The sequence below is a fragment of the Panicum hallii genome, chromosome 2 (assembly GCF_002211085.1).
Source record: "Panicum hallii strain FIL2 chromosome 2, PHallii_v3.1, whole genome shotgun sequence".
In the NCBI taxonomy this organism is placed as follows: Eukaryota; Viridiplantae; Streptophyta; class Magnoliopsida; order Poales; family Poaceae; genus Panicum; species Panicum hallii.
The window spans coordinates 20,249,442-20,321,530 of record NC_038043.1 but is presented as its reverse complement, the minus strand read 5'-3'; the positions used below and the strand labels follow the sequence as shown (position 1 = coordinate 20,321,530).

The following is a 72,089-nucleotide window of genomic DNA, read 5'->3' as shown; positions in this document are numbered from 1 at the left end:
GACTGTGAGCTGGGACGTGAGATTGCTTGCCAAAGAATTGGCAGTTTTGGCATCTCTGCATGAGGTCCTTAGCATCGGACACTGCGGTGGGCCACCAAAAACCAGCTCTGTATGTTTTCCCCACCAGCGTTCTTGAAGCTATCTGGTTGCCGCAAACGCCCTCATGTATCTCCCGCAGAATGTCGTAGCCGTCTTCTCTCATGACGCACTTCATGAGCACACCTGATCGTGCGCCACGCCAGTAGAGTTTATTGTCAACTAGGATGAAACCCTTACTTCTGCGCATGACATGAGCTGCCTCTGCGCTTCTTGCGTCCATCCCCGCTGGTAGTCTTTGATCCCGAATGAAGTCGATATAAGCCTCTCTCCAGTCCTTTCCAAGCATCATAACCTCCCGATCAGGCTGTTGAAGGCCAGCATCAGTGGTTACCTGAGGTGAGGATTTGATGGATGGCTGTTTCAGCTCCTGGATGAAAACTCCTGCTTGAACCTGTGCGCGGGTGGATCCTAGCATGGATAGTATATCTGCGCCAACATTATGCTCCCGTACCACATGATGAACCTCCAGGCCGGAAAATTTATTTTCCAGCTTGCGCACTTCTTGTACATAAGTGTCCATGGTCTCCTTGTTGCAGTCCCACTCTTTGTTGACTTGCTGAATGACAAGAAGTGAATCGCCATATACAAGTAGTCGTTTGATGCCTAGTGATATCGCCAAACATAGCCCGTGAAGCAAGGCTTCATACTCGACTTCATTATTGGACACCTCCCAAAGGATCTGGAAGACATACTTCAGTTGCTCACCTCGTGGAGAAATAAATAGGACTCCAGCGCCACCGCCATCGAGCTTAAGAGACCCATCGAAGTACATGGTCCAGTGCTCTGGCTTGCCGACTGGAGTTGGGACTTGGTTCTCTCGCCACTCGGCCATAAAGTCGACTAGAGCTTGAGACTTGATTGCAGTGCGTGGCCAGAAGTCGATTGACACAGCCCCCAGCTCCACTGCCCACTTTGATGTACGCCCCATGGCATCTTGATTATGAAGAATATCCGCCAACGGAAAATCCGTAATCACAGTGATCTTGTACTCGTCGAAGTAATGGCGCAACTTTCTCGATGTAATCAGTATAGCATACAAAAGTTTTTGAACTGTCGGGTAGCGTACCTTGGATTCGGAGAGTACCTCGCTGACGAAGTACACTGGCCTCTGCACTTAGCCTTCCTCGCCACGCTTGACTACAATGGCACTGCTGACAACATGAGTTGTTGCCGCAATATAGAGTAGTAGATCTTCACCCGGCAGCGGTGCTGTAAGGACCAGAGGAGACTGAAGGTGATGTTTCAGATCTTGCAGGGCCTGCTCGGCCTCCTCTGTCCACTGGAACTTGTCTTGACATTTCAGGAGCTTGAAGAAGGGTAGTCCTCTCTCCCCGAGTCGGGAGATGAACCTGTTCAGGGCTGCCATACATCCTGTTAGCTTCTGCACATCCTTGATTGTGGTCGAAGCCCCCATATCAGTGATGGCTGTAATGTTCACAAGATTAGCTTCAATTCCTTGGTTGCTGACGATGAACCCGAGCAATTTCCCTAATGGTACTCCAAAAATGCATTTAGTTGGGTTGAGCTTCCACCGAAACCTGCGTAGGCTGCTGAATGTCTCTTCCAAGTCTGCAATCAGGTCGTCGGGATTCCTGGTCTTGATGACCACATCATCCATGTAGGCTTCAACGTTTCGATGTAGCTGATCAGCAAAACACATCTGAATCGCGCGCTGATAGGTTGCTCCTGCGTTTTTCAATCCGAAAGACATAGTTGTGTAAGCGTACGTCCCGAACGGGGTGATGAACGCGGTTTTGATTTGATCTTCCTCCTTGAGCGCCATCTAGTGATATCCTGAATAGCAATCAAGGAAGTAGAGGAGTACACAACCTGCCGTCAAGTCGACAACTTGGTCAATGCGCGGTAGCCCGAAGTGATCCTTCGGGCAATGCTTGTTGAGATCGGTGTAATCAACGCACATTCTCCATTCATTATTCTTTTTCCTTACAAGGACGGGATTAACTACCCTCTCTGGATGGATTACTTCTTTAATGAAGCCAGCCGCGAGGAGTTTAGCTATTTCCCGTTTAATTGCATCACGCTTGTCGTGAGCAAACCTTCGAAGGCGTTGCTTTTTGGGCACAGCCTGTGGGTGTACATTCAGACTATGCTCGATCAGTTCCCTGGGCACCCCTGGCATATCCGTTGGTTTCCATGCGAATATGTCTCGGTTAGACCAAAGGAAACTGACGAGCGCGAGTTCCTATTTCTCATCTAAGCCTGCGCCGATGACGGCGGTCTTGGATGAGTCACCTTCCTGGAGCTGGATCGACTTGGGAGAGCTGCTGCGTAGCTGCGAGTACTTCCCCTGAAGCATCTGGCACATGCGTAGTCGAAGCATACTGGATCGCCTCCTGGTTGCAATCATATTACTTCTTCAAGTCACCTCGAAGAGTGAGTACTCCACTTCGTCCTGGCATCTTGAAAAGCAAATAAACATAATGCGGCACTGCCATGAATTTGGCGAGTGCCGGTCGGCCCAGTATGGCATGATAAGAAGATTCGAAGTTGGCAACTTCGAATTTAATGAACTCGATGCGGTAGTTCTCCCTCGTGCCGAAGGTGACTGGAAGAACCACCGTGCCAAGTGGATGCGCCGCATTACCTAGGACAATGCTGTAGAAAGGAGACTTGCTTGGAACAAGCATGTCCGTTAAGTCCAGACCCATCTTTCTCAAAGTGCTGGCGAAGATGAGGTTGAGACCACTCCCGCCGTTGATGAGCACTTTGGTGAGCCTGACTTCTGCAACCACCGGATCCAGGACCAGGGGGAACTTACCGGGCTCCAAGAAACTTATCCACTGATCATCGCGTGAGAATGAGATGGGGACCTTCGACCAACGGAGTGATCGTGATACCGCTAGCTCGACAGATATGATCTCCCCGAGAAGCAGTTTCTGTTCCCGAATGGAACCCAAGTCTCTATCTCCCCTGAAGAAGACGTTGACGGTCTTTGAGGCATCCTGGAACTTCGCATCGTGCAATTTGTCCCCTTGGTCATCCTCTTCGGGTTCTTTGTCCACTAGCTTGTTCTTCTTGCCGCCACCGGGATTGCTAAATGTCCTCCGGAGGTGGTAGCAATCAATTGCCGCATGATTGGCACCTGGGTGCCATGGGCATTTCTTCTGCAGGAGCTTTTCGAACTCCTCTTGCGTCATTGTCTTCTTGCCTCACGAGGGATGATCCACTTTTCATTTGAGCTATGGTCCTCCTTCATCTACCTCCAGTCCCCCTCTCTCTATTTTTCTCTCTGCCCGATCCCGCCGCCCTCGCCGGCCATGTGCCGAGCTCCTGCTGCCCCGCGTTGCCTTCCTTCACGCCACGTGCCACCTCAGCACCCCGCCCGACGATTCCCGGCCCGCGCTGGCCCTCTCCGCGCTCCTCCACGTCGCGCCGCCGTCGCCCCGAGCTGCCACGCCCGCCGCCAGCTTGACAGCAGCAGCTCTCGCTCGCTGTGCCCTCTCCTCGACTTGAAGTACATCCTTGAGCTCCCAGTGCACTCTCTCTTGTGTTCACGCACCCAAATTTGCAATGTCCTTCTTCTTCTCGAGCACGCCGCCCTGCTGGAGCTCCGCCTTAGCTCCTACTCGTCGTCGACAGCCGCCTCCGCCGCTTCCCACCCTCGATCCAGTGCTCTACAAGCACCCCTGCCACCCACTGATGCTCCCCAGCCTGCCCAATTTCACTCTCTTGCACCAGAACGACTGGACCACTATGCCAGTGAGCTCAAGCTAGCGCCGCCGCTCGGCCTCGCCGTCGTCCCGCCGCTCCGTCGCCTCTCAGCCCCGGACAAGCACACCATCAGCACCACATCATCACATGGAAGCTGTCTAGCCATTTTCCCGCTGCTCTCCAGCCTCCGGCCATCGGAACGCCGCGGCCGTTCCTCGGAGCACCACTACCCGCCCCTATTCGTCGTTGATACGCCACCACAGCCCCTCTCTTCCCCAACACTGGCCACCCCCGTGACCACCGTGAGCTCCTGAACCTTTCCCCTCACTTCCCCCTCGCCGCCGGTGAGCCCCCTCGCCAGAATTTGGACGCTATCGATAGGCATCCCTGTGTAGCCCAGCCAAGGACCCAGTTGCAAGGATTTGAATCTTTCCAGGGGCCTTTCTGTAGGAAATCAGTACCCCCCTCTAATTGAAATCAGCCAACTTGTAAAATTCATAAGAATTTGTAGAAAAATACAAAAATTACCAAACCAGTTTTGTTGTGTTCCAGAAGTCTAGCTCTACAACTTTTGTTAATAAGTGAAGTATGAAACAAATTATTTTTAGAGTTATTTTAAAGATTAGCAAAAGGGTATCTTGAGTATAACTTATGCATATTAGCTCTATTGTTTGTGAATTTTGGTGAGTAGCCTGTTTAGAGTATCAGTGAGCTTGTGTAAAACTTTCACCTATAGTAATGAATCCTAGCTTGAATTAATTTAAACTTATGCAAATCAAGCTTGAAATGGTTTAAATTTATTCAAGCATGTTACTAAGGTTTTCATACTTCGATCTTTTTACCATGTGATGTTCTGCAATAAAGTAGTTCATAGTAAATCTTTCAAAAATTTATAACACTATTTTGCATAAGATTTGAATTTAAACTTGACATTTGAATTAAATTCAAATGCTTTAGTGTTTATTATCAGAAAATTATGAACAATTCATAGTAAGCTCCTCTGCTAGAAGAAAACTTATCCACAAAAATTCAAGGCTATAGCCTTTGTGGATTTGAAAATAAAAATCAAACTTGTTAACCTAATTAAATTAATTCAATCAATTGAATTAAGATATCAATAGTAGATTTATATTTAAATCTCTTGCTTTATGAAATTGTATGTATAAATTTGTTAGATTGCAACTTTATCGTGAAGTAAAATTCTTAACTCAAGAACCATCTAATTCGAATCATTGCATATCATATAGAGTCAGCGACACTTGACGACGGAGACTACGAACTAGTCCCGAAAAACGAGCAAGGGTTTTCTGAAGACCCGGTGAACGTCGTCCAGAATTTAACTGAAGCCCCGAACCAAAGTTCGGAAATCTTAGACATCACTGACCCCAGCCCCACTCAAGAAGGCAAGCCCCGATGCATAACCCAGTACTTTAAATTACTACACTTATACAGTTTTATACTTATATATCTATATTATGCATTAAGTTTAGGAGTTGAAATGGAACCCTAGATGCATGAATCCTAGTAACCTATGTATTGAGCCTGAGTCCATATTGAATAGATGCTCTGCTAATAGGACCGGCAAAAGTCGAGTGATTTCCTGTCACTCGCGCGATGTAGGAGTTGAATGTTTACGATTCTGCAATCACTATAAGGATGATGGATGGGGTCTTGTGCTATATCATGACTTGGAAGGTTACCCCATCTGTGTTGATAAAAGTTGATAAGGTCGCAGTGTGTGGTAGCTGTGGTTAAGCGTTTGAAAGTACTAGCCACATGCCGTGAAATATGGAAAGCGGTAAGTCTAGTAACCAATCGGCCCGAGGAGTGGACATACCTCCCACCACTCGTATTTTGGTTTTTCACGACGTGCGGGAGTACGTTCCGCGCAGCGGACAGGAGTACGGTCATGTAGTCACGCTACAGACATATGTCCTGCACATTGGATGTGCGTATGGTCCTACAGTCGCTTGTGGTGGCCCTGATCCACGAGTCGGAATGAAAGGCAAATGGTTGCTTCAAAATTGTCTTTGGATGTTCCAAGCGTGTGAGTTAGGTTTACCCTTGCAAGGTTATGAAACTCGATTCGGAATTGTCCGTTTCTCGCAAAGATTGAGACTGCTTATTCCTTCTGCCACATAGAGTAAGAACAGTAACTCTTATTGGAATAATCTTGATGGATGCTAATCTCTACCTTGCTTATCTAGAATAGGTGCTTACCTAGAATGGTTAATGCAACTAGAAGCTGAAAACTAAAACATGAAAGTTAGATCATACTCTTTGTTGCTTTTCAGCTGAAATTAAATCCAGAACCATTACAAGCCATCATAAGTCTAGTTACATGGCTAAGTATACCATGACATGGGTAAGTCTTGCTGAGTATTAGCATACTTAGTCTTGCTAGTCTATTTTTCAGGTATGACCGGTGTGAACCCAATGGATAGTCCAGTCTGCCCATTTTCTGTTCCGTTTGGCTGGTCCGCAGAGTGGGATCCGTCCCCGACCGGCAATGACCCTCCGGAATGACACCAGGTTCGGGTTGAATGTGGTGTCAACTCTCACGATGTGTGTAGTCGCTCGTAAATTTTCTTCCGCTGTTACTCTGGCACAAGCTTGTATAGCTTGTTGTTTTAAAACAATGTCTGTATAAGTTACTTTAAGTTTTGAAACAGTTTGTAATAATGTTTAATTATCCTGTGGACCAAAAGTTTATGATCTATTGTATGATTGTAAACCTACTTCGATCCTGTTGAACCATGGTTGTATCGGGAGGTGACCCGACAGACCAATGAGTTGTTCCGTTTGAAGTGCGTTGAGTTAGTATCAACTGTATAGCGATGACCAGTGCACTTGAGCCGGAATAATTCAGGCAGTTTTGCCACACACAGGTCCTCCAAATATCGGTTCCAGGTGATTTTAGCTATTTTGCCGGCCAAGAGCTCCTGTGACAAGGCTATAAATATAAGGGGAGGGGGCTCAAATGAAGACGCACCTCAAGTTGCTCATTCACTCATTCCCCTATTGCTTAGTCCATAGGCTAGTGGAGTTTAGGATTAAATAGCTCTTCTTCGGGTTCTCGAGGTTGCCTAGGAGTATTCGGAATGGGTCTAGCTCTTACTTTCCTTTGTAATTCTCGGATATCTTTAATAGAGTTATCTTCTAGATTTCTATACTTCATAGTTTATCTTCTGCGATGTCAGACATATACTATATGATTAGTTTGTATTCATACCTTATACCTTGCATGATTAGAAGAGTAAATCTAGTGTCACGGCAATGGTTCCGGTATTCGTATGTTTGCTCTAGTATGATGTTTATCCATCTGTAGGGTGAGGGCTCCACGTGGGTAGGCGACAGGTGGTGACAGCTCTGTCCGTCCAGCGTAATCCTCCTCGTTCGGGTAGTGGCAGTAAGAGGTCCATAAAGTAGCCGAGTTGGCTGGTGGATTCTCTGCCAGTCATTTGCGGTTCTCCCGGTAGTGCCTAGGAGCCGAGAGCTAAGGATAATGATGTGTATGTGTATGAGTGCATAATATAAACTGTATATCTAGATATAAGTACATAAGTTTCGAGTTGCTTTCTTCTTCCTTTCTCCCTGCCTAAGCCTTTTCATGAGTTTGAGCTTTAGTAACTTGTGTGTCACACTACCTCATTATCCATATATTATCTTACCCCTATTTATGCAATCGAATATTCAACCAAGAATTAATCATTAACTTACCTATCAATAACCGCCACTTTCCCTGCGGAGATATAAATACAACACCTGAGATTACTCACGGGTAAAATGCTACAACAGTATTCCATACATTTGCGACTTTATCTATGACGCAAGAAATACCAACGAGTATTTTTGGTGTTGTTGCCGAGGACTAACAATCCTAGTGTGACACTAAGAAATGTCAACAGTGCCGTTCTTGGCATAACGGTGGTGAACATTACCATTGAGTTATCCAAGGGATCTTCGATGATCACCCCTACCTGGCGCACCATCTATCAGTGTTTACTGGCAAGCCTACCTAGGTATACCCTAAGGTACTAGACTTGTAGGCAGTGATGAGGACATCACTCCTTCGGATGCACACAACACTCCGCTGGACATTCAAGGTCCAATCACTCGAGCTTGCGCGTGATAATTGAATTTAGAGGTAAGCTCGTTCCTAAGCACTTCCTTTTATGATTTTGAGAATAGATTACTATTTAATGATTATATTATGATTAGGAATGAAGGAGAGAACCAGACGATGCATGGAGAGGAGCTTGGAGTCAGACAAGGCCAGCAAGGGACATCCAAGACATTTGGAGGCCAAATACAAATCAGCTTCGAATCCACCTCGGAGTCTAGGAGCAGTCTGCCTTAGATTGGACGCACAGGCTACATAAGGAGTCCGATTTTGACGTTCCACATATGGTTAGAAAGATATTTTCATAGAGCTTCCAATGGCATCAGTCCCATGATCAAATGATGCATGAGACAACGGGAATCATCGAATTAAGTGGACGTCCAGAATCTGTCTCGGTGCTACGTCGCTGTATTTTGGCCTTTGGGCCGTGTATCATAGTGGAGCCCATTAGGGGCGTGTTAAAATAGGGGTCTTCCCACGACCCTAGACTCTATAACTAATTAGCCATCATCCCAGTTAGGGTTTTTGGTTTTGCTTAGATTATTCTGTCAAGAACAGTTTCATTCATCGGTTTGTGAGACCCTAACTTCATGAGTTAATCATACATTTACAATTTTGGTTGCATTCTTTCTTGTTCTTGCTTGTGTTCTTTGATTCGCAGGCAAGGATTACTTCTTGGCAAGGTCGGCCGTGCAACACCGGTCGATAACCTGAGGAGACGTGGTGCTACGATTGTGGGGTTCGAAACGTGTTGTTCATAAGCCAGATCAAATTTTTTCGTGACTCCACCAAATCAAGAGTTAACAGAACCTTTCAAAAGATCAGGAACCCTAGTTCACATCAGGTAGGGTGTCGCTGAGATCGGGAACTCCAAGGTGTTAGCAACATAAAGTTTAGATAGGTTCGGGCTGCGATGTGCGTAATACCCTACATTGTGTATGGTGGTTTGTATTGCCTGGGATTGGTTATGCTTTGGAGGGGGTCCCTGCCCGCCCTTATATACTTTGGGTGGACAGGGTTACATGGAATCCTAGTGTAGTACGAGTTTAGGAGCCATACTCTAGCAATACCGAGTAGTTTCCTTCTGTACCAACTAGTCCTACTCTTATCCGAATACATTACAATAGGTGCTACTCTATGCTATGTAAGCAGTCCTGTAGTTTCCTTCTGTACCAACTAGTCCTACATAAGCATGCGTATAACATAAATGAATGAGTAAAGATTATTAGGACAAAAATACGATCAAAGAATATAATTTGTCCGCCACTGTCCCTTGATGCTTAGAATCTCCAAATTCTTGCTCTTGCAAGTTCTCCAATAGCTCCTTGTCTATGCATCATGAACAAGCCAAGCAAAATCTATACAAGTATATACAAGTAAATAAAGGAAAATAAATTAAAATAGTACACCAAATAGTGATAACAGAAGAGAGAAACTTAAAAACTAGTTCTACGTGTTACAACAATCGGAACGGTATTAAGAATGCTCAAAATAGATTTAAAATACTATAGATACACTCAAAACAGCTCTGCAGTGGCTTAAACACGAGAAAAACTAATTATATAAGCTAAACAGAAAGAATCTAGGGGCTAAAATATAATTTTAGATAAAAACTTGAGGTCTAAAGTGTTAGAACCTAGCATAGGTACAGCGGGTTCTATTATTCGAAAGTACTGGGAATTTTTTGAAAGAAAATAGAGTAGGACAGCGTGTTGATTTCGCGAAAGTTTAGCGAGCTTCCTGCAAAATTGCCATGGCTGACCGGAGCGTCTAGGTTTGATCGGAAAGGGGTTCGGATCCGGGCCGTCGGCCGCGGATTGAACGGTGGCGACGGTGGGTAAGCCAGTACCAATCTGAATTATACCAGCTCAAGTACGCGAGTCCATTCCAGAGGGATCCAACATGCTTCAAACGGTATAATCCCTTGGCCTGTCGGGTAGCGTCCCGATAAACCACCGATACAGGATCAAATAAGGTTACCTCACATGAAGGTGAGTCCAGAGATACAGTCACCATCATATTTTACATCACAGGGAATTACATTACAAGAGTTTCTAGAAGTAGTACGAAATTTCAAACTTAGAGAAATTATTACCAACTGTTAAAGTTATGGTTTTTGGTAGCGGAAAACATACACGATGATTTACAACACGTCGTCAAGACGGATGTCATGCTAAGCCGGGGCACGACATCACTTGATATCACTAATGTTGGTCGGGGACGGATCCCATTCCACGGACCAACCATCTGGAAGAGCACAGGGCCAAGACAGGGGAAGAGTAGGGTCTTCAAAGACTTTACCTGCAAAACATAAAACTAGCAAGGCTGAGTATACTAATACTCAGCAAGTCTTACCTGGGTTTGGGTATAATTTAGCCCATAACTAGACTCATGAAGGTATTGTAAAGGTTCTGGGTTTATTTTCAGCTGAAAAGTAACAAAGAGTATAACCTACTTTCAAGTTTTAGCTTTCAGATTCTAGCTTGATTAGCCATTCTAGGTAAGCACCTATACTAAACAAGCAAGATAGAGATTATCATCCATCAAGATTATTCCATCAATAATTACACTTTTTACTCGATGTGGCAAAAGGGATAAGCAGTCTCAATCTCCGCGAGAAACGGACGATTCCTGAATCGAATTTCAACCTTGCAAGGTAAACCTAACTCACACGCTTGGAACATCCAAAGATCGTTCCGAAGCAACCATTTCCCGCATATTCCAGGTTATGGATCAGGGCCACCACAAGCGACTGCAGGACCGTACGCACACCAATTGTGCAGGACATACGTCTGTAGCATGACTACATGATCCCGTATTCCTGTCTGCCTTGCAGAACATACTCCCACACGTCGGTGCGTGTAAACATAAAATAAAAGACGAGTGGTGGAGACGTGTCCATTTGCCGGGCCATTCGGGTACTAGGCTTACCGCTTACCATATTTCGCGGCATGTGGCTATCCCGGCATGTGGCTAGTACTTTCAAACGCTTAGCCACCACAACCACATGCTGCGACCTTATCAACTTTATTCAAAATAGACAGGGTAAAACTCCAGGTCATGGCATCGCACATGGCCCTGTCCATTATCCTTATAGTGATTGCAGAATTGTAAACATCCAACTCCTATATCGCGCGAGTGATAGGAAATCACTCGATTTTTACCGGTCCTATTTAGCAGAGCATCTATGTGATAAGGACTCGGGTACAATACATTAGATTCCTAAGATTCTATGCAACTAGGATTTCATTTCAACTCCTAGTCGTAATGCAAGATATATAATATAATAATGGAATTGTAATAAATTGAATTACTGGGGTATGCATCGGGGCTTGCCTTTACTGGTGGGACTGAAGTCAGGGATGTTAGTATTATTATTTTTCGAACTTGGTTCGGGGCTTCCGATAATCCCTTGGTGACGTTCATTTGGTCTTCAGGAACATTCTCCGCAGACTCCTAGGAGATCTTGTAGGTATCGTTTGCGGAAGTAGTCGTATCTACATGCAATGCAATATTACATTCAAGTGTGCACATCAAACTATCTTAATTCATGATAAAGTTGCAGTCCAACACTCATTTGATATATTACTCACATAACAACCAAAAAGATCTGAAACTAATCTTAGACAGAGCTTAGGTGGACAACTAATTAAGATGGGCTATCTGTTGAAAACTACAACAGAGTCGGTTGGAAACAACAGGGGTTCAGTCGATAGAATTGGTAAAGAAGGGAGTTCTTTATACAGTTTTAGGAAATTTGCTGATTTCTGTTCAGAAGGGAAATCGGCAAGAGCAATCTCTGTATATGAGTAGAAAAGATTAGCCGATTTGGGTTCACCTGAGGTCAAATCGGCTGATATGGAGAGGAACGTTGAAGGTACAGTACTTCAAGTACAGAAAAAGGAAGGATCTTGCCGATTGGATTATCAGCATGTCTTTGGTCTATCTAATTGGTTGGTGTATTGGTCTTGGCCTTAACCGATGAGGATGCATCAGGTTAGCCGATTGAAGGTCTACTGGTGCTAGTTGATTGGTTAAAGCTGTATTGGTCGTGCCTAAAAGAGGCGTGTCTATTGTGCTTTCTTACTGATCTAGGGTTGTGTACTTTGGCCTGTGTAGCGATTTTCATCCTCAGTGTTCTCCTATATTTACTGGGGCATATCAGTCGTGTAGCTGATTGTCCTACTCTACACTGACTATACCTAATTGAAATGTGCTAAGTGTTAACCTAGGTAACTAGGTGTGGTTGCATCGACTGATTATGTCGGTACAACAATCAATTGATGTACAGCCGATGGGGTCATCTAAACCAAACTGGTTACAAGAACCAGGTGGAACAGAATACTAAACTTGGTCTAGGCTGATGGAACCACAAGTGCGGAATTAGACTAAAGAGGATGTGGCTGATAGGTTTGTGCCGATGGGGATATGTTTTACAGATGTGCAGCTGATTGGGGTGTGGTTGAGGGTATGTGACCGATAGATATATAGCCGATTTCCTAGCTGATAAATCGGCTGATAGAAGTGTGTGGATAAGGATGGGAAAACTAAGGATTGATCGGCCATATTTGACCGATATGGAAAACAATTAGAATCGGCTTGGATCGGCCGATAGCAAGAACCCTAAGATCGTGTGTGCATCTCCGATACATCGACTATGTGCAGCCGATGTAGGACAGAACAAAAGAATTGTATCGGCGGTAGCCAATATTAGAAGGGTAACAACCGGATCAGCTAATCAGCCGATGGTAGAAGCATATCAAAAGAAATGCATCGGCTGACAGCTGTTACATAGAAACATCATAAACTCGATTGAAACGGATGCTTAGCGGCTGAGCTGATAGCTGACGCTGAAGCATAGCTGCATAGATGTATTAGCTAAGCAGCAGATACACAAGAACTAACAAGGATCCTTATATGAAAAGGACCTTAAGGAAACGGCAATCAAAACAAGGACAAGGTCTTGATGGTAGGGATATGAGCACTCGTGTGAAAATATTAACTAGATATCACACATCTCTACTTAAGACATACATCCTATGATTTACTTTTCAGCTACAACACATGATTAACACATAAGGTACAAATAAAGCATTCATTTCCTAATATTTAACCTAGACCACAAATCAAAGACTTTCAACTCAACATCACAACATAAAACTTGTAGGTTTTGACCTAAGGATTCAAACAAAACTGATTTTGTATTTTTATGTGTTTCCTACGAATTTCCATGAAATGTAGAAGTTCACTGTTTTGAAATAAAGAAAGCTCTGGAAGTTTTACAGAGAACACCCTAGAACTTTCTAAATCAAAGCAATTAAATCCCTGGTCGGGGAAAACAAAGAATGGGAAGATAACAACGATGTTCCGGCAAAGGGGTCGCCGGTATTAGGAAGATTCAGTGGATCAAGGCAAACCTTGGGGTAACCTTGGTTGTTGCGGAGAACGGGTGGAAAGTGAATTCCCGTGGCGAACAAGATCGGTGGCGAGAAGAGCTCGACAGTGGCGAGGTTCCGTGGGTGACGAAGAAGCTTGCCAGGGGATTGTAGTGGGTGGAGAATGGCCGGAGGAGTAATCCCCGCGGTGATTCATGGTGATGGCGGTTGGCTGGCGATGTTTCAGCGAAGGGATTCAAAGAAGCTCGATAAGAGGGACCAGGAGCTTTCTAGATGTGTTGTGGTCTTGCTCGGCCGATCGGCAAGGAATTGGAGCTGCTGGACGTCGTGGTCTTATGGGAGAAGCCGATAGGGTCGGATTGGTTCGCTATGCTGATTTCTTTGCGAACCACAGGGCTCTCCTGCTCATGGGCTGAGCCTCCTCTGCTCACGCGCGTGTGCTACAACCGCCCTCTCCTCGTGCTGTACAGGGCCGGTCTACCACCGCCGCCAGTCTTGCGCTGCGCGTCGAACCCGTGCTGCGTTGCTCCTGCCTCGACCTCCGCATGAATGAAGGGAGCTCGCCATGCCTGGCTACACCTAGCTCCTCCGAGCTCGTCGCACCCGATCGCTGCCTTCGCTTCGCCGCCTCTCCTTCCGGCTCGCCGCGTCATAACCGCCACTACGCCTCCGCGAGCGCCGTGGTCTGTCTGCATCAGGGCCGTGCCTTCCGTTGCCTTCTCCTCGACGGCCTCCGACATCCTCCACGCGTGGCCCCACTACTCCCGTGCGAATCCGCCCGCAGCCGCCGTACTGCAGCTCTTCCCGCACCGCACGCAACCTCCCTGCACACAGACCCAGTCGCGGCCTGAGCTCGCCCAGTGGGGACACCGCCATGCGCTACACGTCACCGCCCTGCACGCCGTTGCCCTGCACGTCGTCACTCCAGCGCCGCCAGCGCCACAGCTCCTCCCGCGCACACGCACCTGCGCGCCGTCGCCACCGGCCCACGGGGAAGGGAGCCCTGGGCGCCGCCAGGTCGCGCGTGCCGCTCGGCCACCTCGCAGGCTCGGTGCCGGACCACCCCAGCTCCTTCACGCGCGAGGCCCCATGCGGGACCACGCCAAGCTGCAGCTCCCGCGCCACCGGCCCGCTCCAGCGCACCTGCACCGGGCGCTGCTCCCACGCCGCTAGCGCCGCTGCTCGCCCCGCACGCCGCCAGCGCCAGCACTACCAGCCCCAAGCTGCCGCGCCGGCTCGCGCGCCTGTGTTGCCGCCGCCAGCCGCCCAGCGCCCGCTCGCCCAGCGCCTGCGCCGCCTGAGCTACGCCGAGCCGCAGCCGCCCGCCCGGCGCCCTGCGCTGCCCACGCCTGCGCCCCGTGGAGGAGAAAAAGGGGCAGCCGGGGTGGAGATAACATTGGAGGCGAGGGAGAGAGAAAGAAGGACGCCGATGGTGGGAAAAAGAAAGGGTGCCAGAGAGAAGAAAAACAGAGAGGAGAAGGAGAAATGGAATTCTCCTAAGGACTTATGCGCAAATCTAGAAAATTGCAGGGACCTTTCTGTAAAGCAAAAATTTCACATTAATTTAAAACCCTAATGAAGAAATGCCTAAAACGAAAGTTGGAGAGTTTTTCAAACTCTACAACATTGCTTTAGGGCCCAAGTTCAAAAACTCAAAAATTATATCTTTACACGTGAAATTTTGAACAAAGGTTGGATTTGAATTATTTTTGTCCTAAAGAGTAGAACTTCATAATATTTAGGACCTAAATGCAAGCATTTATGACACGTCATGATGACGGGATAGACACGTCATAATGATTGGATAGACATGTCATGATGACTTGCACCTTTTACACTTTAGTCCTGAGTAACTTTGAGAGTTACTTTTGTAATTCAACTATTTACATAAAAGGGCTTATATTTTTATAAAATTACATAAATACCCTTATTTTCATAACTTTACCCAAATTTTTACACAATTCAACACATACATTTCTAATGCAACTTTTAGATAATTATATATTTTTTTACAAGGGATAAAGTAAGAAAAACATGTTTGCGAAACCACCCTTCACTTATTTTGAAGTTACCCCCTATCCAATTACATTTTACAAAAACAACCCTAGTTTTTCCATAATTACAAAAATACCCTTTTTACTAGCACTTTAAATTTTCAAAAGCTTTACATAAACATACACAAGCTTTACACTAACGAGCACATACTTCACACTAACAAAATATATGTCTAGATTACAAGTACATGAACTGTCACAGCCTTTCCCCCTAAAAAGAATCTCGTCCCGAGATTCAGGACGAAAGACTCTTAATGGGAGAGAAGCAAATCACCCATCAAAAGTGGCAGGAAACAATCACACCAGAGAAGATTGATGTTGATGGTAAAAGCCGTTAGAGTATGATGAGATGAGTGTAACGAAAGCATGAATAGATTGTACATAGACGAGTATGACGAAAGAAGAGAGAGAAAGGTGATCAAGTTCTCATAGAGTTGAGATCACAACATGAGGACGATAAATGTCGGCGACATTCATCACAAAACTTATGGATAGCAAGTGAGGGTAGTACAAGAGATTGATAAGTGATGTTTGAAACACCCCTGCTCAGAGTTTATTACCTGAATGATTTGGATAATGTTGATTGGAAAACATGCCTATTTATACTGATGCAATCAAGGGATAATAACAAAATGCCCCAACTCAGAGTGCAATGCTTGATATATAACCATGAACGTGATGCACTCTTGTAATGTATGATTACTATGATGGTGCAACACGAGGATGGAGGATTCCATGCACGATCGAAATGGTGCATATGACACAATGTAATTACCATGATGCTGGCCAAATGAGGCATACACCATGATGCAAGGATGACGATGCTTGCAATGTATGCATGTAACAAATGCATATAGTATGATGCATACCCTCATGAGTTAATGATGCACATGACTCGCACTCTACAACCGTTCTCTCGTGACTAACACCTGGGTAGTTCTATATCCTTGAGCGAGGATCAAAAGTTAGGACACTAGTAAGGTTGCATAGAAAGAGATTGCAGTGACTTACGTCACATATACCTAGGCACCAGTGCGCTCCTAATGGCTCAATCATGTGGCTGCAGCGCACATGAGGCCTTAGGTTCTGACACGGCATCATGGTTATGTGATTAAACACCACCACAAAAAAGGAATAACAACCCTGTAGTGCCAACAACAACAAGATAGATTTAGGAAACCGAAGACAACCCGAAGTTATATTGGAGGCACACCTGTTAGTCAGTCTACGGATTTTTCGATGACGATGCAACACCATGCACTGACCAAAGATGGTATATGTTATGATGCATGACTTTTGCCGAGAGAATTGTATTCAAAAAGTAATTATTGTCATAAATCTTTTTAATTTATCCAAAATCATTTGAGCAAAAATTGAAGGTGCAACTTTCAGATGTTGTAACCAGAATAGCAAACAATATAAGGTACAACACCAAGAAAGGATAGATGAATCACTGAATAATGGATTGAAGAGTTTGATGATAATTATCAAGGTTTAACCATCAAAGGAAAAGTTCAATGGTTCTGCCGAAACAGATTCAAAACAAGATCAAGGGTTTGATTTGGCTGTCAAGCTAAGATCGGCGATAAGGTTCAAACATGACCCAACCCACTTGATTCACAAGAGACCTTCTCAACTCCAGGTTAGCCTAGCAGATTATGTTGGCTCTTACAACATAAAGTCTAGACGGCATTCAGATACAAGCAACATATTTTAGTACAACAACATAACAAGCAAGGCAATCAAATCCATCCAAGATAACATGATGCATGCACGTACTACACGTCCTCACAAACAAAAATAACTGCCAAGTAATCTTGATCTTACGTGGTTAAGTACGGTGGCATCATATAAATACGTCTCTCCTTGTAATATCTAGTCGATAATCCTACCCGTTCAGAACCTATCGAATCGTGGTTAGTATACCTGCAGAAAACACAGTATGTATATACTAAACCTTTCATGCCAGCATGTCATGAAAGCGTTTCCAATCATTACTGTTCACTATAGAAACAGCATCTGTACAATTACCGCCGTACAGACGACGTTAACATACGTTATCGAGATAAAGTATTCACGGGGATACCGCAAAATGCGGGGGTATTGCTGTTCATACCCTATACCTAACCATATACTCCCAATGTAGTCAACCGAAGTTGGTACATTGGCAGCATCTCAAGTAGGCCACTACTTGAGAAACAGCGTTCGGTTCGCATCACCGACGGGAAGGCTAACTCCCCAGTTAGCTGAGGATCCTTACCTTCTTAGCTTACCATCGAAGGTGTCGTTGCAGAATATAAGATTGGGTTGTACAAGAATTTAAGTTTTGATAGAAAGGTAATGCTGGTAGTTAAGGTTATATATATATATATATACTATAGCCACCTCTATTTCCCTCATAAGCATCACCCTAGGGCTTTACGTACTAAGCACAATCCTTAACGAATCCAACGAGGCTTTGACAAAAATTTTGTTGGTCAAATTTTTATACTGAAAGCATTTTTAAGGTAAAATGTATCTCCAGAGTAACCTTATAGCTCTGATACCAGCTGTGGCAGTACCAACCTAAATTATATCAGCTCAAGTACGCGAGTCCATTCCAGAGGGGTCCAACGTGCTTCAAACGGTATAATCCCTTGGCCTGTCGGGTAGCGTCCCGATAAACCACCGATACAGGATCAAATAAGGTTACCTCACATGAAGGTGAGTCCAGAGATACAGTCACCATCATATTTTACATCACAGGGAATTACATTACAAGAGTTTCTAGAAGTAGTACGAAATTTCAAACTTAGAGAAATTATTACCAACTGTTAAAGTTATCATTTTTGGCAGCGGAAAACATACGTGATGATTTACAACACGTCATCAAGATGGATCTCATGCTAAGCCCGGGCACGACATCACTTGATATCACCAATGTTGGCCGGTGGCGGATCCCATTCCACGGACCAACCATCTGGAAGAGCATAGGGCCAAGACAGGGGAAGAGTAGGGTCTTCAAAGACTTTACCTGCAAAACATAAAACTAGCAAGGCTGAGTATACTAATACATAGCAAGGCTTAGCCGGGTTTGGGTATACTTTAGCCCATAAATAGACTCATGAAGGCATTGTAAAGGTTCTGGGTTTATTTTCAGCTGAAAAGCAACAAAGAGTATAACCTACTTTCAAGTTTTAGCTTTCAGATTCTAGCTTGATTAGCCATTCTAGGTAAGCACCTATACTAAACAAGCAAGATAGAGATTATCATCCATCAAGATTATTCCATCAATAATTACACTTTTTACTCGATGTGGCAAAAGGGATAAGCAGTCTCAATCTCCGCGAGAAACGGACGATTCCTGAATCGAATTTCAACCTTGCAAGGTAAACCTAACTCACACGCTTGGAACATCCAAAGATCGTTCCGAAGCAACCGTTTCCCTCATATTCCAGGTTATGGATCAAGACCACCACAAGCGACTGCAGGACCGTACGCACACCAATTGTGCAGGACATATGTCTGTAGTGCGACTACATGATCCCGTATTCCTGTCTGCCTTGCAGAACGTACTCCCACACGTCGATCGTGTAAACATAAAATAAAAGTCGAGCGGTGGAGACGTGTCCATTTGCTGGGCCATTCGGGTACTAGGCTTACCTCTTACTATATTTCACGGCATGTGGCTAGTACTTTCAAATGCTTCGCCACCACTACCACATGCTGCGACCTCATCAACTTTATTCAAAACAGACAGGGTAAAACTCCAGGTCATGGCATCGCACATGGCCCTGTCCATTATCCTTATAGTGATTGCAGAATTATAAACATCCAACTCCTATATCGCGCGAGTGACAGGAAATCACTCGACTTTTACCGGTCCTATTTAGCAAAGCATCTATGCGATAAGGACTCGGGTACAATAAATTGGAATCCTAAGATTTTATTCAACTAGGGTTTCATTTCAACTCCTAGACGTAATGCAAGATATATATATAATATAATAATGGAATTGTAATAAATTGAATTACTGGGGTATGCATCGGGGCTTGTCTTTACTGGTGGGACTGAAGTCAGGGATGTTAGTATTATTATTTTCCGAACTTGGTTCGGGGCTTCGGATAATCCCTTGGTGACGTTCATTTGGTCTTCAGGAACATTCTCCGCAGACTCCTGGGAGATCTTGTAGGTATCGTTTGTGGAAGTAGTCGTATCTACATGCAATGCAATATTACATTCAAGTGTGCACATAAAACTATCTTAATTCATGATAAAGTTGCAATCCAACACTCATTTGATATATTACTCACATAACAACCAAAAAGATCTGAAACTAATCTTAGACAGAGCTTAGGTGGACAACTAATTAAGATGGGCTATTTGTTGAAAACTACAACAGAGTCGGTTGGAAACAACAGGGGTTCAGTCGATAGAATTGGTAAAGAAGGGCGTTCTCTATACAGTTTTAGGAAATCTGCTGATTTCTATTCAGAAGGGAAATTGGCAAGAGCAATCTCTGTATATGAGTAGAAAAGATTAGCCGATTTGGGTTCACCTAAGGTCAAATCGGCTGATATGGAGAGGAACGTTGAAGGTACAGTACTTCAAGTACAGAAAAAGGAAGGATCTTGCCGATTGGATTATCAGCATGTCTTTGGTCTATCTAATTGGTTGGTGTATTGGTCTTGGCCTTAACCGATGAGGATGCATCAGGTTAGCCGATTGAAGGTCTACTGGTGCTAGTTGATTGGCTAAAGCTGTATTGGTCGTGCCTAAAAGAGGCGTGTCTATTGTGCTTTCTTACTGATCTAGGGTTATGTACTTTGGCCTGTGTAGCGATTTTCATCCTCAGTGTTCTCCTATATTTACTGGGGCATATCAGTCGTGTAGCTGATTGTCCTACTCTACACTGACTGTACCTAATTGAAATGTGCTAAGTGTTAACCTAGGTAACTAGGTGTGGTTGCATCGACTGATTATGTCGGTACAACAATCAATTGATGTACAGCCGATGGGGTCATCTAAACCAAACTGGTTACAAGAACCAGGTGGAACAGAATACTAAACTTGGTCTAGGCTGATGGAACCACAAGTGCGGAATTAGACTAAAGAGGATGTGGCTGATAGGTTTGTGCCGATGGGGATATGTTTTACAGATGTGCAGCTGATTGGGGTGTGGTTGAGGGTATGTGACCGATAGATATATAGTCGATTTCCTAGCTGATAAATCGGCTGATAGAAGTGTGTGGATAAGGATGGGAAAACTAAGGATTGATCGGCCATATTTGACCGATATGGAAAACAATTAGAATTGGCTTGGATCGGCCGATAGCAAGAACCCTAAGATCGTGTGTGCATCTCCGATACATCGACTATGTGCAGCCGATGTAGGACAGAACAAAAGAATTGTATCGGCAGTAGCCAATATTAGAAGGGTAACAACCGGATCGGCTAATCAGCCGATGGTAGAAGCATATCAAAAGAAATGCATCGGCTGACAGCTGTTACATAGAAACATCATAAACTCGATTGAAACGGATGCTTAGCGGCTGAGCTGATAGCTGACGCTGAAGCATAGCTGCATAGATGTATTAGCTAAGCAGCAGATACATAAGAACTAACAAGGATCCTTATATGAAAAGGATCTTAAGGAAACAGCAATCAAAAGAAGGACAAGGTCTTGATGGTAGGGATATGAGTACTCGTGTGAAAAGATTAACTAGATATCACACATCTCTACTTAAGATATACATCCTATGATTTACTTTTCAGCTACAACACATGCTTAACACATAAGGTACAAATAAAGCATTCATTTCCTAATATTTAACCTAGACCACAAATCAAAGACTTTCAACTCAACATCACAACATAAAACTTGTAGGTTTTGACCTAAGGATTCAAACAAAACTAATTTTGTATTTTTATGAGTTTCCTACGAATTTCTATGAAATGTAGAAGTTTACTATTTTTAAATAAAGAAAGCTCTGGAAGTTTTACAGAGAACACCCTAGAACTTTCTAAATCAAAGCAATTAAATCCCTGGTCGGGGAAAACAAAGAATGGGAAGATAACAACGATGTTCCGGCAAAGGGGTCGCCGGTATTAGGAAGATTCAGTGGATCAGGGCAAACCTTGGGGTAACCTTGGTTGTGGCAGAGAACGGGTGAAAAGTGAATTCCCGTGACGAACAAGATCGGTGCTGAGAAGAGCTCGACCGTGGGTGACGAAGAAGCTTGCCAGGGGATTGTAGTGGGTGGAGAATGGCCGGAGGGGTAATCCCGGCGGTGATTCCTGGTGATGGCGGTTGGCTGGTGCTGTTTTGGCGAAGGGATTCAATGAAGCTCGATAAGAGGGTCCAGCAGCTTTCTGGATGTGTTCTGGTCTTGCTCGGCCGATTGGCAAGGAATAGGAGCTGCTGGACTTCGTGGTCTTATGGGAGAAGCCGATAGGGCCGGATTGGTTCGCTATGCTGATTCCTTCCGAACCACAGGGTTCTCCTGCTCACGGGCCGAGCCTCCTCTGCTCACGTGCGTGTGCTACAACCGCCCTCTCCTCCTGCTGTGACGCCATCAGGGCCGGTCTACCACCGCCGTCGGTCTTGCGCTGGGCGTCGAACCCGCGCTGCGTTGCTCCTGCCTCGACCTCCGCATGAATGAAGGGAGCTTGCCGTGCCTGGCTACTCCTAGCTCCTCCGAGCTCGTCGCACCCGGTCGCCGCCTTCGCTTCGCCGCCTCTCCTTCCGGCTCGCCGCATCATAACCGCCACTCCGCCTCCGTGAGGGCCGTGGTCTGTTTGCATCAGGGCCGTGCCTTCCGTTGCCTTCTCCTCGACGGCCTCCGACGTCCTCCACGCGCGGCCCCACTGCTCCCGTGCGAATCCGCCCGCAGCCGCCGCACTGCAGCTCTTCCCGCACCGCACGCGACCTCCCTGCACACAGACCCGGTTGCGGCCTGAGCTCGCCTAGCGGGGACACCGCCATGCGCTGCACGTCGCCGCCCTGCACGCCGTCGCCCTGCACGTCGTCACTCCAGCGCCGCCCGAGCCGCGGCTCCTCCCGCGCACATGCACCTGCGCGCCGTCGCCACCAGCCCACGGGGAAGGGAGCCCTGGGCGCCGCCAGGTCCCGCGTGCTGCTCGGCCACCTCGCAGGCTCGGTGCCGGACCACCCTAGCTCCTTCACGGGCGAGACCACGTGCGGGACCACGCCGAGCCGCAGCTCCCGCGCCACCGGTCCACTCCAGCGCGCCAGCGCCGCGCGCTGCGCCCCAGCGCCGCCTGCACGCCCCGCACGCCACCCGCGCCCGCACTACCAGCCCCGAGCTGCCGCACCGGCTCGCGCGCCTGCGCCGCCGCCGCCAGCCGCCCAGCGCCCGCTCACCCAGCGCCTGCGCTGCCTGAGCCGCACCGAGCCGCAGCCGCCCGCCCGGCGCCCTGCGCCGCCCACGCCTGCGCCGCGTGGAGGAGAAAAAGGGGCGGCCGGGGTGGAGATAAGATTGGAGGCGAGGGAGAGAGAAAGAAGGACGCCGACGGTGGGAAAAAGAAAGGGTGCCAGAGAGAAGAAAAACAGAGAGGAGAAGGAGAAATGGAATTCTCCTAAGGACTTATGCGCAAATCTAGAAAATTGCAGGGACCTTTCTGTAAAGCATAAATTTCACATTAATTTAAAACCCTAATGAAGAAATGACTAAAACGAAAGTTGGAGAGTTTTTCAAACTCTACAACATTGCTTTAGGGCCCAAGTTCAAAAACTCAAAACTTATATCTTTACACGTGAAATTTTGAACAAAGGTTGGATTTGAATTACTTTTGTCCTAAAGAGTATAACTTCATAATATTTAGGACCTAAATGCAAGCATTTTTGACACGTCATGATGACGGGATAGACACGTCATAATGATTGGATAGACATGTCATGATGACTTGCACCTTTTACACTTTAGTCCTGAGTAACTTTGAGAGTTACTTTTGTAATTCAACTATTTACATAAAAGAACTTGTACTTTTGTAAAATTACATAAATACCCTTATTTTCACAACTTTACCCAAAATTTTTACACACTTCAACACGTATATTTCAAATGCAACTTTCGGATAAATATATATATTTTTTTACAGGGGATAAAGTAAGAAAAATATATTTGCAAAACCACCCTTCACTTATTTTGAAGTTACCTCCTATCCAATTACATTTTGCAAAAACAACCCTAGTTTTTCCATAATTACAAAAATACCCTTTTCACTTGCACTTTAAACTTTCAAAATCTTTACATAAACATACACAAGCTTTACACTAACAAGCACATACTTCACACTAACAAAATATATGTCTAGCTTACAAGTACATGAACTGTCACAGTGGGCGCGGGCGCCGCTGCCAGCATAGTGCTTGTTTGGTGCTATAGGCTACCAAAAATTGCGCAAAAAGGGGTCGAAGCTAGCTAGGAGTTCGAGGAAGTTATCTATGGGGTTTAGGGAGCTCGGGGAGGCGTCGGCGGTGGCCGGCATCGAGGGGATGCGGCAGTGGGACTTGGTGAGGCTGGAGCACACAGAAAAGTGCAAGAAAAGTGGGAGAGAAGGGTGGTCGAGTACCCACCCCTCGCCGTGGTTCTAATGGTGGCGTCGGTGTGGCCGGAGGTGGTTAGGGGCGACGGGTCGAGAGAAAGTGCCGGCGAGCCTTGGTGGCTAGGATAGGGCGACTCGGGCACGCGCGATGGAAGGGAAGCAAGGCAGTGGTGCATGCGTGGCTTGCAGTAGAGGTGACAAGGTGGTAAAAGAGGGCGGCTCAGAGGCTGGCTCACCCTCGTCATGCATGCCGTGGGCCCGGCGGAGGAGTGGAGCTCGGGTCCTATTCTGGGTCCTGTACGAACCCGGCTCAAGGAGGGGCATACGGAGTGAGAGAGGGAGGCTGTGGGGACTCATCCCAAAAGGAAATGGGAAGGGAGAGAGAGGAAAGCGGGAACAGGCTCAGCCTGGAAAGAAGAATAGGCCGATGGTGAGGGGTGGGAGAGGTCGGGCTGCCGAGGATAGGTGGCCGGTGGCCCGATGGGAGAAGAAGGAGAAGAAAGAAAAAGGGAGAAAGTAGAAATAAAAAAATAAAAATTTTCCTTCGCCCATAAAATTAAATTAATCTTAGAAAAATTTGGAAAAAATTCTACAAAGACTCTAGAACTCAAACACACTCAAATAAAAATAAATTTTGCAGCAGCATAAATGCATAAACACAAGTTTGAGCTTATGAATTTTTTTAATAAACCTAAAATAAATTAACTCTTTTGAAGTATAAATATATGAATGCACACGGTTCATACACTAGCTTTAGTTAAACATTCCCAAAGCAAATTTTAGGGTGTTACAACTCCATTGTCCAAATTTTTTTATGTATTTTGCAAATGATACGTGATCTCACTCGAGAGATACAGAATGGATGGGGGGAGGCACCGTGTGGCTCACCTCAAATAAATGGGCAGTATGGACCTCAAACAAATTTTTTCCCACCACGGTAGCCATCATGGGCTACGCGTGTCGCTTCCTCCTCCTGGTTCGAAATCCGAACTGAGGGATACGAGAGAGAGACGGGGGAGAGAGAGGGGTTGGTACTACTGTATTAATAATATGTACCAAAAATGGCACTATATATACCACCATCGGTGGAGCTAGGCTAAGAGCAGAACACCAACCCCAGCCGCCCCCCCCACCCCCCCCCCCCCCCCCCACAACAGAATCAACAGAATGTATGCGCGTGGAAGCTGATGGACAGTGTTCTAATTTATCATAGGTTCTGAATTGGCTAGGTAGAAACGAAGAGAAGAATTGAAGCTTGGGTAGCGGTTGCACGTGCTAGAGCCACATATTGTTGAGCTTGAGCATCAGCATGGCGACCTCGCGGCTGCCACGGTGGGCGCCGACACCCAGCCCGTCGCGGCCGCTGTGGGGTCCTTCGTCCCCCGCTGCCGCCAGCGGCAGCCGCTTGCTATCCCCGTTTCGTGCCATGCTCGGAGCCTTACGTGGGCATGCCGCCCCTACGGGGGAGGCACAGCCGCCGGCAGCACCGGCCGTCGACGCTGAAGCGGCCGGGGGTGGTGTCCGCGGAATTCATGCTGGGTTTGATGGCATTATTGTTGATCATCGCGACGACGACAGCCGGCGGAAGGACATCCGTCGAGACGGCGGCGTGTTCATAACATGGGAGGACGTGTGGGTGACGGCGGTCGACGGCAGGGGGAAAACTGCCACCATCTTGCACGGCATCAGCGGCAGCGCGCGCCCCGGCGAGGTGCTAGCCATCATGGGCCCCTCTGGTTGCGGCAAGACTACACTGCTCGACACCTTGGCCGGTAATTTATTTACACGTAACTGCTCCTTCCATGCCTGTCTTCTGGCTCCACCTGAAACTGGATTCGGAAATGATTATTTCTTTTGAAACTACTTTTTGTTGTGGTCAGTCACAACTGGACGATCGTATACGGAAAACTGAAAATGTCGCCCATGCGTGTCTTCTGGCTCCTACGTCCGTCGACTTTTGCCACAACTGTAACCTAGTCGGTTCTGTAGCCGTGCCTGTTGTTACCATGTCTCAATGTGACTGCAAAATGAAACCACCACAAAATGTCCATGGCAATCAAGATCATGTTTAGAACCATCCTCAATAGTGTGTGACTGCGATTAATGAAGTAATAAAGAATAACTTATGCCTATTTGATCACCTATGACTAAAGTTTGGTTACTAAAGGTTAGACGATGAAAATTAATTCATATTCTGTTTGGATCCCAGGACGAAAATGTAAATGGAAGACACCATAAAGTCCATTAATTTTACCCTTCCACTTTGCATACCATGCGTGAAGGAACAAGGTGGAGGGTTACTCTGGTGATTTCTCAGATAGTTGGCCCCTTTTAGTTACTTTTAATCCGAATTAGGTGGGTTTGAAAGACTAACGGACTAAGGGGGACTATTAGGGGGTGTTTGATCCAAATGCTAATATCCAAAATTGCTAAACTTTAGCACTAATCTATCCAAACAGGAGCACTAATAGAATAGGTTAAACTTTAGCCAAGACTCAAAAATTTTAGCAAAGCTACGAGTGCTAATAGGTGCTAAATTTTAGCACTCAATTTTAGCCCATCCAAATAAGCCCTAATAATTAGTTCGGGTGTAACTAAAGTTAAGTCCACTTTTAGTCCTCTTTTTATATCATATAATGAGCTAAAGTTTTATCTTACGATCCAAGCGGGGTATTAATTAGGGCCTGTTTGGTGGATAGGCTAAAGTTAAGTGCTAAACTTTACCATTTATTACCACTTATATTTTTGCTAAAGTTTTTGAGTCTTGACTATAATTTAACCCACCTCATTAGCAGTCCAGTTTGGATGGACTAGTGATAATCTTTAGTACCTTTGAGCATTAGAATTTGGATCCAAACACCCTCTTAGTATTCTTTATGGTGGAGTGTATCCACCTAAGCTTCATTTATAAACATTACGGTGGAGTGTATCCACCTATTCTTTAGAATGTAGGAACGAGCTCTGCTGCCCGCTCGATTGCTCACCCTTAGCGGTGCGATCAAGCACTGCCTTCTGATTCTCGCTTATCCTCAACATTAGTGCTCACATTTTATCATATTTCTTCGAAAAGACACACAAGTGCGTTTAACGATCAGAGTGAATGGTCGTGCTAACTGAGGTTAGGCCTCCAATCTTGTTAGATGTGTACTAAGACGCATCCACATCGACGTATATGTGCGTGAGTGTGATGCATGCATGTGCCGGCCTTATAGTTTAAAAGATGATTTTCAAGAAAAAAGCGAACAGGGATTGCGCACTGAAACCCTGAACATGTCTGACGATCGGCTTTACCTGTTTGCATTGCAAACTTTCATGACCAGCTCACCTCCTTGAGATTGAATTTACTCTCTCATTTCCCTTGCTATTTGTTTTAAGGTACTTTTTATTATTTTCATTAAGTTTGTCGAAGTGAGAAACAGGAAATTGAAGTCAATGCTGCAGGCTAGGAGAAGTCAAACTATTATATAACAGATAGGTTTTGCTTGACTCCATCTGTGGTAGTAGATGAAAAATCAGATATCACACATACAGTTTTTAACATATAAAAACCATCCTACTTTATCGTGAAAGCGTTTTCTAATATTTCGACACCAAATTCAATTCTCCTGTCTAAGAAGATGGCAAACATGTGTAAACCTAACCGACTAGGGTTAAATGATTTTCTAGACGTACTTGCATGCTGTTCAGTAAACTACAAGGGGAAAAAGTGTAGTGTTCGGTGTGGAACATGAGCCTGCTGCCATCGTTTCGTCCATATGTTCCTGCATCTAGAAAAAGGATACGTGGATCCATGTCTTCCTAGTGCCAAATCATTGAAAAACATGCACGCGCTGTTTAGCGTTGATTATGGATTGTCCACCATGTGCTAGGATTAGGTAGGGATCCGTGGATCCATATGCTCCTTGCTATATCGCAATTTATTATTAGCAATAAATGCAGCTGAATTTCTGTCCTACCCATGTTGGAAGATAGTTAATCTACACATAATATTAGCGAAGAATAGATAGATTAAGAGCAACTCCAGAAAAATAGGACCGAGAGAAAAAAATCTACTCAATCAGGATCTCTCTACTCGAGTTCTTATTTTGGAGAGGCTCTTACTTTGTACTGTTGAGCCCCTTCTCCCACGGGTGGGTAGGGATGCCCCTACTCGCTCGTTGAGTCCGTCTCCAGCCAGTACGTTCTCGTTCCTCCCCTCCTTCCTCCACGAGCGTCGCCGCTTCATTGACCACCACAACATGCGCAGATGAGCCGACGGCCGCAGTTCAGGCACACCTCCGCCCTTCCCTTTGTCCTCGAGGTGTGCCTATCCATCCCTGCAGATGCGTCCGAGCTTCCAGTCGCCGAAACCATAGCCAAGGGCCGCCGCCGCCGCTGCGATCTCTGTGGCGTGCCTACCCCGCGGAGCCCCCTCCTGCACAAGATCGAGCCCCGCTTCGACGAGCGCTGCACCCCTGCACCTCCTCCGCTACCCGCGCTGCAGATCGAGCCGCAGATTCAGCAGCACATGGTGTGCTGTCTTGTCACCACCTTGAGCTGCCAAATCTGCCACCAGCGCCGCCGAATCGAGCTCGCCCGCCGCCAATTCGACGACCAGCACTGTTGAATTGTGCGTTAGTGCCATCAAATCAAGCACTACAGCTGTCAAAATCAGAGCGAGAAGGAGGCAAAGAAGTGCCGACCAGCTCGGAGTGAGGTGGAGGCTGCCATGGCCGGGATCTTGCGCGTCGCCGGCCTGTGACAGGCCGTGGCAGCAACCACCTCGATGGGCTCAGCCGGCGGAGCCACTGGCCGCATTTGCTGGAGAGCTACTGGAAAGAGCCAGAGTGAGCCACTGGGGAGAGAGAGAGAGTTAAGAGAGATGCGCACACAGGAGTAGAGAGATGATTTAGGACTGATACAGAGAATCTAAGGCGAACAAATATACTGGGAATTAAAGGGAAAAGAAGAATTGGAAAAAATAAGATCCAACAGTAGGTCCTACGTACCAGAAAAAGTAGAAAAAAGTAGGGACTGAGATCAGGGGATATTGCTGAAGTCGACGGTAGAAATTACAGCCCTAGAAAGTAGGAGGAGGCCCTACTCAAAAAAGTAGAACCTCAAGTAGGGTCTATTGCTGGAGTTAGGTAGTGTTTGGATCCAATGTGCAAAAGAGCAAAAGGGCAAAAGTTTTGCCATTTGCTAAAAGTGGTAAAAGTTTTGCCATTAGGGGTGTTTGGATCCAAATGGCAAAAGTTTTGTCAAAAGCTCATTTAAATCTCTTTTCTCCCTCTCCTATCCCCATTCCCGCGGCGGGGGGGAGGCCGAGGCGCGGGGTCGGGCGGCGGGGGCGGAGGCCGAGGCGCGGGGTCGGGCGGCGGGGTCGGGATGCGGGATCGGACGGGTTGCTGTTTTCTTTTGCTATCTGTTTTTGCTGTTTCTTTTTTGTCATAGGGTGTTTGGGTCCAAATGGAAAAAAGAGCAAATTTTTTGCTATTTGCCCTTTTGCCAAACGATCCAAACAGACCCTTATTCTAAAAGAGTGGCAAAAGATTGGCAAGAGTGGCAAGTATATCAGTTTTGCATGAGAGTGACTGCTACCTATTCTGACGCCAAAATAAATAGATAGCACGGAAAATAATAACCACCAATATCTTGCATAACAAACAAGACTCAGAAAAGGTACCTGAACAATGAAAAAAAACTAACAGAACGTTTTAGGGATAAGCACGGAAAAAATTGCTAAACTTTTATGTTTTTTTCTTTTATTGGGCGAAAAAGGTCAATATTTAGAGTTCAACTTGAAGCTAGGGTACTGCTTGACTACATAGTCATCGAGAAGCCAACGCTTTGTAGCTCCCCAACTGGCCACCAGCATGTACAGTAATCGTAGTTGCTAGCTTGACACATACTGACTATTTAGCCTAGCTATATGTATTTGCACTGCTCAATTCTTTTTTGTCTGAAAGTTGAATCTATGACATTTCTATTGATACATCGATCTATTCCTTTGAACCTATTATTGTTTTAAATTAATTAATCTATGCAATGATGTTCAGCTCAACATTTATTAGATGATGATTAATATCATTAAATTGTGGTTGTTAGATTGTTTTTCGTTGAAAAAGCTGGACACTCGACTATAATATATGTGAGAAATTAGTTAGTGTACTGTGCACTCCGTCCTGTCGTTGTTGATCAACCAATTAGCTTGGTTACACCACATCCCAACAAACTAGGTCAATGCCATCAATACAATGATGGATAAGTGAAAAATATACATCATGGTGAACGAAGGAAACACTTCTACAGTGGATGATTGAAGCGTCCCCCCATCAGGGAAGACTTAAAAGTGTTACTTTATCAGTCCCAGGAGGCTGATAACACTTTTATTACATCAGATGATACATCACCGTACAACTCTTCGCGGCAATGGGCAGTGAAGCGCCACTATCGCGAGGATCACAACAAAAACCCATACTACTACACTAACTACGAAAAAGGGGTCGTTAGAGTCTTGCGCCATGCGGAGCTCCAACGGTGACCTCACCCACAGGCAAGACTGGGTGCAGAGCGGGACCCTACTCGACGTCTTCGGGGATGTAGTCGGGATCTTCCACTGTAAAAGTAAGAATGGGGTGAGTACGAACGTACTCAGCAAGTCCAATCATACCCACGGATGGGGAAATAACAGGATTAAATGCACAGGGTAATCCAAGGATAAAGTTATGGTTTATTTGCGGAAACACAATTATATGCAGGGGTTCGTTTTAAAGCACTTTTCAAAACAAGTTTTCCAGTACCAAGGGGGCACACGATGTTGATCCACACAGGATCCAGTTTAAAACGGCTACCGGACTCCCCGTCCGCCGTAGCACACGGCACAACTGCCGGATACTTTCCAAACAACTCACACCAGCTCAACCATTCTCAGAGAGAAACACTAGTTATGTGACCACACCGTAACTTGCCCAATACCGTGGGCACGGCTATTCGAATAGATTTCAACTCTGCAGAGGTGTGCAACTTTACCCACAGGTGGGGTACCACAGCACGAACACCTTAGTGCCGGTGCAGATCCCATCGAAGCCCTTACCCACCTTAGCTAGACCTGGCTAGCCACCACGGGATCTATCAAGGGGTCATTCGACCTAACACCGAGGTTTAACCGGGGCATAAGTCACACAGAGCTTATCCCGTCTCCTTGATCACCCGTTGCTCCCAGCTCTCCTGATGGCTATCAGACTAACTAGTGGGGTTAGGCCAAGCCGTTGCCCATACAACGGTCAAGTGGTTTGCACGACAGGAAGCTAGGTGAGACGACACATCAACTCGGTCCTTAGGGGTGACAAGATGGATATCTCCCTTCCACGCTCAACCACACAGGTACGAGCACCCCAACGGCAATTCACACAGAAATGCCATCCATCCCGTCTAACTCACTTTTCAAAACTACACTTTATCCCTTCCCACACGTACACACACTTTCTTTGCAAAACCAGGTGGTCAAGGTATGGTTATCACAAGCAAGGTGGCTATCCTACCGTGTTTTCAGCATGCAAAATCATGCAATTTTTGTAAAACAGGCCACTGGGTTGTGTTTATAAAACTAGGACAAAAATATGCATCAAAGGGCGGAATTGAACTTGCCATCATCAAACCCTTGCGGGAGGTCCTGATCGAAACACTGTCCCTCGGTTTCGGGGTCGCAGAACTGGTCCTCGGTTGCTTGGTCGCAGTCGGGAACTCCTTCGTTCACTCCGTGTCCTACGACGCAAACAAACAGACATGCAATCAAGCGAAAGAATTAAAAGCTTTTATCGTTGGGCTTGAATCGGAAATAATTTAGTTACGGAGTTAGGGGTGGTATCCTTGGGTGATTTCTTAATAGCATGGCTAAAACTATACTAGAAAGGGCGTGGTAAAGTTTCGATTCGATCGGAGGTCATTTCGCACATAAAATGACGAGCTAAAAGGGGTTTGGGTGGTTAAACAGGGTTTCTGGGCTTATTCATAAATATCTAAAGGAAGCAAGGGCTTAATTGCGAATCTTAGGTACGTCCAGGGCACGCTAAGGGGTGCCGAGTACATCCAGGTTCATGAAATGGGGGTTTAATTTAAAATAGCGGAAAGGATAGGGCTTCTTTTGAAAAAGAGGGTAAACAGGAGGGGGGTTCCCTTGGAAAACAGAAACAAAGGAGGGGGCTTTGGGCTAACAGCCCTTTCTTCCTCCCTCCCCCCCTCGTGACCGAAACAGGGGAGGGGATTGGGGGCGGCGGCGGTAGCCTTGCCGGCCGGCCGGGGCCAAGGGCCGCCCGGGGCAAGGGAGAGGAGGGAGAGGGGCGCACGGGGAGCCCTCTCCCGGGCTCACCTTGGGCTGAGGCGGGCGAGGGGGGCGTGCCCACGGGGCAAGGGCGGCGGCGCTAGGCGGCTCGGTGGAGGCGGCGCCGGGCTGGGGGAGGCGAGGGGCCGGGTGGCGGAGCGGGTTGTGGGGTGGGTGAGCCGCGCGGGAAGCCCATTTATAGGGGAAGGAGGCGGCGGGGCGGAGGGGATTGGGATAGGGCGGCCGGCGGGCGGTGCGGGCGCCATTAATGGCGCTCCGGCCGCTTGCGGCCGTCGCGACGCGGCGTGGCGCGGGCCAGGGGCGGGGCGGTGCTCACCGCGTCGCGCGCACGTGGGAGCAGTGGCGAGGGAGGACGCGGCAGCGGCGGACGGCGTGGCGTCGCGGTGCGACCGTGCGACGGGCGGCGCGGCGAGTGGCGCGGCGCGTGGAGCACGTGCGGGGCGTGCTCGGCCGAGTGCAGAGGCGTGCGCGCGTGGGCACGGGCGGCCGAGCCCGGGGGCGTGCGTGCGCACAGGGGAGGGGAGGTGGCCGTGGCTTGGGAGCCGGGGCCGGGCGGCGTTCAGGAGCAGAGAAGGGAGGAAAGAAAGAAAGAAGGAAGAAGAAAGGAAAAAGGGAGAAAGGAAAAGAGAAAAGAGAAAGAAAAGAAAGGGAAAAAAGGAGAGAGAGGGAAAAGGGAACGCGTCGGCGCCGGTCGCGGCGGCGACCGCGGCCGGTCGGCCACGCGCACGATATTCGCGCGAGGGGAGAGGGAAAAGAAAGGTGTCGCGCCGGCGCTAATCACGGCGGGCGGTCGCGCGTGAGCGACAAGCCATCGAGCGACGCGGGACGGGACAGTGATCCGGTTAGGGTTAGGGTTTTGTCGTCGAACCGTTTTTACGAATTACTCTAGCGTGTGAGCAGTGCGGGATGGGTCGGCGGTCAGGCTCGCGTCGGCCGTCGGTGTGGCGGTGAAACGGAGGGAGTCAGGGTTTTACGACGGATAAATTTTCGGTCAGGGCACCTTAACGCGTAGTTTAAATTCGAAATTTTCGGAACGTCACAATGATGGTGTAAGACTAACAGAAGAAGTGAGCAGTACAACTAACAGATAAATAGTACTTCCTCCGTTTTATTTACGAAGCCTGTTTCGATCGTTTTATTAGAATAAGACTTTGACCAACCATTTCTCTACTAATATCTCATATATGTAACACAAATTATAATTATATGTAAGTGCTTCTGATTAGGAATCTAATAACACCAGTTTTGTTTCCCAGTACATATGTATTAACAAAGTAATTAATGGCCAATGACTTTGTGCTAATCAAACGAAATGAATCTTGTAATTTCTAATTCAGGTAGCACTGTATAAGAGCATGTCCAGCAGTTTTCCAATAAATTTTTCTCAATAACCATCTAATGGGAGAGTTGCTCTTGCAGTGCCCCAATAATTTCATCCCAAGCCAACTACCATATTGGGAAAGCTTCAACTCTGCCTCTATTTGGGAGAGTTAGGATAGATTATTGGTTTATCCTAATAATTATTGGTAAAAAGAAAAGATAAAAGGATCTGCTGGAGCATAATTTTTATACAAACTCTCCCCGTATGTTTGTTGGATTGGGGAATGGGGATCCGCTGAAAGCACTTTAAGCACTTGCTTCAGAGCAATATTTCTTTTCAGCATAAATATATTATATTATTGTGGCAAATACAAAGCATAACCCAAAAATGTTTTTTTTCAAGAATACACAGGAGAGATGTTTAACTTTGGATTAACAAGGAAATAGCCAAAAAAAGATCACTGGCATGGCAGCATTAGCCTTCCACATTTATAGCTTGTTACATGCATATAATTTGCCGCATTTTTCATGCTAAGTTTCTTTTAGTATGTATGGCCTAAGTTTCTTTAGACCAAGAGAAGTTTATCAGAAAAAAAATTAATGCCCTTTTTGTTGTGACTTGTGAGCCACCGATCTAAGCCCGAAAAGAAAAAAAAACAGAGAGAGCTACATGCATTCCATCCCCATTGACATGCTATACGTAGATCTCTCATGGAGTATCGTCACGACCCTGCAAACCTTAGGGGCAGATTAACTTCTCCTTTTCATTTTCGAGAAATTAAAGTGGAATATTCATGGTATATTAAATTTCTTTTTTTTTCTTCTGACATCAAGTGCATGTCAAAATTTATCCCCGAACGTGATCTTTTAAGATGCCTGATTCGATGCTTCTACATGTAGCTTGGATATATATGATGAATTACATATTTGATATCAGAATTTAAAAAGTTTTTGAAACTGAGAACTTGATAACTGAAACAGATTATTTTCTTGCAAGTGGAAAATTAACTTCTGATTAAAATTCTCCAACATCACTGACATTCAGTACAGCATTTGGAACTTCAACATTTAACTAATCTTTGCTGTCTCACAGGGAGACTAGATACGAACCTGAGGAGTAAAGGAGATATTCTCATCAATGGCCGGCAACAGAAACTCGCCTTCGGAACCTCAGTAAGATTTTGATCTGAATTTCAAACCAGAAACACTAAAAAAATGAAACACACTTTTGAATGAAGTTCAGGCTTTACTGTCACCGGTAAGATTTGAATGAGTAACACACAACGATCAATCCAGGCGTACGTGACGCAAGAGAATGTGCTGATGGCCACCCTCACGGTGCGCGAGGCTATCTACTACTCGGCGCAGATCCAGCTGCCGGATACCATGACGGTCGCAGAGAAGCTGGCCCGCGCCGACGACACGATCCAGGAGATGGGCCTCACCAGTGCGCTGGACACGCGCATCGGCGGGCGCGAGACCAAGGGCATCAGCGGCGGGCAAAGGAAGCGCCTCACCATCTGCCTCGAGATCCTCACACGGCCGCGGCTGCTCTTCCTGGACGAGCCCACCAGCGGGCTCGACAGCGCCGCCTCGTACCATGTGATGAGCCGCATCACCGGCCTCACCGCCAGGGAGGGAATGACCATCGTTGCCGTTGTGCACCAGCCGCTCAGCGAGGTGTTCGAGCTCTTCCATGGCCTCTGCTTGCTCGCCTCCGGCCAGACAATCTACTTTGGCCCGGCCGCCAACGCTGCTGAGGTGATTGGGGTCTTTTCTTCTGTCTTCGATGCTGGGATTCCACTATGTTCGCTAATTATGGTTTTTTAATTTGTTTGCTAATGATTTCCATGTACAATACATTATATATTCTTTTTGCAGTTCTTCACATCAAACGGCTACCCTTGCCCACCAATGAGAAATCCTTCGGATCATTTCTTGAGGACAATCAACAGAGACTTTGAATTGGTATGTAAGAAAAAATATCAGTTAACATAGTTTATAATTTCTGCCTATATCATACTCTGATAGTAAAATGAAAAGGAGAAGGAAGACATCATTAAGGCCCTGTTTTGATGGGCTAAAATTGGATGCTAAATTTTAGCACATATTAGCACTCAAATCTTTGCTAAAATTTTTAAGTCTTGGCTAAAGTTTAGCCCACCCCATTAACGCTCCTGTTTGGATGGACTAGTGCTATTTAGTACTTTGGAGCACTAGCATTTGGATCCAAACACCCTCTAAGTTGAATCAAATACTTGTTAACATATATAGGTTATTATTACCACTATGTCGGGCTTGATATAGAGATCATTTCAGTTCATGTAAGCATCCTTTAATATAGGAAAGTGGAGAAAGAAGAACAGTATCCAAGCCATCTGCAGCACATGAAGCGATAGAAACTTTGGTAAATGCCTACAAATCCTCCAATACTTCAGAAAATGCCAAAAAGGAAATGCATGACATAAATGAGATGGTTAGTATCTGAACTCATGTCTTCTGGTATTTGTATAACTTGCATGAACATGTTATTTGCTAGAAATCATATATGATATTGTTTGGCATGCTAACCCAGAGCGGAGTGATGCTCAGAAGAAACCAAGCTAGTTTCCTTACCAAGGTGCTTGTACTCACTAGAAGATCGTTTGTGAACATGTACCGAGACGTTGGATACTACTGGTTGCGACTTGGCATCTATATTTCCATTAGTCTATGCCTTGGTACCATATATTACAATTTTGGCTATGGATACGATTCTATTCGTGTAAGTTGATTAATTCTTCTGCTGGTGTCACATATACACACACTAAATTAATTGCAAAAGTTATTGATGTTATTACACCTACTGTTTCAGTCTAGATCATCAATGCTAATGTTCACTGGTGGCCTTCTAACCTTGATGGCAATTGGAGGATTCCCTTCCTTTGTGGAGGAAATGAAGGTATTACTATCACAATTTGTTTTTGACTATTTTTAGATGGTTTTTATTTTGAGCAAGAAGACAACAGGGAAATAATTATGAGATTAAGTAAATTCGATTATATGAAAACATCAAAGGCTGATGCAACAAATAGAAACTTATTAACTCAGCTTGATCATGATATGATATTTAAAATTAAGTCAACCATGCTAACCCAGCCTAGTGATATGTAGAATTAATAAAAGTTTTCAGATTTCAGATGCTTACGGCCTGCTCTAGGATTTGAAGTTGTTGAATGCCAATCAATTGCATCAAAAAGTAGATTTATCACCTTATTTTTTTTGCCACATATCTACCTAGATTATTTTTTGGTTAATTGTGAAAGAGGCTCATAACCTTTGCCAATGTAGTTGTCAATGAATTTAACTGCTTCAAAGTATATATATGAAATACTTATATAAAAAATTAAGCATTGTTGAAATTGTTGCTCATTTGCCTGCAGAACAAGGTACATGTGTAACATTTACACAGAACCTATCCATTGACTAATTTTGCCAACAGTTGTCATTACAGAGTGGAAAAGACTAAAAGCGAAGTATCCTTAACAAAGAAATTACTCATTTTTCCTTTTCTTTCACTATATCTTGGGGTCTCATCTTCCAGCTGGTATTTTTGAATATTTGATAAAATAAGGTGACACATGTTTCTATCCAACAAAACAATGTAATGGAACATCCAATTTCTATAACAACAAATTATTAGATCTTTTGCAACAGAATAAATACAGTTTTGTAAATAGCCTTTTTTAAAGTTTCTTGTTGCTGACTACATGAGGTGAGTACATAAATTCAATGAAGTACGAAATCATTAAATAGGATGTTGAAGGTGTTCCTCTCACTTTTGTCCTTGTTTGCGGTACCCAGATATTCAGGAGAGAAAGGCTAAATGGACACTACGGTGTTTCCGCATTTGTGATCTCCAATTGGCTGTCAGCCACACCATATCTCGTACTTATCGCTGTATTACCTGGCGCAGTAGCCTACTATCTGTCTGGTCTAAAGAGAGGAGTAGACCATTTCATGTACTTTACGCTTGTGCTTTGTGCATGCACAATGCTTGTTGAAGGCCTTATGATGATCGTAGCTGCTATCGTGCCAGATTTTCTTATGGGCATCATCACAGGTGCAGGGATACAAGGTATCATGATGCTCAACTGTGGATTCTTTCAAATACCTAGTAAACTGCCAAAAATAGTATGGAAATACCCAATGTTCTACATTTCTTTCCACAAGTATGCACTCCAAGGATTTTACAAGAATGAGTTCTTGGGTTTAGTGCTCGAAAATAACCCAGGAGTTGGAGATAAAACAATAACTGGTGAGCAAGTTATCAGTAAATTATTTGAAACAGAAATGGGTCACTCAAAATGGGTGGACTTTGCAGTGTTATGTGGAATGATTGTAGCATATAGGTTGCTTTTTGTAATGATTATTAAGGTTGTCGACGTGCTAAAGCCCATGTTTAAGGGTGAAACATTTAGGTGCCACGCTCAATGTATTTGTGGCATGCAAAACCCTTGTACACCTCTATAATATTTTCATGCAAGTAATGTAAGATATGATAAAGGATACTACCAATAAATAAAAGGTAACTAGTATAATTAACTCCGATATATCAGCTCCAGCACTGTGTAATGCTGTGAGACGAATGTGGGTTAGATCAAAACTTTACTGACAAGTTACCTATTAGCAAAAAAAAAGGCACAAAAGTATTTTGATGCTAATTACATTTTGGAGAAAATAATTTGTAAGTGTAAAACAGTTCTTACGGCTTAATAGCTGAATTCTAATACTACTCATTAATATTACATTACTGACAAGTAATGTAAGGTAGCTTTATGCTAGTGAAAAATCAATGACTCTGCATATGATTAATGTGATTTTGGTGGTTTAATAACAACATGGTCAATTGCTAACAATGTTTACTTTTCATGGCGCAATGTTTCAAAATGTGATTAACGTATAAATGTGAGCATCATTAGTGTATAAATGAGCATCATGGCAATGTCATTAGCATGAGTTTTGCATTTTTTTATATAAGTTGAGCATGATTTTTTTAAGTAACTTTAATATTTGCTATGGTACTGTGCCTCAACTTAATTTAGTCAAATACCAGATGCAAAATGATGAATTTAGGATAATTTTTCTAAATTTTCAGGTGGTTTGGTAGGGTATATTTGCACAACCAGAAAACTGAAATTTCATGATGGGTGATGTATTTTCGTTGGAGGCATGACGGTCGGCCGCCACGGAACATTTTCGTGATGAGAATCATTATTTTCCTGATAGTTTTGCACTCTCACGAAATTTTTGCTTTCGGGTAGTGGTGCCAATAGCTTGCTGTTGTTTTGGAGGGGAGAATCTTGAACCATTTAAAATCGCCCCGAGCCCACCTAATAGCCACCCCCTCCCCTTCTCCTGCGCCTCCTTGCGTGCCGGTTGGTCGCTCCAGGCGGCGGATGTCACGCCATGGTGCTGGCTGTGCAGCATGGCCATGGTTCGGGCGAAAACCCACCCATGCCCCCACCTCCCCCTCCAATTTAAGCTTGACGTTGGCCCCTGCCAGAAACAATAGCCCTCCTTAACCCCGTTCCTGCTACTTCCTCCATCTCTATCGTTGAGCCTCGCGCATCGTTTCCCCGCACCCTTAGCACCCCTTCGGCCGTCCTCCTTTCCCTTCCATGGCACTCACCCTTCCTGTTCTTTCTGTGTGCAGGGTCCCAAGCAGAGCACCCCGTCCGCTTCTGCCGCCCCTCGCCGGCTAGACTCCTCCAGAATTTTCTCCACCTCGGGTGCAGCTTGTGTGCCCCTTCGCCGCTGCCCCATGGCCTTCCGCCATCAGCGCCGCCTCGCCGCGTCGCACCGGGCGTGCTGCGGTTGTGGTCAAGGCTGGAGCGGGTGGCCTCAACCTGAGCTGCACCTTGACCACCAGGCCCCACCCATCAACAATCTTGGGTCCGGTAGGGGTGTGTAGATCTATGTTTAATCGGGGTTTTCAAATTAAAAAAGAAAAATAAAAGTGTATAAGTGTTTGTTTGGTATAGGATTAATAGCTGAAACTTGTAGAATTGGTTGAAAATTGTGTAGGGATGAAACTTTTTTCGTTAGATTTCTTGTTGTATGATCATGCTACTGTTCTATAGATTTATTTATAATTTTGTTTGTGAAGATGAGTTAAATGTCTAATTAATTCTGTATTGGTCTAAAAACCATGAAACTAATTTCATTAGTTTCCTTATGGCTTGTGCTGTCCAGCAGCATAGCTTAAAATCTTGAAACTTGAATAGTTGCTACAGTTTTAGCTTAATTCTTTGCTTGCTTCCTGAAATTTGTTTAATGCATAACAATTAATTGAAAATTGCTAAAAATGTGAAACCACCTACCTCCTTTAGTTTTGTTTCTCCGTTTAGTTGCTGTAATAATAACGTTGGAGCTGTTTAAATTTGTTTGCAAGTCATGTGAGATTTAACTTGTTCCAAGGTGCTGAAGGTTGTTTTATTTATAATTAAATATTAAGAAATATTTTAATATGAATCCAACTCTGGTGAGCTTGTTTTATCATTCTTTGGCAGTACCATTTAATTCATAATATTGCTTGTCAATTTGATTTAATCTTGTAATTCCATGGTTGTGAGTAATTGATTAATGTTTAATTAAAGGAATTTTTATGCAAGAATATTTTATGCTTGTTGGTCCTATTCTTAAGTTTTATACATGTGCCATTTATGATTCATGTATTTCATAACCATTCGCCTAGGGGTGTTCCCGGTGCACTTATGTTCCCCTCCATGCAAGTTATTAGGCGTGTTCTCAATAGTTGAGGCTAATTGGCAAAGGATGATGAGAGTACCCCTTGACCAACTTTTGCCGGTTGGGTGAGCCACGTGATCCTTATGTTGTGTGGGTAAATAAGTACACCCTTGAAAGATTAATAAACAATTCAATTTGCCACACTTTCGGTTATAGCAAGCTTAAGTCCGATGAATTCTTCATAAAGTTATCGGATGTTTGTGGTTATCATTCATACGCTCAAGCTCTCTTTCTAATTAGTGTTGTTTTAGTTGAATAACTAAAACTTTGTGTTGGGTATGGGCAAGATTAATAAAACTTGATAGTTATAAGTATGAGCTTTTCACATTCAAATGCTCTTATGCTAAGGATATGATGAGTTGGGCTTTGGCAAACTTTAGTTAACTTTAATGCCTATTCCTTATTGTAACCTTAAGCATGACTCTTGTTTATCTAATTGCATAAGACTTGCGAGTACCTTTTGTACTTGCATTGCTTTTAACCCTAAGTAGTAGGTGAGCTGGAGGTTGTTTTCTTTTCACTTTTACCCCACTAATCCTGCCGCAAGAGAGGAGTAGGCCTTTTGTTGCTACGATGGTGTCCTTGGGCAAAGAAACCATTGTTCTACCATGCTTTTATTACCTTTTTCGCTGAGTAGTTTGGCTCTTTGTGAGATTGTGGTTGGGAACTTGAACCATAATTTATGATACTCTTAATGCCTTTTGTGAGCCCAGGGATTAGCTTAAGCACATAAATTTTAGATTTGAATCTACTTTGTCATGAACTTGTAATGGTGAATACTGAATTCGTGTAATATGTAAAATTGCTCTCTGTGGTTCATGTGGTGATGTACAGTTTGTAAATGGTAAGTGTGCTTATTCTTGGACATGTTGCGAAGCATGTACCAGGACCATTGAGTTTGCTTCGATTTAAGTGGATGACGTGTCAAATTTATGACATCTAGATGTGGATTAACATGTGGCATGCCATATGGCGGGAAGATTCTAGCTCTCATCTTAATGGAATGATCGACGGTTCATTAAATCGAGCACAAATTGGGCAGTTCTTACATTACTAGTATACACAGACTTCACGGCTGCAAAATGTCATGGATTTTGATGTGTGAACACCTCAAAAGGACTTTGTGCTTGTGAAGAATCAATGATGTAAGGAAAATGGCCCCTAATCAATTGTTTGTGATTTTGGTGATTGAATAACAACATAATCATTGGGACTATTGTATTTATCAAGATATACCTTTGTAGGTTTTTGTTGGTCCCAAGAATGCAATGGAAGCCATCCAAATGATCAAGTAAGGAAAGACCCGTGAAGAAATAAAGCCAAAACAAGTGCAGAACCTCACCGACGCATTTGACCGACTCATTCAGTGAGGGGCAGAAGAAACCACTGAATCAATCGGTGACAAGAGCAACAGAAGTAGATGCTACTGGAATGACCGATTCATTCGGTAATATTCATCAAGGGCACCACCGAACCATGCTAGTTGGGGGCACCGGGAAGCTGAAGATCATCTCAGAAATGACCGACTCATTCGGTCATGTCCATGGAGGCCATCACCGAATCAATCGGTGAAGCTGGGAAGCTGATGTACGGCTCTGGAATGACCGACTCATTCAGTCATGTCCATGGGCCCCGCAAGTCAGCGGCCCAACGGCTAGTCTAAGTGGGCATCGCCGATTCATTTGGTGATACCATCTCTACACCACCGAATCAGTCAATGAGATGCAGAATTGCGACTGTGAGTTGCAACGGCTAGTTTCTTGGTTGTGTGTGTGTATATGTATATATAGTGTTTTGTTATAATGCACCCACCCTCTTAGTTGCAACTGTAACAGTTCTAGTTGCAACCGGTTCACGTCCAGTTGCAACAGGGTCGGTCTGAGTTGCAATTAATTCGCACCCGGTTGCAACTAGTTTGCGTCCAGTTGCAACCGGGTCGGTCTAAGTTGCAACTGGTTCACGCTCACTTGCAATCAGTTTACTCCAGTTGCAACTGAGAGACTACATCAATTACAACTAGGAGAATAGATCAATTGCAACTAGATGGAAGTGATTGCAATTGGGCACGAATCAGTTGCAACTGGACACGAACCAGCTGCAACTTAATCCGATCCAGTTGCAACTAAGAGGGTGGGTGCATACTCTATACAAAATGCACCCAGGTGCATTATAACAAACCACTATATATATATATATCATATGCCCAGTCATTTCAAGTGTTCTATCCACCAAGATATAGACTTGATTCTCTCCTGCATTATGCCTCTTAGCGCATTGCTTTGGGTGTTAGTCTAGAGTTAGGCAAGGTTTGCACACCTCTTGTTATCGGTTCTTACGTGCACTAAGAGATGTAAATCCAGAGCTTGTAAGTCTTGCGAGACCCTCCAACTGAGTTTGTGGAGTGACCGCTGGTGCTTGTAATAGCAATTTTTTTCTTCTTTCTCACCTTTGTTCTTCTAGAGCCGGTTCCTCGGATCTTGTCTGTTCGGCGTGGTGTTTGGGACGTTGCAGGTCACCTATGTAAAATCCCGCCCACCCACCCAGATCCGTGGGAAAGAACCCTGATTTTCCCCCAAATTAACGGTAGAATCGATTGAGGCGAGGATTCCAAGACGCTTGTTCTTGCGTAAAATTCTGGGAGCCAGCATCGGTTCAGATCCGTGGTGGTGTTGGTAGTAGGTTATTCTTTGGTTTCGGTTGCCAGGCAAGTCATTGTGTGAAAATTCCCCGACCAAAGCCGTAACCTAGGCGGCGGTAGAACTCGCCTGTCGATCTTGTGGGGAGGGAACATCCCAAACCGAATTCACAGTTTGAAACAAACCGGAACAGTACATGACTATGTGGATAAATTTGAAGAATTGATGGGACTAGTTAAGAGAGCAAATCCATTCTGCCTGATGACTGTTTCACCACATTTTGCATCTGGACTGAAAGAATATATCCAACATCATCTTCAGTGTCACAAGCGGGCAACCTTAACTGATGCTTTATGGTTTGCCAAGAGATTGGAGCAAGCTGCTCCAGCTCCTAGAAGATACCTGCCTACAAATGTTGTCTCCAAACCTGTCAGGCAGTGGAAAGCTACAAATGAGGGCAAAGAAAGTCCTACAAATTCTATAGCTGATTGAAGGTTCCTGGCACATGTTTTAAATGCAGGGAACCTTGGATTCCTGGCCATGCAAAGGTGTGCAAAGGGAAGCGGGTATATTCTGTCATACCCATGGAAAATAATGAGGGTAAGGAGGAAGCAGTAGTTGTTGAAGATGGAGCAGAATCTGAAGGAGAATTTCAAGATGCAGAGCAAGCTCCAACATTGCAAATTTCTATGCATGCTTTAGGGTACACATCCACTGCATCAACTACATTCACACTAAAAATTCAGATTAGTCTTCTGACTGCTACTGCACTGGTCAACAGTGGCCGTGATGCCTCTTTTATCAATGCTAAGTTTGCTATGAAAGCTCAATGTTCTATAGCCACAGTCCCCGTTATTCAAGTTGCTGCAGCTAGTGGAAGCTCCATGAGAAGCACATCGCTTGCCTACAATGCCTTATATTATATAGGGACATCAATTCTTTTCTGATTTTAGGCTGCTCGAGATCAAGGGTTATGACATTATTATTGGGAGCTGACTGGATTTTTACACACAGTCCTATTGGTCTCAACTTAAAAACAAGAGAGTTCTCTATAAAAAAAGATTGTACCACTGTTATCACCCTTGTGGATGAAGCTCTTCTACCAAAGCATCTCCTTATTGGCACTAAGAAGTTGTGTCAGTTATTACAAAGAAGAGTGGTCTCTAATGTGATACTATTGCACAACAGTGATGCTTCAGCCTGCACATCCATTGACCTGCAGATACCTGATGAGATACAACCCTTACTGCAAGAATTTGGTTATATTTTCAAAGAACCCATAGAACTACCACCAAAGAGAAAAGTTGACCATGCCATTGCGCTGTTGGATGGAACAAAGATTGTCAATCAGAGACCTTACAGGTTACCATTTTATTAGAAAAATGCAATTGAAGAGCTCATTAAACATATCCTTCTCTGCAATATGATAAGACCTAGCATTATCCCATACTCTTCTCCTGTCATTTTGGTGGAAAAGAACAATGGCACATGGAGATTATGTGTGGACTACAGATAGTTAAATTCCAACACAGTTAAGAACAAATACCCAAAACCCTTAATTGAAGAATTGTTGGATGAATTATTTGGAGAAGAAGTGTTTTCTAAAATTGACTTGAGGTTGTGTTACCATAAAATCAGAATGAAAGAGGAGGATATTCCAAAAACAGCTTTTACCACTCATATGGGCCATTTTGAGTATGTTGTGCTCCCTTTTGGCTTAACCAATGCACTAGCAACTTTTCAATCACTCATGAACATAGTGCTGGCAGAATTTTTGAGGAAGTTTCCTCTAGTATCTTTTGATGACATTCTCATATGCAGTGCATCTATGCCAGAGCATGTTCAACATTTGACAGCCATACTGCAAGTGCTTAGATAGAATCAACTTTTTGCCAAGTTGAGTAAGTGTACTTTTGGCCAGAAGGAAGTTGAATATCTAGGCCATGTTATAAGTAAATCAGGAGTGGCTACAGATCCCTCAAAAATCAGCATCATCCAACAATAGCCTTCACCAAAAATAGTAACTCAATAGAGAGCATTTATGGGTTTCACTAGGTATCACAGAAGAATTATAAAAGGGTATGGCATTTTTTGTAGACCCCTATTTGATGCTTTGAAGAAGGATGCTTTCAACTGGACAGAACAACAAGAAAAAGCTTTTCAGCATCTGAAGTCAGTCATATCTTCTCCACCAGTCCTTGCTCTCCCTAACTTCAGTCAAACCTTTCATCTTAGAAGTTGATGCCAGTGGGCATGGTATTGGAGCTGTCATTATGCAAAATGGGCAATCCATAGCATTTTTCAAAAGTACACTTAGACCAAAAGCTACAGTTGCATCCACTTATGAAAAAGAAGCAGTGGTTATTGTGGAAGCCTTAAAGAAATGGAAACACTATTTTGCAAGCACTTCTATCATCATTAGAACTGATCAACTCAACCTCAAGTATATACATGACCAAAGGCTAGTTGAAGGAATACAGCATAAGTTGCTAGTCAAGTTGCTGTGCTACAATTATAAAGTTGAATACAAGAAAGGCAAAGAAAATAAAGTTGTTCATGCCCTGTCTAGAGCTCCCCATTCTGAATTATTGGCCCTCACTTGTGTCATCCCTGCTTGGATTGAACAAGTAACTACATCTTACACCCAAGACCAGAAATGTTTGGATCTCATCACCAAAATCACTGTTTATAGCAACTCTAGTCCTCATTTCTCCCTGAAGATAGCATCTTGAAATTCAAAGGAAAAGTATACATTGGGAACACCGCTAATCTGAAACGACAGCTCTTGGAAACATTTCACAAATCAGCACTAGTTGGTCACTCTGGAGAAAGGGCCACTTATTACAGATTAAAATTGGTGTTTCACTGGCCAAACATGAATCAAGAAGTCAAGGACTACATCAAAGCTTGCCCTGTATACTAGAAAAACGAGGCTGAACACACTCCATTTCTAGGTTTATTGGAGCCTTTACCTATCCCTGACATGGCATGGGCTCATTACTCCATCGATTTTGTGGAAGGGTTACCAAAGTCCAATAATAAAGATGTGATATTGGTGGTGGTTGACAGATTTACAAAACATGCTCACTTTCTTACACTAAGCCACCCCTACAGTCTCTGATGTGATATTCATGGAGTGTATATTCAAGCTGCATGGTCTCCCAGCTGTGATAGATACTGATAGGGATAGAATCTTCACCAGCTTGTGGCAATCCTTGTTCAAATCTTTGGGCATCAAATTAACTCTCAGCACAGCTTACCACCCTAAGACTGATGGGCAAATAGAAAGAGTTAATCAGTGCCTAGAAAACTATCTTAGATGCATATGCTTTACCACACCAAAGAAATGGTACTATTTGTTGTCACTAGCGGAATGGTGGTATATACTTCTTTCCTCCCTTCCCTTAATATCACATCGTTCCAAGCAATGTATGGGTTCCCACTACCTATGGTGGCAGAACTGGTACTCCCTGATTGTCATGATGATAACACCAGAGAATTATTGCAAAACAGGCAGCTAGCAGCTCAAATGATCACAGACAATCTCATCAAAGCACAATCAAGAATTAATTATCAAGCTGACAAACATAGGAAAGAAAGAATTATGGAAGTGGGTGACATGGTTTATTTGAAAATGCAACCATATAGACAAACTTCTCTCAGTATTCACAACTCCATGAAAGTACTAAGGTCCTTTCAGAATCTTGGAGAAAGTTTGGAAAGTGGCATACAAACTATTACTACCAGAAGGGTGTCTGCTCCACCCTATTTTTCATATCAGCCAGCTCAAAAAGCACATAGCTCCTCTTGTTGTTCCTACCAAGCATCTACCCCTGATTGATGAACAAGGAATCATTAAAGTAGCCCAAGTCACAATTTTTGGAAAGAAGGATGATTCTACGCAACAACGAACCTGTGGTTCAGTGGCTTATTCAGTGGTCTAACTTGCATCCAACTCAAGCAGCTTTGGAAGATGCTAACTTCATATGGAAGATCTTTCAATCTTTTCATCGTTGTGAACAAGGATGTTAAGGAGGGTGCAATTGTCAAGAATATGCAATGGATGGATATTTAGTTTCATCAGAATAGCACAAGGCTTTGGCGTTCAAAGCAAGTCGATTCTCTTCATGTCACTTCATTGGCTTCACTCCTTTTCCTCTGATAAGCATCCGATGGCTGTTACCGCTTCCTGCAAGATCTCTTCATTCTCTTACGATCAATAGTGTTTAAGCTGTTGTAATTTCCTATTTACCATAATGACCAAGCCACTTGTTATTTAGGCTGGTCTGGATCTCGGGATCAGTATCAATTAGGAGAACCCTAAAATCTAGTCTACAGTACTAGTAGTCATAGTCTCAGCTGCCATTGCTGCTATATCCGAACTACTCTAGTTTAGTACAATCATTCGGCTATTATTGCTCCTGAATTTGAGTTCCATTCTGGTATTCCTCTTCCAAATTCCGCTTCCTCTTTTGTGTTCCTCATAGAGCTGCCACTCCTTAGCCATTCCACATCCCTGATTTTGCACCACATGCTAGTGCCGCCACTGCTGATTTTCTAGGCGTGCGCACCGAACCGTGGACACGTCCCACCCTACTCTACGTACCACCACCAGCTGTCCACACCGTGCCGAGTGCCCCTGCCGGCCCACACCCCTGAACCGCCCACCACTACCACATCTTGTCCTATGCCGGGCTAGACGCGCTAGCACACCCAAGAAGAAGCCAGCCATCGTAACCCCTTTGATCATTGAATTGGACCGCTGCGACATTTGCCTGCCCAAGCCGACGCCATCACGGCCACCTCCACGCCAAGTTGAAGCCCCGCTACCGGTCCTCGTCATCTCACACTACTACAGAAAGGCTCACTAGAACCGGTTGGGAAATCTCTGTTGTCCCGATTTTCCAACCGGGACCACCGATCTAGGACTAAAGTCCCGGGCCTTTAGTCCCGGGTATAGTAACCGGGACTAAAGAAGCACTTTAGTCCCGGTTGGTAACACCAATCAGGACTAAAGAGGCTTCTAGCCACGGCGAGACAGGGACCCCCTTTAGTCCCGGTTGGTGTTAACAACCGGGACTAAAGGTTCTTTTTTTTGTATTTTCTGTATTCCTTTCCATTCATTTCTTTTTTGTTTCAGTTATATTTTCATATTTGAAATTATGTAGTATTTTATAGTATTATTATACGCTCCTACACGCGTGCTTGTTCAAGCTGAGTATGAAATCCAATAATATATATACATACATATATATATGTATATATATGTATACATATATATACATAGCAAGCGGGATTCACCACCAAAGTGCAACAAAGTTTTATATGACATCTACGCTATATTTACGACTTCTATCAAGAATGTGTCCATCATAGTGGAATTCACCATCTGGTTTGACGAGTTGCTCATAAGTAAATCCTACCAAAACTCTTTCTTGTGGAAGGAGCTGATCCCGCATCCTATGGATCTATAAAAAAGTGAAGAATACTAATTATGATAATTTTCAAAATTTGTTGAAACATTGCAAAATGTTGTTTATTATTACTTACTTCCGCTTCCCAAGAAGTATATGTCTTGTTAGGACCTACAAGAGTGTGAATGTTCTCAGAAATATAGTATGCGCGTAAATTATTGCACTGTGCCTACCTCAAACACTTTAAGACAAATGAAGTCATCAGGTATCCATATGAATATATAATAAAACAAATGAAACATGCAAAGCAGCATCCAGTACGTACCGGAAAGTCTGTCTTCAATCTATGTTCGCCTGTGAAATTACGTGGTTCTTTTTCACTTAAACTTTCCCAAACCCTGCGCATGACCGAGAATGAATAAATATTTATCGCTAAGGCATGTAAGGAATTCTCACAATTAATAATTATCTTTTCAACAAGTCGGCAATATCTTGATAAAGTTCTAGCTTTTTCTTCAATGAGTCGATAACAATCGCAAAGCGCATGTTAGGAATTATGTTAATTAGTATCCGTGATTTCTGCAAGATTATACAAAGCCACTTTTTGTTCGAGTTAGAAAATTCAATTATACAAAAGTAAAAGGGTTACACAGCAGAAAACACTCACTGAAAGTTGTAAGGAAACACTATATTTTGCTTGTAATGCTGAATGGATAAGAACTTGTATAAGTTATAAAATGTTTCTTGAGGGTTGTCCTTTGGAGTAACACAATTCACAACCACTAGGTCGATGAAGCCCAAGTGAAAGTAGTCATTCTTCCTGCAAGTTTGAATCTCCATTCTACATGATACAAAAGAAACAAGGAATCTATAGGTTGAGGGCATGTAATAACATTTGCTAATTATGTAAATGAAAATTGAAGAACACCACTTACAGAAGCCAGGTGTTGATGAAACTGATGTCGAGGGCGCCTTGATGGTATAGTTGGTATAATTCTTCATAATACAACCACATCACATCCTCGTCAGGAAAGTAATCTTCATCTTTAATCCGTACACCCAGCATGTAGTCGTTACGGCTAGACGCGAGCATGTAGTAATCATGTAGCCTGTGCATTTGCGTTGGAAGAACAAGCATGACTTCCGAGGGAACAAGGCTCTTGCGAAGCTCATATTTCCATCTAGCAACTCTGGGGTGTGTTTCAAATTCATCACGCCCTGCAAGCTGCAACCTAATCTGCCGAGAGACAAGAGGTGCCTAGAAAAGCAATTAGCCCTTGTTGTTCCGTTGGTAGCACGACGAGCAGTTCAATCGATTGCTTCTTTTGGGCTCTGAGCTATGGAACATCAGACGACCCAGCAGATTTCTTCTTCTTCTCGTATGACTTGGTAATTGAGCGGTCGTACTCTGATGGTGGAATGAATTTTCTCCTATTTGCATCGGTCATTTTTAAGAAAAAGTCTGAATCTGCTGGATTTATGGGTAACTTAGCAGGCTCCTTAGCTTTCTTCTTCGTCTGCTCCTTCTTCTTTGTAGGCTCTTTAACTGATGATTGCTTCTTCGGCAGTTGCTTTTGCTTCTTTGCCGGCGGCAGAGGAGGTAAAGGAGGAGACCGCTGCCTTGGAGGAGGTGACTAAGGAGAAGCCGGATGCCCAGTTGATGAAGCAGGTGATTGTAGACTCATGGTAGGTGCCCTTGAAGGAGAATGTTGTGGTGCAGGTGGCAGAGACGGTGGACTCGTGCTGCGTGCCCTTGGAGGAGGTTGCGGAGTTGCTGGCATTGATGCATGATCAGTAGGCTTGAGGAGGATGTTACGCTTCTCCCAAAGGATCCAACCATGAATGGCCTATGCTAGTGTCGTCTCCCCGTCACCTCTAGGAATGTCAAGTTAGAGCGGCTCATAATCCTGGCACACCTCCTCCACACCTAGTTTAGCGTATCCAATAGGAATCAGTTGTCCATGGTAGACATCTCCTTGTTGGGTTGGCGCAATAGTACTATAGCCAACCGTACTGTACCAACAGCATGGTGTAATGTCTAGACAAAGCATCAGCAATGATATTTTCTTTACCCCTTTTGTGTTTTATGACATAAGGGAAAGACTCAATGAATTCAACCCATTTCACATGCTTACGATTCAGTTTTGCTTGACTTTGAATGTGTTTTAAGGACTCATGATAAGAATATATAACAAATTTTTTGGGCCATAAATAATGCTGCCATGTTTCCAAAGTTCGAACTAGAGCAAGTAATTCCTTATCATAAGTTAAATAGTTCAAAGTAGGCCCAGTCAATTTCTCGCTGAAATACGCTATAGGTTTGCCCTCTTGTAGTACCACACCACCCAAACCAATTCCACTAGCATCACATTCAAGCTCAAAGGTTTTGCTGAAATCTGGAAGTTGGAGTAATGGGGCATGTGTTAACTTATCTTTTAGCATGTCGAAAGCATTCTGATGTGGTGCAGCCCAAGTGAATGTTGCACTTTTCTTGGTGAGTTCGTGCAGCGGGGCTGCAATGGTGCTGAAGTCCTTCACAAAGCGACGGTAAAAACTAGCAAGTCCTAGAAAGCTTTGCACTTGGGTGACTGTTGTAGGAACCGAACAGCTATGAACGGCATTAACTTTGGCTTGATTAACTTCAATTCCCTGCGGTGTAACAACATAGCCAAGAAAAGAGACTCGATCTGTGCAAAAGCTGCATATCTCAAGGTTACCAAATAAGAGTTCATCACGTAGAGCATCAAAAACAACACGCAAATAATCAAGATGGTCTTCTAGTGATTTGCTATAGAAAAATATCATCAAAATATACTACCACAAATCTGCCAATAAAATCACGTAAAACTTTATTCATCAATCTCATGAAAGTGCTGGGTGCATTAGTGAGCTCAAATGGCATGACTAACCATTCATACAAACCAAACTTAGTTTTAAACGTTATTTTCCATTCATCTCCTAGCTTCATGCGAATCTGGTGGTAGCCGCTATGCAAATCAATTTTAGAGAACACAATTGAGCCACTCAATTCATCAAGCATATCATCTAACCTAGGAATAGGATGGTGATATCTGATTGTGATGTTGTTTATCGCTCTACAATCCACACACATGCCCACGACCCATCCTTCTTAGGAACTAAAAGCATGGGAACAACACAAGGGCTAAGGGACTCACGCACGTAACCTTTGTCGAGTAATTCTTGCACTTGCCACTGAATCTCTTTTGTCTCTTCTAGGTTGGTCCTGTATGGCGCACGATTAGGCAAGGAGGCCCCTGGATGAGGTCAATTTGGTGCTCAATCCCTCGAATTGGTGTCAGCCCTGGTGGGACCTCCTTTGAAAAAATATCAGTGTACTCCTGCAAAAGATTAGTGATAGTAAGAGGCAAAGAAATAGATGTATCTTCAAGTGAGAACAAAGTTTCTGTGCAAACTAAAGTATAGCAAACAATAGTTCTAGCATCAATATCATCCAAATCAGATTTGGTAGCAATGAAACATGACCCTTTCAGCTTAATCTCATTTTTATTATCATGAACAGATTTGGTGTTTTTCTTTTTATGCTTTCCAAAGTCATTAGCCACAATCTGATTTTCACTCTTAGCTTGCTAGCTCTAGCAAGTTCATCTTTTAAAATAGCTTCAGGAGACATTGGATGCAAAATAAGTTTCTTGCCAATATGCACAAAAGAATATTGATTAGGTTCTACCATGGTGCAAAGAATCAATTTCGTACTGCCATGGTCTACCTAATAGCATCAAGCATGCTTGCATAGGCACAACATCACAGTCATAGAATCATGATAGGAACCAATCGAAAAATTAACTCTCACCATCCGTGTTACCTTCACTTTACCGCTGTTATTAAGCCATTGAATGTAGTAGGGCTGCGAATGCGGCTTTGTGCAGAATGCAAGCTTGTCCACCATTTTAGCACTTGCTAAGTTGTTGCAGCTTCCCCCATCTATGATCACACAACAAGAGAGTTCCTTGATCACACACTTCGTTTCGAAAAGTGTGTGGCGCTGATTTTGTTCAGCCTTCTCGATTTGTGCATTTAGCACACGTTGCACCACTAGGCTCTCATAGTGTTTAGCAGCCTCAGCCCCAATGTGCTCTTCGTCATGGTGGGAGACTTCTCCTTCCCCTAAATTGTTAGCAGCAAGCAAAGCATATGTTTCTTCATCTAAATCACTAGCAGAGGAATACCCACCTTCAGCTCGCACAACACACACTCGTGTGCTTGGGCAGTCCTTGCGTACGTGGCCATAGCCCTTACAGCGTAGGCACTGAATATCCCTTTGTTCTTCCCGTGGATGCTAGGGAGGATGAGCTCTTGGAAGGTCCAGCCGCTACTCCTCTTGTTGGTTCACTTGGGCATGCTGCAGAATTCGTTGTAGGACGTGGTTTGCTGCACAGTGATGCAGCAGTGCTGGATGGCGGCCACGGGCTAGCATGACCTGCAGAAATGTTAGTTTTCATGATAGCTTGGTGTCCGTGCACTTCCCTTTCAGCTGTACAAGTAAGGTGAAATAAATAAGTAACAGAATTGTATTCCTTGTAAGCTAAAATATCTTGAATTTCCCGATTCAACCTACCCATAAATCTTGCAATAGCACCATTTTCACTTTCCTCTAAACCACATCTAAGCATGCCCATTTGTAACTCTTGATAGCACTCTTCAACAAATCTAGTTCCTTGTTTTAGTTGCTGCAATTTATGTAACAAATCACGGGCATAATAAGAAGGAACAAAACTAGCACGCATGATCCTTTTTAAGGTATCCCAATTTGGTGTGCTATTTGGGTTCTTACGATAGTATTCAGACCACCAAATAGAGGCAAAGTTAGTAAATTCACTAGTGGCAGCCCTAACACATTTATCCTCAAGAAAATTGTTGCAACTAAATTTCTGATGAACAGCTAGTTCCCAAGTAAGTTATGCATCAGGGTTGTATTTTCATCAAAAGAAGGCATAGTGAATTTGATCTTGCCTAGAGATTCATCAGCATGTATCTCTTTGGGTGAGGACCTATCTCGTGGTGGTGACGGCGCTGTTCGGTGCGACGATGACCATTCACCTCCTCTTCAAGCTCAATGTCTGCTGAATATTCTTCTTCGTCCCAACCAGCAGCGCTGCCCCTAGTGTTGTTGCTATTGTGATTGCACTACCCCGAGCCATCACGTTGATTCTGTTCCATCTTCTCTAATCTATCCAAAATAGCTGCAAGAGAAGTGTTCACATCCCCAATAGACCTCTCTAGTGTGGCTAGCCTAGTGTTGGTGTCGACTTGGGCTGTTTCCATCTGACCAATGCGATCATTGGTGACTGGAACATCGTCATCTAGGTGTTAAGTATGCAGCCTCACTTTGTGCTCAAAGTGCTGCAACAAGGCCTTCGATCGTGGTGTTTGGGAGGGGTGCTTTCGTCTTCTCCTGTCATGGTTAGTATGCAGCAAGAAATTCACAAGAAAATATATGGGATCAACTAGTGGAATTAGATGATAGCAAACTCTATCCTCTCAATCTTGTGCAATCATGTTCTTACATGTTCTTACCATGCAAAGCAGAAGCTGTTGGCAGCCAACAAGAACAGCACAAACGGTTACACAAACACAGCCCTATGATGTAGTAGATAATTTGTGGAGCTATAGGTGACTGCAAGGAAAACGAATCAAGGTATATCTAGAACCATGTTAGTCAATGCAAGTTGAATAAGCGTTCATTGATAGTCCTATGCTGGTCCTAGGGCTAAATCATGCTAGAGATGTGAGCCTGAATACAAGCGGTGTCACACACCAAAGCACAAATAAGTGCAATGAAACAACAACTTTACTCTTTTTTTCTTTCTTTTTTTTGCTCCGTTTCTCTTTCTTTCTTTCTTTATTACTTTCTTTCTTTCTTTTTCTTCAGAAGCCTAAACTCTTCTGTTCAGTATTGCAACAACCAAAATAAGGGGATTACTGCACACAGCCCTTTGAAATCAGATTGACATCTCTAGTTTTAGACAGCAGATTGGCAATCTCCAGCGCTATTACGAAGCGCTCAAAAAGAATTTGGGGATGAGGTCAGATCCGTTCGAAAGATCACAAGATAAGCTTTCTAGATTGTATTGAAACTCTTGAGTTGGTCATCAAACACAAAATATATGGCTATTTTCTTGTGGTGCTTAATTGGGGAAGATGGATTCGTGGTGGCAAAATGGCAGCGGAAATATGAATGGTTTTGGTGGATTTTGTGGTGACTAAAAATGTGACCAGAACTCAAAACTCTAAAGAATTAACCACTAGCAACCAACAACTAGTCCAAACAATGCAACTGAAAAATCAACAAGCAAAGAACTTCGTAGAACAACAAAGGCTCAAACTAGTTGTTGGGATTTTTAGATCTAACCTGTTTTTGGGATTTCTGGACTGTAGGTAATGTAAAGTATGGGTAGAAACTCTCACCGAAAACTTTGCTCTAATTACCACATGATAGAACCCGCTAGGGTTTGTTTCTGATCTTCATTGAGAGCTGAGGACAACTCGATTTGGTGGTGGATTCAACATTGGTTGTCTGACTACAACCCCCACAAGGGCTGCACCTTAGCAACAGGTAGACCGTCTCTGATTGTGATGTTCTTGCTGTGCCAAGAACACCTTTGAACATATTAGCAACCGAGAACAAGCAAGAACAAGATGAAAAAGCAAATAACTCATGAAAATCAAGCCAAAGGCTGAAACTGAATCACGAGTTGGGGTCTTGCATCAAGCAAACGGGTGGTCTAATTGACACATGTGTTCACCAGAAAGTAGCTGAAGCTAAACTTACAACAAAACAAAACCCGAGCTTCTCCTGGCTGCTGGAGCATGTATTTATACATGGGAGACAGCCAGGAGGCGTGGGATGGTGTAAACCCTACCATAGAATGGGCCCCTAGTGGGCTTAACTTGATACAAGGCTGTAAACCCAAGACTGGAGGTCTGAACATCTCTTTATAGTTGCCGGACGACTCTGATGGAATCTCATAGTGTTTCATAATCCATCCGAAAGTAGGCTTCAAGGGCTTTCCATCAAGTGCTCATGAGCCTCCAACACCCTTCGGAGCAAAGAATTATGTCCTGTGGAAGTTGTCAGTTCCTGGAGGTCTGAACAGGCTGTCCGAACTTGCAGTCTGATTCTTTGGTCTGGTCCTTTATCTCCTCATGCCTCCTTCCACTTGTTTGTTGTCATTGTAGTTCTTTCTCCAATCTGATTCAGCTTTCAAGTTCCTAATCATAAGAAAGTCATCAGAAGGCTTTAGTAGCTCCCCATTTGGAGAATAACTTGTTCGGACAGCACGGGATGACTTTACCTGATTATTTAGGCTCATGCTTGAGTAATTGGTCCTTGCTGTGTAATAGGCATGATGGTAGTAGGCAGAATCGGGTTGATGGCAAGGGCTCTAGCAAAAGCAACTCAGAGGTTGGGTTCATCGGCATAGATAGCAGCTCCATGGTAGGTTCATCAGCACAGTGCCAGCAAACAGGGGAAGAGGAGGGAGAAAGACGGTGGCTTGGGCTGGCTCACCTCAGGGTGGAAGTCTAGAACGTGGCCAGCTTGGTGAAGTCTTCCAAAATAGTGGGAGTCGGGTCGGCTTCATCTCCTATGGTGGCCCTCCTCTCCCTTGGCGTGACAACAAGCGGCTCCCATTCCTCCTCTCGTCTGTTGGTGTCGGTAGTAGCAGCTTTGGCTTTAGTGGTGCCTTCTTCCTCGGCTCCAACTCCTCCTCGACCCCTCTCTCCTTCTCACGGCTGGCGGCAACGGTGAGGAGAAATCCCCAAGCAGGCAGGGCACAAGGCGGCGGCTGGTGCCTAAATAGCCCCAGGGTTAGGGTTTTGTAGGGAAAAGGGGTGGCCAAGGCACCAGGGCCTTCTAGATGCTCGCCCACTGCACCTTATCGTGATGTGGGGGTGGGCGGTGGTGGCTTGCGCGTGTTCGCTGGGCTCGGAATAGGAAAGCAGAGAGGGGGGGGAAGGATGACAGGAGGGTGCTGGTATTTGTTATGGTCACAGATAAATCCGCAAGCTCACGGAATACCGTTGTACCAATTTGCCCGTGAGTAATCTCGGGTGTCATATTTATATTTTCGGAGAGCGGCAGTTATAGAATGGATAAGTTGATAATTAATCCTTGAATATTCAATGTACAAATAGGGATAAGTATAATATATGGATAGAGGTAGTGTGACACACAAGTTAACTCAAGCTCCAACTCATGAATAGGCATAGGCAGGAGAAAGGAAGAAGAGAACTACTCGGGACTTATGTACTTCTAATCTAAACATACAGCTTATATTATGTGCATACACATACACATGATTAGGACTCAGCTCTAGGCTCCTAGGCACTATCGGGAGAACCGCTCATGACTAGCAGAGGGGCCACCAGCCAACTCGGCTACTTTATGGACTTCCTACCCCTCTACCCGAACGTGGAGGATTACGTAGGACAGACAAGGCTATCACCAATTTCCGCCTACCACTAAAAACCGTAGGATAAAGTGACATATAGCAACACTTGATTAACCCAGGCACCATGCCTGCATTAATAACTGATACTCTAGTATCCTGCATGGATCTTGACCCTCCGGATCGACAGACATCATACAACAAACAATTGAATATTGGAATGAGTGTCATGGCACTAGATTTGCTTGTTTAATCATGCAAAGTATATGATACGAATATAAACTAATCATAGAGCGTACATCTGTTATCGCCATATTCTAGACGGGCCAAAAGTGGGCCGTGGAGCAAGAAGGGCCTAGGAGATGGTTACGGTAAGCTTGCGGATCGGACCCTGTACGGGTGTTTGGGGCCAGTAAGGCCATGTAAATTTAGATATAGGCAGTTAGGATTCGTGTCATGTTTGGTTAGGGTTAGTTAAAAGAGAACAGGTCTACGGACTATAAATATGTACCACGAATAAACAAGAAAGAGAGAATCATTCATCAACAACTCACGGCGCATCGCCTCCCCTATTACAGGGTTTTCATCGGGTAAGTGCCATGCGGCCCCGATCACGCTCTGCGTGATCGGGGGCGCATTGCCCTTGCTTGTTCGTTTCATATGTTGCTCGTTCTGAAGCCTTGTAGATGGCGAGTAGCATTAGTTATCGTAGTGCGCATAGAGTAATGTTATTTTCTTTATATCATGATCATGCTCTGTTCGTTGTTCTTGCGCGCCCCGCAACCATCATGTTCAATCATGAATGCGATGGTTGCGTCTTGCTTTGTTGGTATTAATAGATCCAATCTGTTATGACTGGTTTCTATCTATTAGAAATTTAGCTCAATATGTGCATGATTAGGCCTTGCAAACGAGTTGAAAGTTCCGGCAGTATGTTAGTACCGGATTGTAGCCTGAGTGGAGGTTTTCCTAGGAATCGGCTCTTCAGCTATTTTTAGGATCTTTGTTTAGGTTGATTGTTCTGGTGCTTCTGCGTATTCGTTAGGCTCAATCACGTGTAGGATGTTCCGATCGTGTAGTGAGGGCTTAGTTGTCGTAGATTGGATTGGATTGATATCTATGAAGCAAGCTTTACTTTATTGTTATATATGTATATTGCCTGTCCCAAAGATCCGATCCGGTATTGATGCAATCGGCTCTTCATAGCCGATACCGGGGAGGAGCGATGAGCCGATCACGGCTCGGACTAACCTTTACAAGTGTCTGCGCTTACAGGAATCTTGCGAATCACACCTTCCTGATCGGGTGCAGGATCAGGTGGCACGCCTAGCAACTCCAAGCCAGGGTGTGCGCCAGATCGCTGGGCCGTTGACCGAGGGACCGGGGCCCACCAGCCGTCCCGGGAGCCTCCCGGCTCCTCGTGTTGCCTGTCGTTACTCGCCGGTGGGTTTTGATCGACAACACATTCTGGCACGCCTGGTGGGACCATTTTCATCGACTTCATCATCATCAACACCATCTTCATCGACTTCGACACCATCAACATCATCTGCATCGACTTCATCAACACCGTCGGCTCCGTCAATCATAGACGGCGGGATGGCGAGAGACGATCCGATCACCTACGAGGAGCTCTCTGTCGAGCATAAGCAGAGATATGATGAAATCAAGGCTCAATTTGAGGCCGATCTCATCGGCTCTTTCGAAAGGACCCGTAGCCATGGTGTCAGGTGGAGAGGGTTTTCACCTGAGGGTGCTCTTGATGGAGTAGACCTGTCTACCCCATCTGAAGACCGTACCAGAGCTTTGCGGCAAGAGGTGAATTATGCGGTGGCTCATTCGTTGCACCGGCATTCTGAAAGTTTGGTTAACGCCTTCGAGCGTGTAGCTTTGCGAGTGGTCCAAGAAATTATGAAGCATCAACATTCTCCGACTGGGCCTGCTCTGGGGAGCCATAAGGGAGAATTGCCGTTCCAGACCAGACCTCCATTGCCTTATGCACTTGCAGCTGCAGAACCCCATGGTGCTCCAGCTTACGTAGTTTACAAGGTGGGTGGTGATCCCATGGATTACCAGTTCTTCAGCGAGCCACCCAAGGAGATCCCGCATGGTTATGTGTGTGCGTACATACCGGACAGCAACAACCCGGTACATTCCGTACAGAAAGCGATTGGAGGGGTTTTTGGAGCTGACGCGGACAAACAAGTGTGGCTAGCGACTTATGCTACCGGGCTGAGTCATGACGGTATGCACTCGGCCCCTGGATCACAAACAGCGGAGCAAATCAGCACCATCCTGAGGGATCAGTTTGGCATATTACCAAAGAGGAGAGCGATCGGCTATACTAAGCCGTATCCAGGTGATTATGATCTAATCCCATTACCACCCAAGTATCGGCTCCCCGAGTTTACCAAATTCAGTGGGGCAGAAGGTTCTAGCTCTATCGAGCATGTAAGCCGATATTTGACACAATTGGGTATGATTTCTGTATCGGATCCGTTGCGAGTAAGGTTCTTCTCGTAGTCGCTTACAGGACCAGCCTTTGGATGGTATACGTCACTAGGTCCTGACTCTATCCGTACCTAGAGGCAGCTGGAAGAGCAATTCCATATCCAGTATCATTCAGAAACTGCGGAAGCAGGAATTGCCGATCTGGCGCAGCTCCGACAGAAGCGTGGAGAGACCATAGCAGAGTTTATTCGACGCTTCAGGGAGATGAAGAACAGATGTTATTCAACACGGATTTCAGAAAAGGAAGCTGTGGAATTGGCGTCACTAGGGTTATTGAAGCCAATTAGAGATCTGGCTTTTCAATTGGAATTCACTTCTTTGGCGCATCTCATTCAGAAGTTGACGAATGGGCTCGTGGTGCAAATCTTGTACCTTGTAAGTGGGTGAAGCAAACTGGTCCTGCAAAGGGGTTTGACTTTGATGTGAGTAAGGTCAAACAAATTTTCGACTTATTACTGAAGGAAAAGCAGTTGAAGTTTCCAAAAGGACATAAACTTCCCACAGCACAGGAAAAGGAAGATCGTATTGTAAATGGCATGATTCCTTTACTCACGGCACGAGTGATTGCAAGGAGCTCCATCGGCAAATCCAGTCGGCTATTGAACAGGGCCGATTGATCCTGGGCCAGACCGCCATGAAGGTAGACACTCAGCCTTTTCCTGGTGTAAATATGGTGGAACATCATGACCGGTCTGCAAGGCGACAGCTGGACTTCGCACTTGGCATCAACATGGCGGGGATGGCATCACGCCGCCAGGGCAAGAATGGAGAGGCTAATCCTAGCGATCGGCCCCAAAAGGAGAAGGAGGAGTACGTTACAGAAAGACAAGTAAGGTACGTAAAGAATCAACGGCCGACTTCTTCTGATCTTCTCAGGAAGTACGAGTACCAGTACCAGCAGCGCCTCCAGCGGGAATCTGAGGAAGAGGAGTATGAGCGACGCACCGGAAAGCGCTTGAGGAAGCACGAAGATGCCCGCGATCATTGGCACTGCCCATTCTTCAGGTACTGTTGGGATTCAGGTATGAGCCGGCTGCCTACTATCAGGGATTGCCCGGAGTGTGGACCAATGAAGCCAGAAGCAAGGGATTCGGTTTTCCAGCGGCTAGGACCTGCTCCAACCCGGTAAGTGTGGGTTTGGTCACCAAGAAGCGAAGATGAAGAAGAAGATAGGTATCATCGTCCACATTGGTGCCCCGATGGACTTACTCGTTCCCAGAAGCGCAGGGTTCAGCGGCTGCATAGCTTGGAGGAGGCCGAGGCCAAGTACATCGAAACTTTAAGGAAGGCGCTACCTGATCTGGCAGAACAGGTGTAACACCCTAAGGTAATCTCCTTAAATTTTAATGAATTTATTTTGGCTCAAATGAAATTTCCATGTTTTTCTAAAATTTCTGTGGCATTTAAAACAATTTATAACACAAGGAAATAAAACTAATTATAGGGTCAACATGTTTGTGCATTCATGCTGAAGCATTATTTTTCTTGTGTTGAGCTTGTAGGATTTGAATTCAAATTTATTTGAATTCAAATAGTTTGTTTGAATAGATTGGGTAAAGGAAAAGAAAAGAAGAAGCAAAGGAAGGAGAGCCCAGCAGCGGGCCCAGCCCAAAACCCCTCTCCCTTTCTCTCTCTCGGGCCTCCCTTTCCCCCTCCTCTACCCGCATGGGTCACCGCTGGCCCAAGTCCTTCTCTCTCTTCTGCGGGCTCCTTCCCTCTTCTCTTTTCTCTGGCCCAAACTCTTTCCCGAAGCCCAGCAGCCAGCTCTCCCCCCTGCCTCGCTGCTAGGCCGGCCCCGCACGTCAGCTCCTTCTTTCCCCTTTCCTCGCGCCCTCCTCTGTTTTCCCCTTCGCCGGCCGGCCGCTCGGCCACTGCCCGTGGCCCCGCTCTGCCGCACGCCCCGAGCCCTTGCGCCGCACCCGAGCCCGCGCCCTGGCCGTTCTAGAAGCTTGGCCGCGCTTGGGTGAGGCCGAGCCGCAACGACCCGCGGAAGGCGCGGGGGCTGTTGCGCGAACGACCCGCACGCCGAGGCCGCTCCGCCCTTTCTTAGACCCGGCCGCTCTCTCGCGCTCCTCCTCAGCCGCCACTATCTCCCCCAGCTTCCCCCGTGCCCTAGCGCCGCACGTGCTGCCGCTCGGCCCGAGGACAGCGCCGCCGTCGACCGAGCCCCGCGCCGTCGCAATCCCACCCCGGCGCCGCCAATCTCCCACCGCAGGCCGTCGTAGCAGCTTCCGGGCGTGGTAAGGATCGCGCCGTGCCCCTTTCCCCTTCCTCTCCCCCTCTGTGTGTGAGCGTTCCCCTTGCCTTCGTGACCCCGAGCCGCCCTCGCCGTGGGGAGCACCGACCCGAGCCCCAATCCGCCGCACTGATCACCCAGATGGATTACACGTGCCGCCAGCATCCTCTAGGGCTTGATCTCGTCCCAAATGGAGCCCGGACGGCCAAGATCGGCCATCGCCGGCGTAGCGCCGCTGCGGGAGCCGAGCTCCGGCGACCCCCCGCTGCTCCAGCGCCGTTGACCCGAGCCATGGAATCCAAGCCGTCCGATCCAAGCCTAACGGTCTGGATTAGATCCAGACCGGTACTCAACCCGCGCCGCACGATTTCAAGCCGACGGATCGGATTAGATCCCGATGGGCATTAGATCTCAGCCGCTCATTTTAAATCCGGTGGGCCGCGTGAGCTTCAACCGTAGATCTTTCCCCAACCGTCCGATCCCGATCCAATGGCTGAGATTTGCACGTACCCCTTCGGGTAACAGATCTAATCTCAGCCGCCTACTTTAGATCCAAAGGCCCAGATCTAGAGATACCGCTTCAGCCGGGTATTTTTGCTAAGGAGTCCCCGGCTTTTCCAAGAATTAACCCGCAGTCCAACCGTAGTTCAAAGATAATTGCAGATGGGTCCTTTTCTTTTCGTTTGAACCCCTGAGCTTCCTGAAATTAGTAACCGCAGTCCATGTCTGGTGTTTTCACGCGCTAGCCCCTGTGTCTACCCTTTAATTACGTTTAGGCCCTCGGTTTTTGCGCAGAACCCCCTGGTTTCTCTGTTTTTCTCGCAGAAAAGTCCCTGGACCTTGTTTTAGCCCTAGATTTCGCGTCTTAGCTCCGTTTAGGGTGTTCTTTATATCCACGCGATCTTTGTAACGCGTAGAATAGTTCTATGCCAGTTTTATGTGCTATTCTATTGTATTGGTGTACTGTTTCTTATATTTTGGCTATTGTTTGCATGTGTGTGCATGTGTGGCCCATGTATTGCTGATACGATCGTGAGTAGACGTCGAGCCACCGGAGCAGTACCCGGAGCAGCCATCTTCCGAGCAGTTCGAGCAGCAGCCGGGAGAGTATGAGGAAGGCAAGTATAACATGAACATCCTATCACTTTTAATTACAATTTCATACTGCATTTTAATATTGTATACCTATAAGGACTTTCCTAGCCACTTTATATCCTTTATATATATCCTTTGGGTTGCAGTTTGGTTAGTTGTGCTAGGTTGCTGCGCTATAACACACTTGGTCCTTTTTAATTAAATTTGATTAATGGTATATGCAACTTAATTCTGAGAGTGGCCCTCTGTGCTGTGTGCTTGAGCGGCTCACGTCTCGATAAAAGATGTTTTGTTAGAAACATGGTTTAGGGGGCCGGCACGGTGCTTAGTGCTTGGTTGGCCACTCTCCATAAGGACCGGTTCATAGAGCGACAACCTGGGACAACCGCGCAACCACAAGACTGGAATGGGACGGTCTTGACTTATTAATTAGGTCATTTTGGTTCGGGAGTAACTTACCTGCGTGGGCAAGAGGGGTGGTAGGCTCCAATGGTCCCTGCTCCTCCGGCTTGGTCTGTGCTGTGTGTCTTGTACCCCCGGAGGTGGGCCCCATCGTTGTTGATCCAGAATCCTTAGCGGTTACACCTTACCAACGTGATCCTTTGTAACGGTCTCGTAGTGTGCTTGCTAGCCATCTCACCTAAGGAAGTGTGATGAACAACTAGCGTAGCTCACGACTTGTGGGTAAAGTTGTGCAACCTCTCGAGAGTGTAAAACTGATATATCAGCTGTGCTCACAGTCATGAGCAGCCCAGATCCTCCTTTTGATTAGTGGGGTTATCAACCTTTGATTAGGGAGATTCCCCGGGTGGTTGTGGTTTGGATGGTTCTCAGTAGTTCTTAATTAATACCGATTAATTTCTTATGTAATTGGGTTATGGTAATTCATCCACTTGTAGTAATTAGCTTTAATAAAATTTGCCAAGACTAAAAGCTAATGCAGTTGAGTCAGCTAGCCTAGAGCCTCATACTCTGTGTTATACTTGTTGAGTACTAGTTTGTACTCACACTTGCCTCTCTACTCTTCTGTTCTATTTTGGATATCTTCGACTGCTGCTCAGTGCCCGGCAACGTGGAGGACTACGTCAGCGGCTTCGACGACTTCTAGGCGTTTGTCTCCCAGTCGACGTCCCTGTGGCGCCCAGCTCTTCATGTATTCATTTTATGCTTCCGCATTCCTTGAACTGATTCTTGATTCAGTTGTAATAAAGATATTCATTTTATAATTTATACGCTTTTATTCGTGACATGTGTTGTGATATCTTGATAATCTGTTGTATATATGCGTGACTTGATCCTGGCGCATATATGATTGCTCGATTTATGTTTTTAAAAATCGGGTGTGACAGATTGGTATCAGAGCCGTGTCGACTGTAGGACGAAGCCTAGATAGAACTGGTCGAGTTAGGACTTCTTTTCGCTTGCTCTGCTTCCGCAAAACCCAAACATCCATTTTTACTTCTATCCCTTGAGTCTTAAGTCTTTGATTGGCTATCCCTTCCTGTCTTTTCTGAGGAATGGCTTGAGTTTTTCCGTAGACGTTGGCCTGAGCAGTCCGATCTTATAAGCTATGAGTTTAGGTTGTCCCGATGAAAATATGCTAGAACGAGTGTGTTAGTCGAGTGGTGTGATAAACTCGACTAAGTTGTGAACATTGAATGGTTGTTATTGTGCAAATGTATGATTTGGATCTTTGGTTGATTGCATAGTTTAGTAGTTAAATTTGTTCATACAAATCGACCCTAACCCAACTTGAACTAAATAATAAAAATTTGAGTTAGATCGTTGGGGGTAAAACCTGTATTCCTTTCTTTCTGCCATATCCCTCCGAAGTTTCATTTCCGCAGCTGCACAATATCTCATTCTCATAAAGTTTCGTTTGTTGCAATCAGATGGTGAACACCAGGCGCACCGGTTCCGGTTCTGACCCGCAGGAGCAGAACAACCAGGGTACTGGACAGCCGCTGCCGATGCCGCCACCACTAACCCCGGAGCAGTTCTTCCGGCTCCAGATGCAGATGATGGCGACCCTGAACAATACTGTTCAGGCTCTGCAGCATATCCACGCTCAGCCACCGCCTCCACCGCCGCCTTAGCCCCGTGATCGGCGTGCGGACTTTCTTAGAGGTCATCCTCCGACCTTCTCTCACGCCACGGACCCACTCCAGGCGGACGACTTGGCTTCGTTCAGTGGAGCGCCAGTTGGTTGTTGCGCAGTGCAACGACCGTGAGCGAGTCCTTTACGTAGCAGGGCAGCTGCGAGGCTCCGCTCTCGACTGGTGGGAGTCCTACCCGGCTCGGGACCGTGATGCTCTCACGTGGGACCAGTTCCGTGAGCGTTTCAGGAACCATCACATCCCTGAGGGCATAATGAAGATGAAGCAGAAGGAGTTCCATGCCCTTAAGCAGGTAAATTTGAACGAAATTCTCTGCAATTTCTTTGAGCTTGATCTATCCTTGATCCCCTTCGTAAGCCTGACGCATTGAGCGATTTCTATCCTTGTTATCTGTGTTGTCATTTCAGGGATCTATGACGGTGACGGAGTACCGTGACCGTTTTCTTCAGCTGGCCCGCTATGCCCCTGCTGACGTCGCTCGTGATAGCGATAAGCAGGAGTACTTCAAGGAGGGACTGGATGATCACATCCAGTATGCGCTGCTGAACCACCGCTTCGACAACTTCAACCAGCTGGTTGATGCTGCCCTCAACACCGAGCGTAAGCGCCGGGAGATTGAGGACAAGAAGAGGAAGATGGCTCCATCCTCTTCGGGCAGCAACACTCGTCCCCACTATCAGCATCCACCACAGCAGCAGCAGAGGCCGCCCCAGCAGTACCAGCAGCGGCCGCAGTTTCCTCCTCGTCCCCCGCAGCAGGCAGGACAGGGTCAGAGGCTTCCAGCGCCTCCGGCTCCACCAGCTCCGAGGCAGGGAGTGCCTACTCCTCCTGCTGGGCAGCAGGCAGCTGCATTTCCGCGAGTGTGCTTCCACTGCGGTGAGCCGGGGCACTACACCAACATCTGCCCCCGGAAGGCGCAGGCAGGACAGCAGGGGCGTGCAGCTCAGCCCAAGGCCCCGTGTGACGCCCTGAAAATCCGCCAATTTAAATCGCGTTTTTCGCTCATCGTCAAAACCCTAGAATGACCCCTGCCCCACAGCGCCCGGCGATCCGACGACCGCGCAAGATCACTTCCCGCAATGGGCGCCGACGCAATTCATTTCCCCCCCCCCGCATTGCGCGAATAACGCGCGCGTGGCCGACCGGCCGCGGTCACCGCCGCGATCGGCGCTGACGCCCCTCTCCTCTCTCTTCCTCTTTTTTTCTTTCCTTTTTCTCTCTCATTTCCTTTTCTTTCTTTTCCTTTATTTTCTTTCCTTTCTTCCCTTTTTTCCTTCCTTCTCTCTTCTTTCTTTTTCTTTCCTCCTCCTTCCCTCTTCCTTCCTCCTTCCCTGCCGCGTGCCCGAGCGCTGGCTGGCCGCGCGCCTGCTCTGCCGGGCCGCGCCGCGACGCACGCGCATGCGCAACGCGTGGCCGTGCGCCGCGCCGACCGTCGCCACGCCCTCGCCCTGGCCCGCGCCGTGCCGCGCCGCGCGCGCACGGACGCCGCGCCGCCCGCCGCTGCAGGCCCCGCCCCGGCCGTGCCGCACGCGCACGCGCCGCGTGACCGCGCGCCGCGCGGCACTGCTGCCCGCGCCGCTCGGATGGCCGCGACATCGCACCGTCCGCTGCTGGTGCCCAGCCGCCGCCCCACGTGCGCACGCCGCGACACGCGCCGCCGCAGCCCTTTCCCCGCGCGCGCTCGCTGTGCCCCTGCCGCTGACGCCCCGCTCGCGCCGCACTGTGCCTGCGCGCGTGCCGAGCCGTCGCGTCACTCCGGCCTCACCGCCCGCGCCGCCGCTCCACGACACGGGCACCATTAAGGTGCTCCGCACCGCCCGCCTGCCCCTCCTCACCGGCCACCACCGCCACCCGCCTTGGCCGCCTATAAAAGGGGCCGGAGAGCACCCCGGCACCCCCACGACCGCCACCGCACGCCCAGCCCTCCGCCTGCCCAAGCCCAGCGCCGCCCCCGCGCCTCGCACGGCCGCCGCCCGCTGCCCTCCGTCGCCCCGCCTCCTCGCCGCGCCTCGAGCCAAAGTGAGTAGGGGAATCAATTCCCCTCCTCTCCCTCTCCCTTCCCCCCCCAAAACCCGAGCCGCCGCGGAGCCTGGCCGCCGGAATCGGCCGGCGCAGAGGACCCCCCCTCCTCTGTTTCCCGTGAAGGGGGAAGAAGAAAGGGCCATTTGCCCAAACCCCCCCCCTTTCCTGTATTTTCTCAAAGAAACCCCACCTCTACTTACTCTCCTTTGCAGAAAAGGCCCTGTTCTTTCCGTTATTTCAAAATAAACCCTCCATTACACAAACCCAATTATACTTGGCATCCTTTAGCGTGCCCTGCGTATTTCCAGAATTTGCAAATAGGCCCTTGCCCCCCTCCAGATACTTACGAATAAACCCCTGGAGCCCTGTTTAACCACCCGAACCCCCTTTAGCTCGTCATTTTATGTGCGAAACGACCTCCGATTGACCCGAAACCTTACCACTCCGTTTCTAGTATAGTTTTAGCCATGCCATTAAGAAATCACCCAAGGATATCACCCCTGACTCCGTAGCTAAATTATTTCCGATTCAAGCCCAACAATAAAAGCTTTTAGCTCTTTCGCTTGATTGTATGTCTGTTTGTTTGCGTCGTAGGACACGGAGTGAACGAAGGAGTTCCCGACTGCGACCAAGCAACCGAGGACCAGTTCTGCGACCCCGAACCCGAGGGACAGTGCTTCGATCAGGACCTCCCGCAAGGGTTTGATGATGGCAAGTTCAATTCCGCCCTTTGATGCATATTTTTGTCCTAGTTTTTATAAACACAACCGAGTGGCCCGTTTTATAAAATTGCATGGTTTTGCGTGCTGAAAACATGGTAGGATAGCCACCTTACCTGTGATAACCATACCCTGACCGTTTGGTTTTGCAAAGAAAGTGGGTGTGCGTGTGGGAAGGGATAAAAGGTGGTTTTGAAAAGTGAGTCAGACGGGATGGATGGCATTTCTGTGTGATTTTGCCGTTGGTGTGCTCGTACCCGTGTGGTTGAGCGTGAAAGGAAGATATCCATCTTGTCACCCCTAAGGACCGAGTTGATGTGTCGTCTCACCTAGCTTCCTGTCGTGCAAACCACTTGACCGTTGTATGGGCAACGGCTTAGCCTAACCCCACTAGTTAGTCTGATAGCCATCAGGAGAGCTGGGAGCAACGGGTGATCAAGGAGACGGGATAAGCTCTGTGTGACTTATGCCCCGGTTAAACCTCGGTGTAGGTTGAATGACCCCTTGATAGATCCCGTGGTGGCTAGCCAGGTCTAGCTAAGGTGGGTAAGGGCTTCGATGGGATCTGCACCGGCACTAAGGTGTTCGCGCTGTGGTACCCCACCTGTGGGTAAAGTTGCACACCTCTGCAGAGTTAAAATCTATTCGAATAGCCGTGCCCACGGTACTGGGCAAGTTACGGTGTGGTCACATAACTAGTGTTTCACTCTAGGAATAGTTGAACTGGTGTGGGTTGTTTGGGAAATGTCCGGCCGCTGTGCCGTGTGCTACGACGGACGGGAAGTCCGGTAGCAGCTTTAAACTGGGATCCTGTGTGGATCAACACCATGTGCTCCTTGATGCTTAACGACTTGTTTTGAAAATGTTTTAAACAAACCTTTGCATAAAGTCGAGTTTTCCGCAAACCAAACCATGACCTTGTTCTTGGATTAACCTTTGCATTTATCTCTGATATTTCCCCCTCCGCGGGCGTGATTGGACTTGCTGAGTACGTTCGTACTCACCCCATTCTTACTTTTACAGTGGAAGACCCCGACTACATCCCCGAAGACGTCGAGTAGGGTTCCGTCCTGCACCCAGTCTTGCCTGTGGGTGAGGTCACCGTTGGAGTTCCGCATGGCGCAAGACTTTGATGATTCCCTTTTCGTAATTAGTGTAGTAGTATGGGTTTCTATTGTAATCCTCGCGATAGTGGCGCTTCACTGCCCATTACCGTGGAGAGTTGTACGGTGATGGACCATCTGATGTAATAAAAGTGTTATCAGCCTCCTAGGACTGATAAAGTAACACTTTTAAGTCTTCCGTGATGGGGGGACGCTTCAGGTGGTATCAGAGCCGTAGGCTGGCCGTAGGACGAGACCCTAGGAGCGAGACCCCTTTTCAGGCCCTAGAACTTGTCCCGATTTGGAAACTTTCTGCACAAACACTCACCACTGGTCTTTGCCTTGTTCCAGATGACTGGCAATGGATGGGTTAGAGGAATCTGCCACGCAGAGCCCGGCCTTCCCAATTTACTATTGCTCAGCCTGGAACGCGTTGGGGTTATGGAACCACCGGAGTATGCCTACCGTGAGTACATCGCCGGAGGCACCCTTCGGTGCGACATGATGGTTTTTGTGGAGAGAAGCACCCGCTACCCTGATGTGGACCCTTGGTTCATCTCCACCGCTGGCTTCCGCTTCCCCGACACCTATCGAAAGGCCGCCCATGAAGCCCTGCGACGGCTGCGTGTGCTCTACAGGCGCCACCTTCAGCGGACCCCCATGGGATTTTTCCCACCCGTTGAGGGGAGAGGACGCACTTGGATTGCCCGGATGAGGGGACTTGGACGAGAAGAAGAAGACCTAGAAGACACGGTCTCCCACCTGTCCATCTACCTCACTGGCTTGGATGCACTCTACCGCGAACAGGCGGCACAACTGAAGCAGCTAATCCATGGGATTGAAAAGATAAACCAGGAGCTGGAGGAACAACGGACAAGAGCCGCAAGTGTGACAGTTCATGTGTTTGTAAGCTAGGCTTATAATTTGATAGTGTGAAGTGTACGCTTGTTAAGTGTTAAACTTTTGTGTGTTTGTGTGAAACTTTTGAAAATTTAAAGTGCAAGTAAAAAGGGCATTTTTGTAATTACAGAAAAACCTAGGGTTGTTTCTGTAAAATGTATTTGAATAGGAGGAAATTTCAAAATAAAGGAAATATATTTTTCTTACTTTATGTCTTGTAAAAAATATATATTTATCCAAAAGTTTCATTAGAAATGCGTGTGTTGAAGTATGTAAAAATTTTTGGTAAAATGGTGATAATAAGGGTATTTATGTAATTTTATAAAAGAACAAGTCCTTTTATGCAAAATAGGTGATTTACAAAAGTAACTTTCCAAAATTACTAGAAGTAAAAAGGTAATAATGTAAACAATCATGACTTACATAGCATCTTGCAAAAATGGCCAATGTTATATGTAATTTACACTAACAAGGACAAAGATTTTATAAAATTCAAATTTAGTCCAAGACTTAAAATAAAACTTCATATTTTGAGTTTTGGAGTTCAAACCCTAAAACAAGATTGTAGAGCTTGAAAAGTTGTACAACTTTCATTTTGGTCACATTTATGTTTGAGCCTTAGAACAGTAGTTAAATTTGTTTTCACCAAGAGGTCCCTGTAGATTTCTAAAATTACAAACAAGTCCTCGGAAAATTCCCTTTGTCTTCCTCCTCTGGCGCTGCTCTGTTTCACCGCTCTGCAATTCATCGCTGTTCCGATCGCCACCTCCTGCTGCTGCAGTTCACCGCTGTTCCCCACCCTTGCCACCTCCTGCTGCAAAAAAACTCCACGCGTCACTCAGCTCCTTCTCCTCCGGCGCCCATTCTTTTTTTGTTCACCGGAGGCAGCAGCATCCCAGTAACTCTTTTCTTCCTCCACCTCCCTCTGTTCTTCCTTCCGTTGAATTCCTCCCCCACTCACAGCGCCAGGCTCCAGGCGGCGGCTTGGCGCGTGGGCGAGCGCGCACAGGCGCGCAGGCGGCGACGGCAGGAGCGAGCGCTGGCTCGGTTGGGCCCAGGCGCGGGGCGAGCGGAAGCTCAGCGCGCGGGCCGGCGCTGGGACGCGCGGCTAGCGGCGGCTAGCGGCGGGAGCTGGAGGCGCGCGGGCTGGCGGTGGCTCGGTTGGGCGCTGCGCGTGCGTGAGAGCCAGCGGTCCAGGCGGGGGCGCGCGGAGCGCGAAGCCAGCCCCAGGCCAGGCGGCCCGGCCCAGGAGGGCGAGCGGCAGAGCGCAGACGCGCGGGCGGAGGCGCAGCGGGCGGTAGCGCTGGCGGCGCGGCTCGGCGCAGCGCGCAGGGACGCGGCAGCTGCGGCGTGGCGGTGCAGCTTAGGCGCGAGCGGCTCGGCCGGGTGCAGGCGGCGGAGCGCACGGCCGGAGCTGCTCTGCTCCTCTGAGTTTTTCCCCCCACGCCGATGTCTCCCTTGTGGCCATTCTCCTTGCTTCCTGATCACCAAAAGGAGTTCCCGGTGTACTGCTCGACCTTCCCGGCCCTCGGCATGACCTCCTCCCACTGGAACCGAGCCCCACCGCGCCTCCTCTGTTCAAGCTCACAGGAAGGACCTCGTGCAACAATTAAGACAAGGTCAGGGAGTTTTCTGCGAAGTCTAGACTCATAAGAACAGTAGAGTTTGAGGACCTCTGTGTAAGGGTACCTATTATTTCATGTGAGCTGTGTTGCTGACTTATAAATTCAATAGAAAATTGTAGGAGATTCTAAAAATTGCAAAACCAGTTTTGTTAGAAACTAGATTTGGAGCTCTACAACTTCTATTAAATGCGTTTGATATGAAACTAAATAGTTTAGAATCTATATTAAATCTAAGATAAGGGAGAGTAATATTCATAGCTTCTACATGTTAACTTTGTAGATCATGATTTTTGTTATGCAAATTTTTATAGATTAAGTATGAATCGATATAGAATTTTCAAACCTAAGTTTGTTTTGTAATTTAAATTCTTTTAAGTTGAGTAATTCAATTTGTTTATAGTAGAATTAGCTAAGTCTAGTCTATTCGGTAAAGTCTATCTAATTAGATCTTGTGGTTAAAATCTTTTAAGTATACAATTGATTTGTGTTTAAATTTTCAAAACTTTATAACCCTAATTATCCAAGCTTCACATTCCAATTTGAATTTAATTTTAAAATTGAAATATTTTAATTCCTATTAAATCAATGCTATAATCATGAATTGAAGGTAAATGATTCAGAGCTTAAGTTTCCTTTTTGTACCATGAGTTCTTGAGTGTTAACCTTTTGGATTGCAGCTAATTTTTGAAATATAGCTTGTGTATCTCGTGTTTAGCCTTGTGTAAAAATCTTCAAGTCTTTTCCTGCTTATTAGCTATGGAATTTAAGTGCCCTTGTGTTGTATTGATGAAATGTTTGTTTGTAGATTTTAATCTTGCTAGGACCCTTTCTGTAAGCTATAACCTAAATCGGCACATGCCTAATCGGCACCCCTCAATCAGCACACCCAGATCAACACATCCGATCGGCACACTCCGATCGACTACACCTGATCGGCACCTTCCGATCGGCTATACCCC

At 45.9% G+C, this 72,089-nt stretch overlaps 1 protein-coding gene and 1 long non-coding RNA gene across 3 annotated transcripts; one reads left to right on the top strand and one right to left on the bottom strand.

The window, feature by feature from the left end:
* The first annotated feature begins 25,068 nt into the window (after window positions 1-25,068).
* LOC112879461 (ABC transporter G family member 11-like) lies at window positions 25,069-39,550 on the top strand. 2 transcript variants are annotated; one of them, XM_025943716.1, is made up of 9 exons: window positions 25,069-25,663; window positions 34,628-34,707; window positions 34,831-35,295; window positions 35,416-35,502; window positions 35,879-36,010; window positions 36,110-36,298; window positions 36,389-36,475; window positions 37,378-37,651; window positions 39,230-39,550. In XM_025943716.1, the coding sequence occupies exons 1-9, from the start codon at window positions 25,201-25,203 to the stop codon at window positions 39,424-39,426; spliced, it is 1,974 nt and encodes a 657-aa protein (XP_025799501.1). In that variant the 5' UTR covers window positions 25,069-25,200; the 3' UTR covers window positions 39,427-39,550. The 2 variants fall into 2 exon arrangements, with proteins under 2 accessions (XP_025799501.1, XP_025799500.1); XM_025943715.1 differs by lacking the exon at window positions 39,230-39,550 and having other exon boundaries at window positions 37,378-38,116.
* On the bottom strand, window positions 27,881-28,995 carry LOC112879463. The gene is made up of 2 exons (XR_003226073.1): window positions 28,574-28,995; window positions 27,881-28,490 (listed from the first exon to the last, which is right to left on the bottom strand). It is a non-coding gene; the product is annotated as an uncharacterized LOC112879463 (long non-coding RNA).
* Window positions 39,551-72,089: the final 32,539 nt, after the last annotated feature.

What these genes read in the sequence shown, in the direction of transcription:
- LOC112879461 (XM_025943715.1), top strand. Translation starts at nt 25,201, where the DNA reads ATGGCGACCTCGCGGCTGCCACGGTGGGCGCCGACACCCAGCCCGTCG. An exon ending in CGGCCGCCAACGCTGCTGAG is followed by an intron (nt 35,296 to 35,415) that starts GTGATTGGGGTC and finishes TTCTTTTTGCAG; the next exon opens with TTCTTCACATCAAACGGCTA. An exon ending in ATGGATACGATTCTATTCGT is followed by an intron (nt 36,299 to 36,388) that starts GTAAGTTGATTA and finishes CTACTGTTTCAG; the next exon opens with TCTAGATCATCAATGCTAAT.